Source organism: Oncorhynchus mykiss, chromosome 10, assembly GCF_057628025.1.
Source record: "Oncorhynchus mykiss isolate SJ-2025 chromosome 10, ASM5762802v1, whole genome shotgun sequence".
Taxonomy (NCBI): Eukaryota; Metazoa; Chordata; class Actinopteri; order Salmoniformes; family Salmonidae; genus Oncorhynchus; species Oncorhynchus mykiss.
Window position 1 is genome coordinate 37,013,888 of NC_143031.1, and position 71,785 is coordinate 37,085,672.

The following is a 71,785-nucleotide window of genomic DNA, read 5'->3' on the forward strand; positions in this document are numbered from 1 at the left end:
TTACTCAGCACTGTCACTGTTTTTATTCAGCACTGTCACTGTTTTTACTCAGCACTGTCACTGTTTTTATTCAGCACTGTCACTGTTTTTACTCAGCACTGTCACTGTTTTTATTCAGCACTGTCACTGTTGTTACTCAGCACTGTCACTGTTTTTACTCAGCACTGTCACTGTTTTTACTCAGCACTGTCACTGTTTTTACTCAGCACTGTCACTGTTTTTACTCAGCACTGTCACTGTTTTTATTCAGCACTGTCACTGTTTTTATTCAGCACTGTCACTGTTTTTATTCAGCACTGTCACTGTTTTTACTCAGCACTGTCACTGTTTTTACTCAGCACTGTCACTGTTTTTACTCAGCACTGTCACTGTTTTTACTCAGCACTGTCACTGTTTTTACTCAGCACTGTCACTGTTTTTATTCAGCACTGTCACTGTTTTTATTCAGCACTGTCACTGTTTTTATTCAGCACTGTCACTGTTTTTACTCAGCACTGTCACTGTTTTTGTCAACACATTTACAAAACATGAATGCGCTTCTTCCTACTTCCACTTGCTTTTACTTCTACCCCGCTTACATAAACCAATCAGTTAGAAGTAGAGGTATGGGGTAGCCGTGTATCGATAGGCCTGAGTTTTTATTATTAGCAGCTCCTCGTGTCTATTTTAATATCAAGGAATATTTCACTTTATCTGGTCATAGGAATAACATGAATTTGTGCAATGTGGTGTGACTCGAGTTTCGCCATCAGGTGGAAGACTGTGTCCCCCCTCTCCGGTCAGTCTCACCAGCCTGGTCTCATAGACTAGACATAACATAGTAAATGTATATCCGGGACACTCAAATTAGTATGATATGTTACGTTTGGTATGCTTACATAAGACAGAAGGTTACTTAAGGCAAACATGAAAGGAGGGTGGTTTGTCAGGGTGAATGGGTGGGCATATAATGCGAATGTCTAGCATCCCAAAGGTTGCGTGCTTAAACCTCATCTTTACTTTAGCAACTTTTCAACTTCTTACTACTTTTTAGCTACTTTCCAACTGCTTAGCATGTACGCTAACCCCTACCCTAACCTTAATCCTAACCCTAACCCCTAGCCTAGCTAACGTTAGCATTAGCCACCTAGCTAACATTAGCCACAACACATTGGAATTCGTAACATATCATACGTTTTTCAAATTCATAACATATTATACATTTTGCAAACTCATAACATGTTGTATGTTTTGGAAATCCATGACATATCATACGAATTGTAGTTCGTAACATATCGTACGAAATGGATCATGGACATCCACAAATGAATACATACCATACGAAACATGGCATATCATACTAGATGGAGTGTTACTTACAGAATAATATGAAACGTCTCACCAGAGGAAAGGAGAGAGTAGGGACGATGAGAGGCGAACCATTTGCTGCAGGTAGGCCTACCATCAGTACAGCAAAATAAAAAGCAAATTATTCAAATTTATGCTCAGCTGTGCCTCGCAAGTAATACAACAACTGATCTACTTTGTTATCAAAGGCTCAAAGCTCGAGTTTTGAAATATAATATGGTCTGAAAATAATATTGGCAGGCCAAGCATATGCAGTGATCAGTGGTGGATTTAGGCATAGGCGACATGGGCATCCGCCCAGGGCGGCATCTTGCCGGGGCAACATCTTGCCAGGGGCGGCATGGGGCGCCCGCACAACAAAATATATACATATCCCGAATTGAGACATTTGCGCGATCGGTTTTCTATCGCTCATTTGCACTTAACATCAATGATATCATGTCACTGTGTGGGACTGTGGGTCAATTAACCTTGTGGGAGTGGGCACTCTGATTCTATTTTGTGAGCTAGGTAGGCTACTGTCTGGGAAGGTCTCCCACTCAGAAGTACGAGATGGGGATGGGGACGTTGGTAGGTTGACCTCAGGTCTCTCCACTGGAAGCCCGGGGAAGGGGGAGCGGGGGAATCTGTCAAATAGCGCACCTCTAACTTTGTACACTACTAATGCAATTAGTTGTGCAATTTAGTTTGTGTGTTTCTGTGTAATAGTGGAATAATCAGGTTCTCTTCTTTATAAGTGTGTTATTCTATTTGTGTATTTTTGTGATATAGGATTTGTGCAATTTAGATTTATTTGTGTGTTTTTTGTTAGCAATAGGGTAATAGTGTAATAATTCAATTATCTTTTTTATTTCTATTTATATACTACAATTTGTCAGAGACCTGGCCGGGTGGTGCCAGAATAACAGCCTATCCCTCAGCGTAACCAAGACTAAGGAGGTGATTGTGGACTACAGGAAAAGGAGGACCGAGCACGCCCCCATTCTCATCGATGGGGCTGTAGTGGAGCAGGTTGAGAGCTTCAAGTTCCTAGGTGTCCACATCAACAGCAAACTAGAATGGTCCAAACACACCAAGTCAGTCGTGAAGAGGGCACAACAAAGCATATTCCCCCTCAGGAAAATAAAAAGATTTGGCATGGGTCCTGAGATCCTCAAAAGGTCCTACAACTGCAACATAGAAAGCATGGTTGCATCACTGCCTGGTACGGCAATTGCTCGGCCTCTGACCGCAAGGCACTACAGAGGGTAGTGCATACGGCCCAGTACATCACTGGGGCTAAGCTGCCTGCCATCCAGGACCTCTACACCAGGCGGCGTCAGAGAAAGTCCCTAAAAATGGTCAAAGACCCCAGCCACCCCAGTCATAGACGGTTCTCTCTACTACCGCATGGCAAGAGGTACCGGAGTGCCAAGTCTAGGACAAAAAGGCTTCTCAACAGTTTTTACCCCCAAGCCATAAGACTCCTGAACAGGTAATCAAATGGCTTTAGAGATCATCTGCACCGTAAAGACTATCAACACCCTAGAGACTATCTGCACCTTAGAGATTATCAACACTTTAGAGACTATCTGCACTTTAGAGACTATCTGCATTTTAGAGACTATCTGTACCTTAGAGAATGTCAGCACTTTAGAGAATATCAACACTTTAGAGATTATCAACTTTAGAGACTATCAACACCTTCGATTATCAACACTTTAGAGATTATCAACACTTTAGAGATTATCAACATTAGAGACTATCAACTTTAGAGACTTTCAACACCTTAGATTATCAACACTTTAGAGACTATCAATTTTAGAGACTATCAACACTTTAGAGACTATCAACACTTTAGAGATTATCAACATTTTAGAGAATATCAACACTTTAGAGATTATCAACACCTTGGAGACTATCAACACTTTAGAGATTATCAACACTTTAGAGACTTTCTGCACTGACTATCCACACATCCAACTCTTACACAAAAATGTACACACAAACACCACACAAGTACAAACACACACCCATACAGACACAGACACACACAGTCAACGCTGCTCTGTTATATATTATTAATTCTACTGCGTGACCAAGACACTGCACACTTTATATTTGTAAATACTGACTATGCAAACTACCTCTCCTATTACAGATATAGGATCTTAAATTGACTTTATTGTCACAGCAAAATAATCCTGCAGCAACAGGATTTGAACATTTGGCCATAACGTTGCTTGATTGGTAGTTAAGCTACTAGCTGGCCAAAAGTAGGCTACATGAAAAGTGCAATATTGTTCATATAAACGTGTTAGTGTGGGTTTTCAATTAATTTATGTAAATCACAAAGCTCTCCTGCATTTCCTGCGGTGCAAGAACATTCTCAGCAACAAAAGAGTGATCAAATTGAGATCCGACATCTGTACTTACTATTTTTGACTCAACTCTGATTGTTATTATTGATATTGAATAACGTACTGCATTGTTGAGGGAGCTAGCACACAAGCATTTTGCTGCACTTTTTATAGCTGCTGTAAACTGTGACGAATAAAATTTGATTTGACCATGACCTCATTGAATCTCCTAACCATAAACAACAGGAAGATTGACCAGAGATAGCCAGCCACTCCCAAAATGTGTAAAGTTATTCATCTCTTACTCAGAGGACTGAGTGAGATCAGTTGGATGAGCTCACCTGGGAATGTGCTGCTGTCTGTCAGTCTTCCTGGACTGCAGCAATCATAGTCTCCCTCCCTCCCTCCCTCTCTCTCTCTCTCTCTCTCTCTCTCACACACACACTCACACACACACACACACACACACACACACACACACACACACACACACACACACACACACACACACACACACACACACACACACACACACACACACCTCAGTTCTCGGAATCCTCCAGTGGGGACAAGGGCCATAAGCCTCCATCAAAGAGCCCTAGATGAAAGCCCAAATCAAAGCACCTGGGTTGTGATTTGTGATTAGCACTTGGGTCAATTTTTGGATTTGATCAAAGCTAGATTCTGTTAGTGTGGAGGTCTCTGCTGGAGTAACTCTGTTTGGATTTGATCAAAGCTAGATTCTGTTAGTGTGGGGGTCTCTGCTGGAGTAACTCTGTTTATTTTCTGTCTTACTGAATGGATTTTGGGTCCGTGGCAACTAACTCTGCCTAGCTGACTTTGTTTATCTAACTTATTAATGTTGTTTCCTTTTCATGACAAAGTCAAATGAATTTGCCTGGTGGTTTGTTCATGTCTGGCCTAGGTACACAACTTGAATCATACATCCTCTGTTATTAGAACAATATTCACATTGTCATAAAGTATTTGCACGGGAATTCAAAGTATCCATCGTACTGTATATCTTGTCATCAGTGTCCATAAATGTGCCGTTTTATGTTCATTTTCACTCTGTAAACATTTTCTGTTTTTGCTACTCAATGTCTGAAACTGTTCTCGATGCGATTTTAACCTTGTGCCGTAGTCTTATTCTCATAGCCTGGACACACACTTCAGCAGAAAATATGAGGCTTTTTGATATTTATATATATTTATTCATTTATTTTTTTCTGCAATATAATATTAATATTATTGCTGCAATTCTGGAGCCTTTCCAATATTCGCTCCCCATATCCCCGTTACAGGGTGCTATGTTCACATCTCATATATCATTTTTAATCTTAACACATGCTGATTATTACATGTCACAGGAGCAGGATGCAAATAAATGAAACAGTCTCTTTTTTATTACATGTCATAACACAATCTATCCATTCTATGAATGCTTCAGTACATGCCTTTTTCAAAGTCCATAGGAGGGGAAAAAATACTTTTTTGGAACTTACAGTTTCCATTATAGAACAAAAGCTTAACAAAGAGCACATGAATATGATATATTCTTAAAGCTGGCAATCTATGATTAATCTCCAGCACCACCCAAATCCCAGCACCCAACCCAACACCGCCATTCCCCCACCCACCCATACCTCATAGGGGAATAAGCTGGCTTTATGCAATTATTATTACATTCAATTATTTACAGTAACTTGGAAATATGGCACCAAATTCGATAGTAAAGCAAAAACTTGTGGGTTTAAAAACGTCCAAATGTTCTGTGAGTAAATACTTCTGTTTCCTGTGTAATGGAGGAATAACGGCTGGTTGGAATCCCATTCATTCCTTTAGTGCTTCATACTGTAGTCAGTCTTATAAAATAATGCATTATACAGCGATGGGGGGATGGGGGGACAGGGGGGGGGGACGGGGACGGGGGGGGGGGGGGCTATGGGAGGAATGCTAGTGCAGGGAGCAGGGACGGGGACGGGGACAGGGCGGGGACGGGACTGGGACAGGGGCTATGGGAGGAATGCTAGTGCAGGGAGAGGGGACGGGGACGGGGACAGGGCGGGGACGGGGACAGGACGGGGACGGGGACAGGGACAGGGCGGGGACGGGGACGGGGACAGGGCGGGAATGGGGACGTGGACAGGGCGGGGACGGGGACGGAGACGGGGACGGGGACAGGGCGGGGACGGGGACAGGGCGGGGACGGGGACAGGGCGGGGATGGGGACGGGGACAGGGGTTCCAGTTTGTGCTGAGGTATAGTTTTGGTGTTGATTTTTGAAAACATTTTAAAGCCTTCTTTTCTGGGTTTCTAAGGGGATAATAAAAGGTGCATCTCCTCTGCTTGGCTCCTCCTTATAGTGGATCTGCCGCAGGGAAGGAAAATAACGGAAAGAAGGAATGTTTTCATTCCCTCAGCAACTCAACTTCACCCATCGTCTCTGCTCTGACTCTGCAGAACAAAGGACATACACACTGCCTTATCTCTTGCGCACACACACACACACACACACATGCGCATGCATGCTCACACATACGTTCTTGCATATGCAAACATACTTAAATAAATGAAGGGACAATGTTTGACCTCTCACAAAGGCAAAGATAATATATTTATGTGAGACTTATTTCTTAATTTGAACTACCCTTAATTCATATTCTTACAGTAATTAGTTCCATCTCCTCTTTATCCAGTGTGTTCTCTTGGACGGCACAACACTCCCAACAGTTTAAATCTAACTTTAGTTAGTACCTCAACTGCCATTTAGGTACTTTCTCTCTCTCCTGTAGAGTCCAAAAAGCTCTTCTCTCCAATAATCCTCCGGTATGGCTATGTGAAGTCCCTCTGCACCCCTGAATAATGTTGCAGTGTAAAGTTAGTGCCCCTCAGGGTGGGGGGAGCTGGATTAAGTGTTCGTCCTCCCCAGAGAAATCTGTGCTCGGTCCAGAGGTCCAGGTCCCCCATGTGGAGGAGCCTCTGTCAGACATAGGCTGACTCACTGGACTGGGTCCTGCCCAGGTTGGGAGCCTGGGACACATGCGACACGTCCTTCTTACGCACCTCACAGATGGACTTCCTGCGGGCCTGAACACCCCTGACGGCCGTCTTGATCTTCCTCCAGCCCAGGTGGTTGAGCTCGGCCAGGTTGAGCAGCACACAGATGCCGCTCACCGCAAACATGAAGATCAGGAACACCGTCTTCTCTGTGGGGCGTGACACGTAACACTCCACCTCCTTCACGCAGGGGTAACGGTCACACTCAAACATCCCTGGCACGTTGAAGCCATACAGGAAGTACTGGCCTGCCAGGAAGCCGATCTCCAGCACGTTACGAAACACCACCTGGATGACGTAGAAGCGGGAGATGCCCTCCTGCCGCCGCACCTTGGAGCTCTTGGCCTGCGTGAGCCCCCGGGGTACATTTGGGATCTCCTTGACCTCCAGGTCCTGCTCCTCCTTGCCGCTGTCGGGGTTTTGCACCAGGATACCGTTGATGTTGCGCAGCTTGCGGGCGTGGTGGTCGCCTCCGCGACTGTGGTGACTTGCATGACCGTGGTCTATGTAGGGGTGCAGCATGGAGTAACTGCGGTCACGCTGCTTGGCGGACTGGTGCACAGAGTAGGTGATGAAGCATAGACTGGGCGTACACACCAAGATGATCTGGAAGACCCAGAAGCGGATGTGGGATATGGGGAAGGCCTTGTCGTAGCAGGCCTGGTTGCAGCCCGGCTGCATAGTGTTGCAGATGAACATTATCTGCTCGTCCTCGTAGACTTTTTCACCCACTATACCTACTATCAAAATACGGAAGATCACTACTACAGTCAGCAGGATCCTGGAGAGAGGGAAAGAGAGATGGGTGGGGAAGACACAATATCAGTTATGTGTTAAGAGGAGTGTTAAATGTAGCTACGGTTGCACAATTCTGGGATCTTTCAATAAATGTCCTGGTTTCACAGTCATCCTGGTTGGAGGATTTTGGATTTCGTACTTATTTCCTCCTGATTCTGGGAGTCCTCCAACCAGGAAATGTATTGAAAGTTTTGCAACCCTAGTCAGATGTGACACAGAGTAGAACAAATAATTATTGTAAGTACTGTGATATTGACATGATTAATTAGACATGTTACTCGTCTATTATCATGAATTGAAAGCCAAAGCTAATGTGTTTCCAGGTTGGCTTTGGCTTTTGTCATGTGACTTGTCTCTACTGTATTATTGACTGTATGTTTGTTTTACTCCATGTGTAACTAACTCTGTGTCGTTGTATGTGTCAAACTGCTTTGCTTTATCTTGGCCAGGTCGCAATTGTAAATGAGAACTTGTTCTCAACTTGCCTACCTGGTTAAATAAAGGTGTGAATTATAGTGACATCATTTGTCTTAAGCCAATAAAAGCTGTGTTTTATATGTACCTCTGCTCAACCGCAGCATATCAATGGAGACAAAAGCAGCTCTCACACCAAGGACAAGTTTGATCAGATGTGTGTAGTGGTCGCTCTCTGTGTGTGCTTGTGTGTGTGTGTGCTTGCGCGTGTGTGTGAATCCGTGTGTGTGTGAATGCGTGTGTGTGTGAATGCGTGTGTGTGTGAATGCATGTGTGTGTGTGAATGCGTGTGTGTGTGTGAATGCGTGTGTGTGCACAAATCCCTCAGCTGCTGCAGTGTGAAGCGAAGAAAGGTAGGAGAGGAGAGATAGTCTCAGTCATTTCTGTGGATAATGAACATGTGGAACCCTGCATGAATATCCATCATGTTGCTGGCTGAGCGTAACCCTCCTGTCTCCTATCCAGCCAGCATCTCCATTCATTTTTCAACAGCAGACAGACAAGAGATGAGCTCTCTCCCTCTCAGCTCTGCCTGTGGAGACGTGCTGAGAGCTTAATCCCACTCCTCCTCAATCTACCCAGTACTACTACATCCACACACACACAGACGATCTAAACCCCATTGAATAGGCTACTATACTTTATCAATGCTTCCTCACCTAAACATGGTTTATGTACTGCAATATGCTCCACTGGCATCAGTGAAAATGTCAACCAAATGACATCAGCGATGTTTAAAATTCACTGCTAGTGCTGTCCTAAAGCAATGCCCCGCCCCTCATGCTCTCTCCCTCCCTTCCTGTGTATTGATTATTTAGCCCATATTATTGGTTTGACTGATGGTGAAGTGTTCAATGGGACATTGATTGAGTGTGTGCACTTCATTTGGAGCAGCAGGTTGTAGAGTTCCTCAGAAGATGCAGACACTCATTTTACTGTTGCTAAGCAGCTTAGATAGCCTCCATTTACGTGAAAAAGGCAGCTACCAGTGGCTGTTCAATTAACATCTTTAGCACTGCTGAATACATATGCTGCCATTTTTAATCTCTCTCTCACTCCCTCTCTCTTTACATCCCTCTCCTCCTATCTCTCTCTGTTCCTTTCTCTCTCTATGTCCCTCACACTCCACCTCTTTTGTTCTCTCCCCCTCTCTCTCTCCTAGTTTTTTCATAGTGCAGTGTCAAAGGAGACCCTGGTGTGTCTTTAAAATTAGCCCCACCTCCCCCCACACCCACTCTCCATGGCCAGTTACCACAGCAACCCCCTACTGATCCAGTCAGAGCGGAGGCTCAGGGAGAGAGAGGAGAAGAGAGCAAGGGATGGAGGGATGAAGGAGTGAGAGAAACAAGAACTGTGTGTGAGGCGTGAGAAGATACAGAAACCGTATGAATGTAGACAGATAGACAGGCAGATGTAAAGTGAGATAAACATGCTAAATCAGGGGGAAAGACAGGCAGATGTAAAGTGAGACAAACATGCTAAATCAGGGGGAAAGACAGGCAGATGTAAAGTGAGACAAACATGCTAAATCAGGGGGATAGACAGGCAGATGTAAAGTGAGACAAACATGCTAAATCAGGGGGAAAGACAGGCAGATGTAAAGTGAGACAAACATGCTAAATCAGGGGGAAAGACAGGCAGATGTAAAGTGAGACAAACATGCTAAATCAGGGGGAAAGACAGGCAGATGTAAAGTGAGACAAACATGCTAAATCAGGGGGAAAGACAGGCAGATGTAAAGTGAGACAAACATGCTAAATCAGGGGGAAAGACAGGCAGATGTGATGGTACAGATTCCTAGCCGGGCAGCAGAGCAGGCAGAACATGTGGTACTATGCTACAGACTTTAAATAGAGTTGCATGCTGCTGCAGGACTGTTCTCACACCACCTGGGCCTCGGATGGGCATGTGTTTGCATATGAGCATGCGTGTTTATTTTGATGTGTGTATGTGAGTGTGCATGTACTGTGTGTGTGTGTGTGTGTGTGGGTGCTTGTGTATTCCCTGTGTATCCCTTGCTTGTGCGAGGTGGCATGTGTGTCTTGTCGTCTGTGTTTGGAGCAGCTGTGTGTACGCTACACTGCCTCTCACTGTGTTTGAAAATAAAACAGAAGAGATTTCTACACCTTTGGTGTTTCAGAGGTTCAATGCCATGTACATGAACATTTGCACACACTTCCACTCTTACAGAACACACATGCATGCAGGGAATCACACAAGCAAGTACATAATTACAAGCGCAGACACATAGCCATACAGACACACAGCCACACACACAGCCACACAGACGCACAGCCATACATGCACTACACACACACAGCTACACAGACACACAGCCACACACACAGCCACACAGCCATACATTGCACTACACACACACAGCTACACAGACACACAGCCATACATGCACCACACACACACACACACACACTGCATTCAGAAAGTATTCAGACCCCTTCACTTTTCCACATTTTGTTACGTTACAGCCTTATTCTTAAATTGACTAAATCGTTTCTTCCCTCGTCAATCTACACACAGTAGCCCATAATGACAAAGCAAAAACAGGTTTTTAGAAATATTTGCAAATGTATAAAAAAATCCCAACTGAAATATCACATTTATGTAAGTATTCAGACCCTTAACTCAGTACTTTTACTCAGCACCTTAAGCAGCGATTACAGCCGTGAGTCTTTTTGGGTATGACGCTATAAGCTTGGCACACCTGTATTTGGGGAGTTTCTCCCATTCTTCTCTGCAGATCCTCTCACGCTGTCAGGTTGGATGGGGAGCATCGCTGCACAGCTATTTTCAGGTCTCTCTAGACATGTTCAATTGGGTTCATGTCTGGGCTCTGGCTGGGCCACTCAAGGACATTCAGAGACTTGTCCCGAAGGCACTCCTGCATTGTCTTGGCTGTGTACTTTGGGTGGTACGCACGCCTGCCTTTCCCCGTCATGCGCATCAGCGCTCATTGGACTCACGTGGACTCAATTACTTGTGTAATTTCCTTCCCTATATCTGTCTGTTTCCTAGCTCTGTTCCCTGCGTCAGGATTGTTTGTCATAAGTTCTTGTTTACCTGTGTGCTGACGCTGTTCCTGTCGTGTTCCATGTCTGTCCCTGAATAAATGTTTGACTCCCCGTACCTGCTTCTCATCTCCGGCGTCAGGTCCTTGCAGTCTGAGGTCCTGAGCACTCTGGAGCAGGTTTTCATCAAGGATCTCTCTGTTCCATTCATATTTCCCTCAATCCTGACTAGTCGCCCAGTCCCTGCCACTGAAAAACATCCCCACAGCATGATGCTGCCACCAAAATAATTCATCGTAGGGATGGTGCCAGGTTTCCTCCAGACGTGACGCTTGGCATTCAGGCCAAAGAGTTCAATCTTGGTTTCATCAGACAAGAGAATCTTGTTTCTCATGGTCTGAGAGTCCTTTAGGTGCCTTTTGGCAAACTCCAAGGGGGCTGTCATGTACTGAGGAATGGCTTCCGTCTGGCCACTCTACCATAAAGGCCTGATTGGTGGAGTGCTGCTGAGATGGTTGTCCTTCTGGAAGGTTCTCCCATCTCTACAGAGGAGCTCTGGAGTTTTGTCAGAGTGACCATTGGGTTCTTGGTCACCTCCCTGACCAAGGCCCTTCTCCCCCGATTGCTCAGTTTGGCCCGAGCAGCCAGCTCTAGGAAGAGTCTTTGTGCTTCCAAACGTCTTTCATTTAAGAATGATGGAGGCCACTGTGTTCTTGGTGACCTTCAATGCTGCAGAGAAAAATGGTACCCTTCCCCAAATCTGTGCCTCAACACAATCCTGTCTCGAAGCTCTACGGACAATTCCTTCAACTTCATGGCTTGGTTTTTGCTCTGACATGCACTGTCAACTGTGAGACCTTATATAGACAGGTGTGTGACTTTCCAAATCATGTCCAATCAATTGAATTTACCACAGGTGGACTCCAATCAAGTTGTAGAAACATGTCAAGGATGATCAATGGAAACAGGATGCACCTGAGCTCAATTTCGAGTCTCATAGCAAAGGGTCTGAATACTTATGAAAAAATAAGGTATTATAAGGTATGGTATTTCTGTTTTAAAAATTCATAAAATTGCAAACATTTCTATGAACCTGTTTTCTATTTGTCATTATGGGGTATTGTGTGTAGATTGAGGAGGGAAAATAATAATTTAATAAATTTTAGAATAAGGTTGTAATGTAACAAAATATGGAAAAAGTGAAGGGGTCTGAATACTTTCCGAATGCACTGTAAGTGTTTGTCTCCTTGATGGTTTGACTGAAAGTGAGGGTATTGATGTTTCTCAGCAAGGCATTTGACAGACACTCCTAGATAAAAGCATATTGTTTCCTGTTTCATAAAGCTAATGGCAAAGAACCTTATTATCCCTACTGTATCTCTGGGTTTTGAAATGTGAGACTCTACACAGCTGCAGCTGCTGATTGCCCTGTCAATGTATTGAATAGATAATAGAACAAGACAAGCTTCTGTATGTATCTCAACAATGAAGGAGTCTGAGTGTGACAGAGCCTCTGTCAAGTCGTCACAGAGATGCTCTGAGTGAGTTTGTGTTGCAGCAGTTCCCTTGGTGCAGCCTGGTCCAGGTCCTGCTGTCACAACGAGTGACTGTCATCATCATTCAAACACCTGCTGTGTGCTGCATCAGAGGGGCGGGCCCTGCGCTGCACCTATGCTACACTACACAAGCTGTCTGTTCACACGTCCACGGCATAGGACCGTATGGTTTCTAACTAACCCATAATCAACATTACAGATGTGTTCATTATGCCTCATGTTTGATGTATTCTTGTACTGAATAGTTGCAAATATTTTCATATTCTGTATATCCCTGGAAAGGCACAGGTCATTACATTTCCCTTTCATGTATTAGGCTCTGCAGAATTCACAGGGTTGCTTTGCCTGCAATGTTTGACAGGGGGTACGTGATGGTGTTGCACAGTGTGAGTTTTACTGCGGTCCTGAGCTGTTGGTTTATTCAGGTGTTGGACTGTTTGGGTGTAAGTGTTACATGGTTTGGGATTGCCGTGTGTGTGTGTGTGTGTGTGTGTGTGTGTGTGTGTGTGTGTGTGTGTGTGTGTGTGGTATTCTGCTGTAGAACAGGATAATCAGCATGAAGTAGATTGCTGCATTAGCAGAAAGCAGTGGAAAAAGGTCATCTAGAAACATCAGTTAAACCCTGCAGAGAGAGGACCCATACTTTAGAGCAAACGAAGGCAGGAAGGCCCTTAGGCCCTCGCCATCTGAATATCCCACTCCAGATGAGCAAAAAGATGTTTGACTATCATTAGAAGTTCGCCTGCTTGTTTTGGAAGCTCTTCAATCAAGCCAACGGCGTAATTTACTCGAGGCCATTGCTTGAACTGGTTGAACTGGTTGAACTGGTTGAACTGGTCCAGAAGATCCAGGATGGGGATCCAGGCACCACATCTACACAGCTCTGTACAACACCATCAACGCTCCAGCCTCAGATCACTTACAGCAAGACTGGCTGGAACATGTCTTACATCAGTCAATCTCACACCTAGAAAACCGGACGATTCGCCCCACTGTGACCAAACCATACTTTCAAGGTACATAAAATGCTATAGATTTTCTCATACCGTATGTGTTAAAATTCACCAATAATCATGGCGATGAATCATTCCTTAATGAGGATGTTGCATCAAATGTGCACATATACACAGTTGTGAGTTACTATAGAAACAGCCTGTCCAGATGAATGTACCAGTGAGGAAGGTATTCTTGGCTGGTATGGAATGTGATGTAAACCACCACAGCCAGGTCTCTGATTGGAGACCCAATCATCCAGCTAAAGAGCATGTCTGATTGCAGCCCAAGTGGATAATTGAATCTCTAGCTATCTTTGGTCTAGGATGATGTCACAGTCATGAATCAGAGCAGGCTCTTAGAACTCCTACAGTAATGGTGAAAGGTATAGAAACAGCAAGTACACTGAGTGTAGAGCCAGTGTCTATTGAATGGTGGTTTATACAAGCAATGGTGTGATGGTAATGCTGAATGGCCAGGAAGTCTTTACAGTATAGGCAATTCATTTTGTGTGTAGCCTCTAAACACTCTGCAGCTCTGCTGCATTGTTTCTACGGTATACTTTAGATTAGCTGATGTGTAGGCTGTGTAATCTGTTTTAGCAGCTCCAGTGTTAGGTCTATGGCAGCCTCGTCGCGAACCAGGCCATGACAACGACCTGGTTTTGGAGGTCTGGCATGGTAGACTATGGTAGCTCCTGTAGTAGTTGGTGTGTTGGCTGGACATCCAGGCCCTGGCTCTTCTAAAGGCTCTCACACGTTCATCCACACAGCAGCTGCTGCTGCCAGCCTTCAGAGGCTGCACCGGCCCTGAGCACTGACCCCAGATGCACAGGGAAAACACCCACACACCAGCTCATACACACAAACGTACACACACACACACACTGACACATATGCATGCACATATATACACACGCTGATGATGCTCACAGACTCATGAATACACTAGGTCATGATCTCACATGCTATGCATACATACACTGTACCTCTCAAACACATACTATCTCACACCACGAGTACTCACACATAGGCTTGCATACAGCCAGAACTAGCAGAAACGCAAATACATTGTGGACAGTGGACAAACACCAAGGGCACAAAAACAGAGAGCAGTCACATAATATTCAGCCACACATACTGGACACCCAGAGTGAAACTGTTATTTCATCTCATACGGAGCATGTCTCCATAACAAGACACAGCTAATTGCTTATGGCAGCACATAATGAAGACCTGACCAAGCACAGAGATTAGAGAGCTGCATTACATTACAACACACTGGCTATCACACTGAAGGAGCATCTCTTCATCTCCCCCTCTCTCCATCTCTCCCTCTCTACCTCCCTCTTTCAATTAGCGTTTGAGCTAGTTGGTGAATATTGTATGGCATCACTATTCTCCTCTGTGAATATGGGACTATGTAGAAGAAGCAAATACTAACTATATGCAACAGCCGTCTTATTTTGTATCAAATATGTCTGAAAAACACATGTGGCTCAGTTGGTAGAGCATGGTGTTTGCAACGACAGGGTTGTGGGTTTGATTTCACCAGGGACCAGTATGAAAATGTATACACCCACTACTGTAAGATGCTCTGGATAAGAGTGTCTGCTAAAATATAAAAATCTAGCCCGATGCCGTGGGTGTATCCAATCCAGTATGGCTGTCTCCTCTGCAGTAGGGTCAGTTAGCATCTCCAGTGTATTGAGTAATGACACAGATTCTCCATGCCACTGATTGTGATAACAACCTGTGCTGCCAACTCAGATACTCTGCAGATGGAAACTTACCCTCTTTTTCCTCATCCTCTGCAGCGCCATCCCTTCCTTCCCATCCCTCCATCCCCTCATTTCCATTGTTTAATCTCTCCCTGATCCCCTAGTCCTCCATTCTCTCTCTCTCTTCCTGCTCCATTCGTCTCTGGCACTGACCCCACTACAGCATTGCAGTGGAGAAAATGATGCATCAACACACTTCCTTTCCCTTTTACCTGCAAGGTGTTTAACCTGATTTAATACAGGAACTACCCCCGGCTTATTTCTCTCCTGGAAGAGCACATTAACGCTTTGTAAAGAGGGATCACATACGTGTGTGTGTGTGTGTGTGTGTGTGTGTGTGTGTGTGTGTGTGTCAGAATGAAGCAGAGCAAAGAGGGGGGGGGGAGTGTGTGAGAGAGCCTATAGAGGACAGTTAGGACAAAGAGACAGTATAAGTGGCACAGTGACTGCAGGAGGGGGACAGAGACTTGATTTGGAGTCAGAAGAGAATCTAGTGAGCAGGATTATAACAGAACTGTCACATATACATGAACATGCATTCTAATCAGACCGCTGCTACATTTACATACACTACTGAATGTTCAAAATGGCTGACCTGACCCTGATATATAATGACTAGCAGAGCCACATCTCTGAAACAGCAGTCTGACCACATGAAACAATTTCACAGCCAGGCCTTCACCAACACGTTGCAAGTAGCTTAAAGAATCACCCTGTATACATGCACCATGTACGTATCTAAACACTCAGTCCCATATCTGCAGTTGCTATTAAGAATCTAAATTCACACAGACAGAATGGACTGATAGAGGGCCACCACAGAGATATCGGGTTACTGCTAACATCTAGAGGCCACACAGACAGGACTAACAGATTGAACATGGCCCAAACACTAAGGTATCAGTTACAACACACCCTCATGTCCTCACCAGCAGCAGGAGAAACCAGAGGAATGTAGGCTACTGAGCGTCTAAATGTAGAAATAAAAAGAGACTTTTCTGTGGTGCACTATAGGGTCACTATTCACATGATCACTTTAGTCATCTGACCATGTCTGGTATAGAGTGTGGAAACACCTCAATGCCTTTAACACCACATATATAAATACTACAGAAGGAGACAATGATGAAAAGGATGGACCCACGTTTAGCTTGAGGAGAATTAGTCATCAAATATGTTTGATATGAGGGGAAAAGCCTTTCTTGTCGGGCCTGTAAAGCGCAAGATCAACAGCAGCGCTCAGATTAAGAATAAAAGACATGAACAGAAGTCCATGTCAGCATTAATAATGCTCTCTGTCAGACACCGCAAACTCATTGAGAGAGTTGTCTCTGCTTCTGAATGATTGTAGGCGTTTTTTCATTCGTTGATTCATTCTCTGATTAATGTATTCCTCTTTTGCACCCAACAGACTATAATTGATTCTAGTTGCCAGACAGGGGCTTGATCTAAACTCAAAGGAGATGGAAAATGCAGATCCCTTATCCTGTTCATAATCGTATGGCCTTTAGAGAAACGGGGAGATACAGTGTGTATCCACACTCACATATTTGGTTTGGTTGTTTGTGTAGTCTACTTTATCTGTATTTTTCAGAACTTTGATCTACTTTAGCATGACCCCAAATCATATCCACCATTGGGACACCCTGATGAACGCGTTAGCCGATACGCCTTGGTGGATTTTAATCATGACTTCGCCCACACATTAAAGGCTTTTCAACTTGCAGACCCACACGAGTGCCTGAACTTGGATTTGTTATCCCACTTAGCTCCTATTTGTGGTTCTAATTATTCCTTTTGCTTTTCAAATCCACCATGTTGAATAATATGAAATAATAATACTATAGTGATACTACACTACAACCTACATTTAAAACCATGAACATTGTTGTGACATTTCATAGTTCAAAAGCACTGTGCAACGTGCAAACATTACCATAAACCTCATTATAATCTAGCAACACTATTTCATTTGAAACCTTCTTAAACAACGTGCTATGAAGAGGTGACTTTATGTATTGCTCAGTTTACTAAACTCAAGTTAAATAATCCCCTCCGATTTGATTATTTAGTCAATTATTTAACTTGAGTTTAGTAAACTAAGCAAAACATAAATAGTTGCTTCTTCATAACGCACATTGTTGAAGAAAAGTTTCAAATTAAATAGCGCTGCTAGATTATAATGAGATGTATGGTAATGTTTGTACTTTGCACAGCGCTTTTGCACTAGGAAAATGTCGCCCTCAGTCTCTATTTAGACTGCTGTATATAGCCTTCTAGCCACATACTCTGATAAACATGTACGTGCACACACATACACAGACAAACACATACACAGACAAACACATACACAGACAAACACATACACAGACAGACATAGACAAACACATACACAGATAAACACAGACATACACAGACATACACAGACAACCACATACACAGACAAACACAGACATACACAGACATACACATACACAGGCAAACACAGACATACACAGACAAACACATACAATCACAGACACACACACAAAAAAAAGACAAAAGCACAAAAACAGACACAAACACAGACACGCAGTGATTGTACTGTGCTTGTATGAGAGAGAAGGTCAGGCTTTGCCCTTGCTGGGGACTACCTGGGGTTGAGGTTAATGAGCACAGCAGTGCAGCTGGCCTCCATGTTAACATAGGTAGCCAAGCTCTGTAGACTTCCTCTCTACTGCACTGTACTGCAATCCTGAAATCCTATAGCTGTATGCTTCACTGGGTAAGCAAGCATATGGAAATATTGTGTGTGATTTTTCCATACAGGGGACAAGTGCAGTTTACCAATGTGAGTAACTCACATTGTGGTTAATGGGTGGAAAATCACACTTTGAATTTGACTAATCACGCAGGCGAGAGACGATGAAGCAGATTTTTCACATGCCAGAGAAAAAAATCTGCCATTACAGTATGTTCGTCCTCAGTACATGTCTCCACTGCTAATAAGACTCCAATCTGCTCATGCATAACCTTCTGTCACTACACTCCAGTAACTACAGAACACACAAAACCACAAGAAGCAATCTCTCCTCTGCCAAGTTCAGAATAATTTCCTCCATCTCATCCTGCTCACCCACACCTTCATTTCTGTCCTCTGACTCTCTTTTCTCGGTATGTCTCGCTCTCCTCCCTCCTCCTCTCCCTTGCTACTAGAGACTCCCATTGCCCCTCCATCAATACCAGGACCAATAGGTGAAATCAACACAGGAGCTTGGCTGAATTAGACCTAATGCCCAGTAATACCAGCTATTGATTATGTGCAATTAGCTTTGCCTTAAATAATGATGGGCACAGAAGGGGGGAATGGCCGGGGAGGGGAGGGGCGGGGAGGACTGCTGGGACGGTCCTCAGGGATACCACCAACCCAGTTAACATTCAAAACACACATACATTTATGTTTTTGTCATTTAGCAGATGCTCTTATCCAGAGCAACTTACAGGAGTAATTAAGGTTAAGAGCCTTGCTCGAGGGCACATCGACAGATTTGTCATCTAGTCGGATCGGGGATTCGAACCAGTGACCTTTCGGTTACTGGTCCAATGCTCTAAACTTCTAGGCTACCTGCCAAAACACCAACACACACAAGCATTTCCCATCACAAAACACACACACAAAACTATTTTTACACACACAGACACTGGTGATGAGTGGCAGGGGGACAGTCTTACCTCCCAATCATGGTAGAATGTTGCTGGACAGCAGCCTCGAGCAGCCGCTCCAGAATGGTCCACTCCCCCATGGTCATTGAAAGACAGGTTCAGCCTAAGGAGGAACCGGGTCTCCGGGGCTCTCCCCCTCTTCCTCCCGCTCCTCCTCCCCCTCCTCCTGGGCTCAGCGCTCCTGACGGTCCCCAGCCAGAGGGGGCGCATCCGCCCCCGTCCCACACCAGCTTCTTCTGACCTCTACTCGTTGACCTGGCCGATGGTTCTCTATGGGAGTGACTGTGTGGGGGTGAACGTGTGTGCCCTCCCTCGGTCTGGTCCCGTTGTGCTCTTCTCTTCCTGGCAGAGGAGTGGTGCCGTCTGCCTCTCCTCCTCTCTCCTCCTCTCTCCCTCCCTCCCCCTCCCTGTGTAGTGAAGCTTGTCTTCCCCCTGCTGCACCACTCAGATCTATGCTATAGCTCACTGTATGTGACAGCCATGATCTTGCTCTCTCTCTCCTTCTCTCCCTCCTCCCCCTCTTTCTCCCCGTCACTCCCGCTCTTCCCTGCCCTCTCTCGCTCTGTGCTCCACCCTACCCCCAGGGCTGTCCTGGTACCTCAGATGCACTCCCTCCCATGAGTGTGAAGCTCTTGTCCTTGCATTGTGTTCAGTACTTTCCCTGTACCCTGCCTCTTCTAACCCAGAACACTACACACTGCACCCAGCTGACCTCTCCTCTGCACACCTCCACGCACAGCCACACACACACACACACACGCTAAAACTCGAGGACCGACTTTCACTGCCTGAATCCTCCCTATATTTACTACACTATGATGTAAAGACACATTTGCACATAAAGCTCCTGCCATGCACTGTATTGCTTACTGAAATTCATAGTCATGGGAATGTTGGCTCCTCCACCCCCAATCACTACAAGAAACAGTTAAAAAAAAAAAAGACAAAATAAACGCCGGCACACACACTCAATCAGCTGCCTTGCTGCATACACTTAGGCAGCGGTGCTGCAGACCTGCTGTCCTCTATCGTCCCTCTGGCTAATTCCAGCAGAGTCCTCCGCCTGGAGTCATGTCTGCCGCAGAGAGCAAGGATGAGTGGCTATCCTCCTGGAAAACCATCATCTCTCTCTTCTCTCCCTCTCTTTGCTCTTTCTCTCTCCTTGCTCCCTCCTTTCCCCTCTCCTTATGTTTGTGTTCTGAGCTCAGTCTCTCTGATTACCTATCTCTCTCTAGGTCTCGCTCCTTGTTCCTCCCTCTCCTTTCAGCACTCTCTCACTCTCTCTGGTTCACTCTCTCACTCGATCTCTGTCAAACTACGTAAGCATGCCACATTCCCCCCTTCAGACCCCTCTCTTTCTCTCTCTCCTCCCTCCCTATTTCCTTATCTGGTAAATGTGCTAGGATTGCTAGTCTGATCGCTGGTTCACTTGTGCTTGCAAGAATGCCTCCCTTGTGCCGTCTCGATTCTCTCCTCCTGTTCTATTGGAATGAGGGATTCTACCGCCACCCTTCCTTCCTTCCTTCCTTCCTTCCTTCCTTCCTTCCTTCCTTCCTTCCTTCCTTCCTTCCTTCAATCCTTTGTCTCAATGTGGAGTCTCTTTCTCTCTCACTGTCACTCTGTCTCTCATCATCCTCTCGTACACATGGTCTCATCTCTCTCTTCTCTCACTCTCTCATTCTCTCTGTTACACATCACCCTCCTCATGCCTCTGTCGAGAGGATTACAGGAGAGAATCATGGTTCTGCTCCTCCTCCCCATTCCCCCTCTGCCCCTTCCTGTTACTGTATTCAGCATGACCGCACACTTATTTGTCTCTGCCCCCACCTTCTCACTCCCTCCTCTCCCCCTTACTGTATTTTCCTCCCCACTCCTCCTCATTCCCCTTCACACATTCTGCCCATTTCCCCTTCTCCATTCCACCCCCAACTTTCTCTGGAAAGATGAGCCCAGTACAGTATTCTGCTGTGACATAGAAAGCTGAATTCATTAGATGAATATAATGGCGGTGTGATACAGTACATAGACTACCCCCACCTGCCCCCACACACACACTTGCTCTGCCACATTGGTACAGTAGCCACTGTGAGTCACACACCAACAGTAACAGCATCAAGGGGAAGAATATCCAATGTTTCTTGTCTGAACAAGGACACGGATAATATACATCTAGCTGGTTTTCTGTGCATCGGCAGGACAGAACGACAGCGTCAGGTAAGATCAGGGGGTGGTGTGTGTCTCTTTGTTAACAACAGCTGGTGAGCAATCTATAATATTAAGGAAGATTCTCGAGATTCTGCTCGCCTGAGTTAGAATACCTCATGATAAGCTGCAGACCATTCTACTCACCAAGAGTGTTATCATCTTTATTTTTTTTGTATCTGTCTATTTACTGCACTCAATGAGCTGTATAGGACCATAAGTAAACAAGAAAATGCTCATCCAGAGGCTGCTCTCCTACTGGCCTGTGATTTTAATGCAGGACAACTCAACTCTCCCTCTTACCTAATTTCTACCAGCATTTCACCTGTACAACTGGATGTCCTTTACTCACACAAAGATGCAGAGATCAAAATAAACACCTACGTCAGAATGCTGTTCAATGTCTACAGCTCAGCTCACCTCCACGCTCATCACTAAGCTAAGGACCCAGGGACTGAACACCTCCCTCTGCAACTGGATCACACCCCCAGTATGGTTAGTGTAGGCAACAACACATCCGCCACTCTGACTCTCAACACGGGAGCCCCTCAGGGGTGCGTTCTCAGCCCCCTCCTGTACTCCTGGTTCACCCACAACTGCATGGCAGCGCATAACTCCAACACCATCATGAAGTTTGCCGACGACACGATGGGAATAGTCACGATCACCAAAACGATGAGACAGTCTATGGGGAGGAGGTCCGAGACCTGGCAGTGTGGTGCTAGGACAACAACCTGTCCCTCAATGTCAGCAAGACAAAGGAGCTGATAGTGTACTACAGGAAACGGAAGACCGTACATGCCTCCATTAACATTGACAGGGCTGTAGAGGAGCGGGTTGAGAGCTTCAAGTTTCTCAGTGTCCACATCACTAAGGATCTACCATGGTCCAAACACACCAACACAGTCGAGAAGAGGGCATGACAACGTCTCTTCCCCCTCAGGAGGTTGATATGATTTAGTATGGGCCCCAGATCCTCAAAAAGTTATATAGCTGCACCATTGAAAGCATCTTGACTGGCTGCATCACCACTTAGTATGGTAACTGCTTGGCATCGGATCTCAAGGCACTACAGAAGTTAGTGCGTATGGCCCAGTACATCACTGGGGCCGAGCTCCCTGCCATCCAGGACCTTTAAACCAGGCGGTGTCAGAGGAATGCGCAAAAAAACTCTCAAAGACTCCATCCAATCAAGTCATAGACTGTTTTCTCTAGTACCGCATGGCAAACGGTACCAATGCATCAAGTCTGACAGGACCCCGAACAGCTTCTACCCCCAAGCCATAAGACTGCTAAATAGTTAGTTAAATAGTTTACGAAGCATGTGATCAATAAAATGTTATTTGAAGAAAGGACAGACCAAGAGATTTAGAACATAAGAAGAAATAGAGGGAGGTAAGAGGCAGGGAGAGTGGTTGTGGTGGTGGGGGGTGGGGGGGCTTCAGGTTGCATGCTGGCTTGTGAGAGGTAAGTAGGAAACGTGCCTCTGTGATGCCATGGTAACAGTGCATGCAATGATATTGCATACCCTCATACAAAACCAGCCACGGATCAAGCTAGAGGGAGCAAGTTCACAACCACAGACCTTACACAGCAACCACTGCAGTGAATCAATGTATCTAGCTCTGTGTGTGTGTGAGAGAGATAGAGAGAGCAGATAGGGATGGAGAGGGAACATTGTGTGTGTTTAGCATCTTGGGCGTGGGGGTAATTTAGGGTATCATCCTCATCAAGGACACATGGTGTATCAGTCCTAAAACAGTGGAATGTGTTTGGTCCTGGGTTAGTGACATAGAGATAGTGTGGAGAGCTGTCCTCAGCTGGCTGGGGCTGAATGAATTCAGACCTCTATGGAACAAGAGAGTGAGACACAGGTGTGTCATCAGTTACCTAGAACAGCCAGCTGACACACACACACACACACACACACACAAGCAAACACACATGCTTTTTTTGAACACTACAATTAAATAAAAACGTGCACGCACGCACACACAAATAAATGTTCTTGCATCAATGACCTTGGATGGAGGGAAACACCAAATTGCATTAATGAATTAACAGGAAATATTTATCTTAGATTAATGGATATCCCAAAAATATCAATTTGATGATTTTCTTGTCACAAAGATGCTGATCATTATTAACAGATGTTGCTATTCACTTGTCATAATCCTGTATTGATACTCCATATTTAGGGCTTCATGCTTGAAGCTTCAGTATGAATCAAATGGGGTGAAAAGACATGACATATTGTAATCCAAACAAATAGTGTAAAGTCAGGGGAAATGATCCAGCTAGTGCTGTAGTAGACTAGAGAACACTGTTCACTACCTCATAGAAAGCTGTTAAGAATCTGTCATGAATAGAATAGGGGTCACTTAACCAAAAGAGGAATGATAGTGTATGGTATGATAGATGACACAATAACTATGTAGATAAGGTAGTGGGTGATAGTACGTTAGATGATGCATAGCTTTGTAGGTCAACGTGTCTATGAAGGGGGAAAGCAGGGATTGGTGTATGTGTGTGTAGAGCTCAGGTGTGTATGTGTTGAATGTTACCATCAGGGAGCCGACATAGATCCTCTGAACAGTAACTCATGTGGAATGTTCTCTGCTCATGGCCCCTTGGCCAGTCGTTGGAGAGGCTGCCACCCAGTGGCTGTACCAGCTCTCAGCAGGCTAGTAAAGGGATGGGCTCCAGTCAGAGGCATAGTTGATTTATGCATCAGATCAGTACCAACTGTTACCGGTTCCACTTTAGGCGACCAAACCCACTGAAAAAAATGTCCAGTAATGCACTGTGGCAGCTGGGAGGAGGCTGTAATCACTAACTGATATGTTGACTGACAAATGGTCTTGTAACTTACTGGGAAGCTGTTTCAGAGAAGTGGTCAGAAAGTGGATGCAGTGTTGCTGGTGAGTGCAGACAGGCATGATTAGAGTACAGTCTTTGACCTTTCCCAAGACCTTCCCCTTGAAACAGGATGGAGCCTGCTCTGACATCAGGCCAATATGTTGTCCTTCACCTTGTCTTCACTTTCAGTACAATACCAGAAAACACTCATGTGTCATAGACAGCCAAAACGTTGCCCACTATGACCCAATTTTGTTGTGGGGAAATAAGAATTTGTTCTTATCTGACTTGCCTAGTTAAAAAGGTTAAATAAAATAAAAATGATTTAGACTTGAAATATTGAATTCAAATAGAACTAAGGAATCACCAAGTTGACAGGAAATAAGACGAGTCACACTTTGCAGCTCTCCTTGTCTAGCATTTATCTATTTATTCAACCATGAAAAAAAGGACATTTCAGTTAAACGCAGACCTTTCTTGGGGATGACGATAAGACACTGATGACTTCTAGCAGTGCAAATGATGAGCTTGTGGCAGCACAGACAGCCTCCAACCTCCAGTTAAAACCATTCCAAAGATAAAAGGTTACGGACCAAGACGCTACTGGACTTTCCTCCAGAAAGTCTTCAGTTTGATCAAATCAGCATTTTGGGGTGGAGTAGAGGGGTAGTGACATCACCCGAAGAGCTGGAGGACATGTTTGGAGAAAAAAAAATCAGGTGGTTGACAAAATACTCTAGTCATTTAGGGATCATCCCAACAATGATCATATTAACAGTAATAAAAAAAGAAACATGATCCAGTCGAAATAAATATTACAAGTCATTGTGGATTGAATGAACATGTAAGATAATTCTCATTAACAAAAGATCAAAAAAAATAACTAAAGTGTCGATATAACATTAAACCAAACAAAGCTAGGAAATCCCAAAACCATGGAAGCCCTCTTACAATGAGCACTTAAAAAGGCATGTCAGCATATCTAACGAAGTTGGGTTTGCGTTGAATATGATACTTCTCAATATACAAAAATCATTTTGCAAACAGTACCGTTCTCCAAAGCAATATCGTTTCATCTATGGTAATAATTGTACTTTTAGAAAAAAGTAAAGATCTAACCAAGAGATATAATAGAAAATGGCAGCCAAGGTGAAGATACCTTTTATTAATTTGTGAGGACAAGGTGAATAATGAAGGACGGTCGTGTTGTGGTAGTGAAACTGCCCTTTGCGTCACGTTGTGGTGGGAATTGTGTCATCATGCTGTGTGTGAGTTCTTGTGGTTTCCCTACATTGTGTTGTCATACCATGCTTCGGTGGAGTGGCATTGTAGCTGCTATGTGGTGGGACCGGCGTAAACAGGTAAGGTTGGTGTGCTCAACGTTTACCGAGTGGGTGATATTCTTGGGGGCTGCTAAGCCCACTTATGGCAGAACAATTCCACTCAGTTATCCATTACTCTGAAGTCTGTTTCTCACATGCTGCAATCATTTTTGACTACTGTGCAAACAACCATTTCCAGAGTATACCCATGCAAGCGACGCAGCAAGTAGGCTTGTCGTTTTTTAACTGTTCTAGGCTTTTTTTAAATAGTCTTCAATTGTCAAAAATGTCATAAAAGGCATCTGCAGAAGTAGTTCCATCCACAAAGCGTAATATTTAACTGCGTTTCAATTAATTTGATATCTGTAGGCCCATGTAAAAGACCAGGGGCATGAACACGGAAGTAGGACGTAAGAACGAGTCACTTGCATGGCGTATTACAGAAAAACAAGACGCAGTGCTTGAAAAATGTAACAATAAATCATTTCCTTTTTCATTGCCAAAGTAGAGTTAAAGTTCAACGGAAATAAAATAGCATTCACATCCACATTTTGCTTGTTAAGCTTAAGGTAATCTCAGCGATTCCACGACAGGATTCCATGACGACAAGGATGACGGACAGGTAGTGTTCTTCTCTTTCAGGCTGTGGTGAAGGAGTCAGGAAAAAAAGGGGTTCAGAGGGAGAGCAGAGAGGATAGGTACAGTATAGAGGCCGATAAGCCAGGGTGAGAAAGATCAAGAACAAAGCGCAGGAGAGAGAAACAGTGATGGAGAGAGTGATAAACGGAGGCTGGAGTTAGCAGGAGCAGCCTCCTTCGCTGACGGGCTGTTCTGGGGTCTTCTCCAGCTTTATGTCAATCACTGGGGAAGGAGGGGTTAAGGACCAACTCGGAGGTCAGACAAGAAAACATGAAGTCCTTTAAAACACATCCCATCTTCTCAATAGGTTTACAAGCTAGCCAATAGGTGTCTACATGTTTGAGTACAATCTGTAAGCATTTATATCTATTGCCACTGAAAAACATGCGTAGTCATACACACAAGTGTGTCTGTGTAGAATAAGGATACTGTCTTCTCTGCTCTTGTCCTGTGTGCTCTCCATGCCAGGGAGGGCAGCAGCCACACGTCGGAACAGCTGCAGGAAAGAGAGAGAACAGACCTCATCGGTCAGAGTCAGACCACTCCAGTCATCCTGCCCTGACATCCACAGAGGCGCCAGGGCAGCTCTTTGGGCTTCCGATCTTCTTAATGCTTCCAATGACGATGTTTTAAAAACAGGCAAACTGTAAGGTTCACCTGTCCAGAGGCTGACACCATAAGAAATGAGACCCCATAGAATCTTTGTGCCTTGAATTTGAGTGCGTTTGATAGGTCAATCATCTAGGATTCTAATCAGCAAATCAGAGCTCATTCTTGTATCTTACAGTTGATTTGAACAGGGGAAACTGCTTGCTTTATTCATGTTTACTTGCCTGGGGGGTTTGAATAAAGGCCTCTCATAAATTATCTGTACAGCGTGCCTTCCACACAAACCTACTGTAGAGCTCACGATACAATCCAGACTGATTCAAGCTTTGTTCATTCATTGGTTTAAGGTAGACAGCGGTAATCATATACAGTTCCTCCTAAAAGGAGGTAAAATACCATCCAATAAATTAACCTGCTGGATAGATCATGCATTAAATAGAATCATTTGATAGTGGTTAGAGAAATCACCTCAAATAAAACCTGGGGTGTGGATCACAAGTCTAAACTCTGTCCCACCCACCAGACCAACTCTGAGCCCACACCTCTACAGGGTGCAAAGAACCCTCTGGTCTTTGGTTATTATGACTGACATGAGATTGGTGGGCAAGGGTTCTGAGACAAATCCAAGGACCCCATTTAGTTTAAATACAAGCCAGTGTTCAACACAGTGATATGCACACGTGTGAGAGAAGCTATCAGTGTAAATACAAGCCAGTGTTCAACACACAGTGATATGCACACGTGTGAGAGAAGCTATCAGTGTAAATACAAGCCAGTGTTCAACACACAGTGATATGCACACGTGTGAGAGAAGGTATCAGAAGAAAGCGTGAGCACTGCACACGTCACACACACGCTGTGCTCTACCTGTTTGACATTGTAGCCTGTCTTTGCACTTGTTTCAATAAAAAGAACATTCAGCTCTTTGGCTCTCTGTTCCCCTTCCTCTGTGGTTATCTGTCTGTGATGACACACGACAATGGACAAACACACACACACACAAACGAGAAAACGAAAAAGAGAATGAACATCATGAAGTGAAGGATGAACATGCCGTGTCTCCTCCTGCTCCTCCTCCTGCAACCTCTGCTCTGTCGAGTGCCCACACAGCTCTTACTTCATCAACACCTCAGAGTACCACCTCAGCTCCTGGTTCAATACACCATATAGGATTCAAATGAAAAGCACTTAAATCTAAAATGGTCAATCAATGGGTATTATAGAACTGTGTGCCTGTGCAAGTCACTTCAGAAATTCTAAATGACCTTACATATAAGGATTGGGCTAAACTAAACCTACCCATGCAGCATTACTGCAGCATTTGACCCTTAACCCCTGAACATGGGTGACCTTTCGAGGATGAGCCGAGGGAGCAGCAGTAGAAGCATGGACGGAGAGCACGACTCAGTCACAAACTCACCTGCTTGACGTTGTAACCTGCTTTAGCACTAGTCTCAATAAACATTACATTTAGCTCTTTGGCCTTCCTCTCACCCTCTTCAATAGCAACTTGCCTGTGGTAGGTAGATAAGAGGGTTAAACATGAACAGCATACAGTCAGCTCATATAGAATCTAAAACCAATAATACAACACAGCAGTCAATACAGTAAACATGGGAATAGAAATTCAAAGCAGTTGTTTTAAGGCGAAAAGCATTGGGGGTTATAGTGGCAAACCATGTGGTAAAATAAAAAGGATTGGTTTGGCTATCACAATTGTTTGAACACACAAATGGATAAGACTTGCTATGATCAGTTGTGCCTCTGAATAATTATAATATATCTAGGTCGTGCTAAACTGGAAAGAGTGTGTGGTCTATTCAACTCCAGACAGTTCCGTCTCTAGATGGCCTGTATCAAGGGAAGAGGTTTGACCCCTTGTTGTGGTCAACAAGTCCCTGGTCAGCTGTACCTAGAGGACAGCATTTCCCACTCAACACAGCAGGGCCTAAAGGTCTGACTTAAAAATGTAAAATAAAACGCTCTACAGTTACAGTCAGTGGATTCAGTAGTATGCTCTAATGTAGAGAGCCCTCCAGGACTTGGGGCCTCATCTAGAAAATGTTGCATATGTACAAAATATGCCCCAAAACACACATGCGCCAGATCTCGCGCAAAAGATGGCATTTATAAAACTGAACGTGAGAATGTGCTTATCCTCCTGCAAACTTTACACCATGAGTACACAGTTTCTACTGGTTGAAGTAATGCATTGCAAGAAGGAGCAGGACTATATGATATATAATATACAATGACACATTAATAACAAAACAAGTAGCTGAATATACTGTAATAAAAAGAGCCAATCATCAGTTAGTGCGAAGAGCCTAAATCCATTTATTTTAGCTTTGCATTCTAAAGTAATTACAGGTCCACAACTTGCAATTGCTTTGGTCTTTCAGAAACGGTCAGACTATAGCAAATGTCACGACAAAATAAAACATTCCATCAACACCTCCAAAGACACTTGAACAAGTTCGCCATTGCTATTTCCTTTAGAGGCCATCTTGGCCTAATTCTAATACTTCCACAGTGTACAGCAAATAAGGGTGTTATCGACACCATAGAAGGTGAATGAAGGGCGTTTTTCAGGCGTGCAGTTTTACGACAGGTCTGATTTATAATGGAAAACATGCGTATGCATGTACAGCACGCATCTAGTTTAGAAATTATATTTTTGTGCACACGCAGTGTTCTCAGAAATGGCACATAAAGATATTTAGTGTAAAATTGACTCAACTGTTATGAGGCCCCTGGTCTGAAGAGCTCTACAGGCTTACTGACACTAGACTGACTTTAGCCTTCAGTTATTATGTCACTCACACCTTTTGTCTGCAAGGTCCGTCTTGTTTCCCACCAGCATGATGATGACATCACTTCCTCTCTCCGTTCTGACATCATCAATCCATTTTGTGGTTTGCTGGAAAGAGTTGACATCTGATACAGGAGGGAGAGAGGGAGGAGAGAATAAATGTTAATCTCCATTCAGGTTGTGACAAGTACAGACTTGTGGTGATGAGCAGAACGACAGAGACAGTAACAAATATACAGAGAATGTGACAAGTAAGCTCATTAAACAAAGTAAATCCAGCTCCCAGTTCCTATCCAGATGTAAGAGCCAAATAGGTTAAATAGTACATCTTTGTTTCAAATGAATAAGGAATCTGTTGTGTGTTTGCTATTTATCCCCTGTCAAGTGTGTGTAGCCCCCTCTACAGGCTGATGCAGAATACAGTTCAAAGCTACAGACTCCAAGGCTTACTGGTAGAGACTGGAATTGCAGCTCAGTGTTTTCACAATACCAGACCATCCTTACCGTGCCATTTGTTTTTTTTTGGTTTGAATTATTAGAATTTGTTTTGTTAGTTCTCTTTATATTTTGTAACCAGAAGAATGACAAATAAATGTATTATTATTCAACTTGATTCAAACTCTGGACATTGGATTTGCATGAGTCAAGACTAACATTTCACCACTCAATTGTGGCGAAAGGATTAGGATGATAATTGTTTTGGGACAATTAAATTGGATAATTTAGCCACTACACCCTCCATCCATCTAGGCTACTATGTTATCTATCCATATCCTTGTATTCTGCCTGTCTGTTTATCCCATAGACCAGGGGTACTCATCTCATTCCCTATGGAGGTCTGGAGCCTGCTGGTTTTCTGTTCTACCTGATAATTAATTGCACCCACCTGGTGTCCCAGGTCTAAATCAGTCCCTAATTAGAGGGGAACAACTAAAACAAGCAGTGAAACTGGCTTCAGGGTCCAGAGTTGAGTTTGAGGGCGATATACTATATATATGTATTTAACAGTCTATCCTCTATCCAGCTGGAAGTGGTGTCTGTTTTTCTGTAGTGACAGTCAGACTTCCTCCCCGGAGAGCCAGTTAAAAAGATGTCTATTGATTTTCCTCTAGCCCTGCTGCAGCTCCATGTCTGCTTTTATCTCCCCCTAATGGCCAATCATCTAACGGACACATTGTAGGAGAGAGATGTTAAAATTGAGTGAAAACTGAACATTGTTATTTCATGTCGGGCAAAATAGGCCCCTGAAGCAACATCAAAGCTGCCGATACCAATTATTTCTAACGAAACGAATAAGACACTTCATTGTTTTGTATATGGGTGACAAACCTAAGTCATGGTTGCCATGGACAAAAAAGAACAGTCCAGAAAAATAAAGATAGGGAAGGATTGAAAAGAAATGGGATTGCTCTGTTGGAAAAAAACAGGAAATCATCAAGGAAACTACTAAACTATTGACAAATTTAACTGCTTTTTACTATAAACAGATTTCACCAACTGATTTTTGCTATTGAAAGCTATTTGGTCTGTAGCCTAATTAGGTTGTATGTATGCTACCGAATGCTTTGTCATTCTGGTATCAATTAACAAACTAATATCTGTCTATTTAATACGGAAACATTCACAGACTACAATCACGCAAAAAGAAGACCAAATAAAGAAGAAGTGGACACATAAAAAAAGAGGGGGAGAAAACCATCAAACATGAAAAGGGGACAGAAGGCATCAGGTACAGGGAAAAAACAGAAAAGGGGACAGAAGGCATCAGGTACAGGGAAAAAACAGAAAAGGGGACAGAAGGCATCAGGTACAGGGAAAAAACAGAAAAGGGGACAGAAGGCATCAGGTACAGGGAAAAAACAGAAAAGGGGACAGAAGGCATCAGGTACAGGGAAAAAACAGAAAAGGGGACAGAAGGCATCAGGTACAGGGAAAAAAGGAGAAGGGAAAAAACAGAAAAGGGACTTGAGCCAGTAGCAAAAAACGAGGTGATGTTTTTTTGTTCTGATTGGTATCCTTCCATCACTTTTCCATCAGTAGGGACCGCACTCACTTGTGATGTCATAGACTACCACGGCCACGGTGGAGTCTCGTATGTAGCTAGGGATCAGACTCCGGAAGCGCTCCTGGCCGGCTGTGTCCCAAAGCTGCAGCCTCACCTGAGCAGCACGTTAGCACCAGCACACAGGGAGAGAAGGAGAAGGAGAGAGGGGCAAGAGGAAGAGGTGGTGGTAAGAGAGGGGAGAACTGGATGAGGGTTGAGGGGGGGGCGGGGAGGGGCACGCACGCACGTCGAGTGGGCGGGGCGCGGAGGGGAGTACCTACTTGTGATGTCGTATACTACGACAGCAGCAGCGGAGTCTCGGATATAACTGGGGATGAGGCTACGGAAACGCTCCTGCCCAGCCGTATCCCACAGCTGCAACCTGATCTGTGGCGGATGGGAGGAGAAATAAAATAAAATGGAAAAGGAAAGGATGAAAAGTAGATGAGAAAAGGAAAACATGAGGTAAGAAACCAAAAAGAAATAAAACAAATCAACTTCTGAAGGAGAGAAAAGGAGAGAGTAAGAAAGAAAGAGAGAGAGAGAGAGAGAGAGAAAGAAGGCTACATGCATGGAGTGTGTGACCATTGGAGGAATGGTGAGGGCCAGGGGAATCATGGGTACTAGGCCTCATGTCTAAAAGGTTCTTCTCAAATCACGCTAGATATTGAATTTCAGCACGAGAATGAACCGAATATGAGCAGATAGGAAAAGGGGAAGAAAAGAATGACAGAGTTTGTATGGAGGAGAGAAAGCTAGCAGGAAGGAAGAAGGAGGATCCAATCCCAGCCCAGGACAGGGCAGCTCTCCGGCTTCTTTTAAGGCGCTAGTGTGTGTGTGCGCGCGCGTGTGTGTGTGTGAGAACCTGGGCCAGGACAAAACACAGTTAGAGCAGACAGTCAGGTCACAGGATACCCAGCATCCCCAAAGTCCCAGAAACCACTATTGGCAAAAATGCAGTAAAGACTCAGAGACCTGTGTGATTGAGTGGGGGTGCGTACATACCAATGAATGGGTAAATCTTTACATTTCAAAAAAGAGACATTTTCGAAATCACTATAATGCAATTTAACATTACTCAGCAAAAGTAACACCAGAGTCATGACTAACAACACCCACTAAAATATTCTCTCAATCAGCATAACATCCCAATCAGCACATTACCACTTTATATGACAATTTCAAGAGAGTGATTTAAAAAGGAGAAAGTAACACTTACTGTTCGGTCTTCGAGGTACATGGTTTTTGACAGGAAATCTATTCCTATTGTGGCCTGGAAACGAGAAAGAATGAAAAGAATGAGAACATTTCTGACAATGATGGTAGATTGATAAGGCTTCAGTACTGTAGTTAGACTAAAATGAAGGAACAAACAGATTGCCTAGTCGAGCCCAGCACTAACAGACCTAATTCAATTGGCTAATCATAAAGACAGACTAGCTAAATATAGTCTGTTAGTGTTGGTCTGGAGCAAAAGTCTGCCCACCCTGTTGTAGGACCAGGACTAAGGTTAGGCATTGAGATCAATGGTGTAGTAAACCTAGCCCTGACTACCATATCCAGACTCAATGGTGTCTGTGTGGTCTAGCCTCACCTGGTAGGTGTTGTCGAAGCTGTCGTACATGAACCTGGTAATCAATGAAGTCTTCCCCACTGAAAAACACAAGACACGAGTTAGGACCAACATGGCTACATAAGGACACTGAAGTCCGGATCGCTGTCATTGTCCCCAATTGGATGTATTTTTAGGAACCCAGTCGGGGTCTCAACTTACTGTTGCGTTAGAATACACAAGGTACAATTTTGAAATTTGGTTGTGCATCTGCAGTTTTCCTCTTGATATAAGTCACTTAATGACTAAAATAACATGTGCACAGTATTTGGGATAGTAGCTCATCTCTCACTTCAGGTCTTATTCGGGATACGTCGTTTACATGCACCCTTGATATCCCGCCTCACGAGTATCCCTGACCATGAATTAACACAATATTCCTCCTTTAAGAATATTGGTTAAAGGAATAGTAACTGAAATATAAACACTGATGGTAGGCCTATAACCACTCACATGTAGAGTAATACAATATAAACTCACAGAATTATGCATTTCTTGCAGTTAAATTATACAACAATTGTTAGCGGAGAACAAACAGGAGTGGAGAAATATAATTTCTTTCTTTCAGCATCTCTTGAGAAAACACATTACACACGCATCATCTTTGACACTTATGCAAGCAGACTGTATTTTAACCACAAAATATGCACCCAAGACTAACCGAAGTCTTAACAGAAATAGGTTTCGTCATTTTCTCAGCTTTTCATTTCCTTAAAACCGGTCAAACTGATGGCATTTGGACATTTTGCATAGGACCGATCTTTCCACTGTTTTAGAGTTAGTGTTTTCTCCCCGGCCCCTAAATGAAACGGACAACTTTACCGGTGTTACCAAGATGAATAATGCATTCATTCTATTTATGCAAAACATTCTGCTAATCATTACTCTATTTAGTCTTCTGGGCAACAAGTTATGACAGAAGAGAAACTACATGCATCAAACTATAGTTGACAAACAAATGGCCTACCAAATATCAGAAATTATAAGCAGAAACTTGTGTAAATTAGGGTGAAAGTAGCCAGTAGTAAATTACAGTAGTCTAAATTATGGAATTATTATGGTGGAGCAATATGGGCAGGTAGCCTACTTTATGAAGTGATTTGTTTGACAATCAGATGAAAACATCACAACACCCATGAAATGCTTCACTGAGCCTGTGCAGACCGCAACAGTAAAGGGGATAAGATGTTAACATGCCACAGTATCCCGTCTTAGATCAGCCTATCCCAGGCATCTTATCCAGGTTTCTCATAACCGGGATACAAACTTCTTCAGGTTATTGTAAACAGGATATGATGTTTATGTGCATCAACTCAAAAACAGAGTACTTAAGTATCCAAAATAATAACAGGATATTGGTGTGCATGTAAATGTGGTCACTGACAGTCACTCAATTAGTCTAGCCAGCCATAGTAACTTTTAGTATTCATGGCCGAATTACCGACCAGGCACATGAACAGGGGCCCCGGTTTCCAGTGGGCCTCTTGTTTTGTTAATCACTTTTCTCAGATATCATATTAACATGGCATATGTAATGGCAAAATGTGGAGAATTGCAGGAAATTAGCAAAAAAAAAAAAGCTCTGTAAAGCAAACTTTTTTGTTTACCTTTTGTCTATAAAATACTTTTTCTGCTAACAGATCCCTCTAAGTATGAAATGATAGTGCTGAGTTAATGCGAGTTAACGTGTAGCAGCTAATTGTTTTGCTAACATGCTATGGGTCTGTAGATGGACTGTGGTGAATTAAGCGACAAGAGCCATGATAAGTGCTGGGGCCATTTCCACTTGTTTCTGCTGTTCTCAATTTCAGAGTTTTTAAAATTGTATAGAAATGTAGTACATGACCCACTCAGGACATAACTAAAACTCAATCCCTGGCTATGGCCCTGATTAGTCTTGAAGAGTAAATAACACCAGTAGTGCTGGCAGAACAGACACAGTACTACACACCTCACCAGACCAGTGTGGAGTGAGTCATTTCACATAGCGAACATAAGACATGTTCTAGCCTGATTTGGTCCTGCAATCCTCCAAACTCAGCAACTCCTCAGACAATTTGCTGAGGTGCACCATCTGTTTTCTGGCCAAAGCCCACAGCTCACCACTACCTTATGACTTGACTCCACCAACCAGTAAGAGTCCATGAGGAGCCGTCTGCCAAGTCTGCACTTTAAGGGAGAGATCAGTAAAAAAATGCCATACAAAATCCTGAAGGGTTTTTGAATTGACTTAAGAAAAAAAAAACTCCAAGGAATGCTGGGAGATTCTCAGTGCCGACCCAGACATAACGTCCTGGCATTTAAACCATACATGATTTTCAAAATGTTGCATACTATTAAACATCCTATTTTTGCATACTGAGAATGCATTGTGTGTGAATGCATTGTTTCCCGCCATTCGTTGATTTTGGTAGCACATCCCCATATCTAACTGATCAGCTGTTGTCAAAGCCGAAATGAGTATGACATCCGGGCATTTAAAAGTATAAAAAATATTTTTGCATACTCAAAAACGGCCAAGTACAGTGAGTGTACAAAATAAATTATGAACACCTGCTCTTTCCATGATAGTTTTCACCTGGTCAGTCTATTGATGTCAATTAACCTGGATCTCTGCCACCAACACTCCCCCTCACTGTTTCTCCCTCGCCCTGCACTGGCATGTGACAACACCTCAAGGGAAATTAGGGCGGGATTCAAACAGGGAGAAAAAAATAATAATAATAATTTTGTTTCATTGCTCCAGTCTACCACATGGTGGAATGCACAAGTATTCATTTCCAATACAACCTCCCCCTCCCTGTATATCTCTCCCAACCCCTCTATCATACTACCACTGTTGCTCATGGATGGTCAGGCCTCAACTCATGGATCCTGAGAAGAGCTCTCCATAACACAGCAGTGTTCAGATTCACAGTGCACACAGGTCTCTAAGCAATCTGTACCATCGATCGAGATATCTACACACACACGAATGTGTGCCAGATTTAGGGTCAGAGGGAGCGATCTAGAGGCCTTATGCCTTCTCTCACTCCATTCTCTTCATCACAATGTAGTTGGCATGACATCGTCTTACATTACTTCTCTTTGTGACCAGACAAATACCAAACTCTTTTCAATAACCCATTCCTCAGACAATATGCCTAATCTCGTTCTGCCTGGTTCTCTCCTGATAGCAAACAGCCAATCAAAATGGGCATCAATGGAAGTTAAATACAGACAGACTTGAAGAGGTGACCTCTAAAATATGACAATGAGTGGTCCCATGGCTGCTTTTTTTCTGTGGGCAGAGCAATGAAACTGAAAACTTCTCCTTGAATGCAAGAGAATGGAGCGGCTCTCACGCCATTGAGTGTACATAGATGAAAAGCAGGACATGTGACACCAATCCCCAGCATGGGCTAAGTATGGAAGGGAAGATAAGAGTGACATTCTTGTGACAGGAATGCCAGATGGCAAAGGTTCCCAATTACAGTTAAATCATTCTGTGGAGCCACTAACGCTGACCAGTGTATGAAAATGCCATGATTTGACAGAATACCTTGTAACTGCCAAAGGGAGAAATGGAGGGAGAGAGGCAGAGAAAACAAAATGGCTGGATTCCCAATCAAGCGGTACAGCTTTCCCCATAGCCCAAATTAAAACTAAATCGGTCGCATACACATATTTAGATGTTTTCACAGGTGTAGCGAAATGTTTGTTCCTAGCTGCACTAACAGTGCAGTAATATATGTCAATAAAAACACGCAAATCTCCCCCTCAAAAGGAAGGAATTAATAAATATTAGAACGAGCAATGTCAGAGTCCGGGATATAAATATATATGATGGTGTGTATAAACATTATGGGCAGTATATGAATAGTAAAGTGTGTACAGCAGTAGTTCTATAGAATAGGCCTTGACTAGAATACAGTAGATACACAGAGTACAAAACATTAAAAACACCTGCTCTTTCCATGACCGACTGAGGTGAAAGCTATGATCCCTTATTGGTGTCACTTGTTAAATTCACTTCAATCAGGGTAGAATGATTTTTAAGCCTTGAGACATGGATTGTGTATGTGTGCCATTCAGAGGGTGGATGGGCAAGACAAAATATTTAAGTGCCTTTGATCGGGTATGGTAGTATGTGCCAGAAGCACCAGTTTCTGCCAAGAACTGCAACACTGCCGAGTTTCACACTCGACAGTTTCCTGTTTGTATCAGGAATGGTCCACCACCCAAAGGACATCCAGCCAACTTGACAACTGCGGGAAGCATTAGAGTCCACGTTGGCCAGCATCCCTGTGGAACGCTATCGACACCTTGTAGAGTCCATGCCGCGACGAATGGAGGCTGTTCTGAGGGCAAAAGCAACTCAATAATGAGAAGGTGTTTTTAATGTTTGGTACATAGTGTACGATGCACGTATGGGCATTCGGCTAAGGCGGTTGACTAAAGTTCAGGGCAGGGAACTGGCCAGAGACCGGCTAGCAGTGAATAACAGTCTGATGGCCTGGAGTTGCTGTACCAGGCAATGATACAGCTCAACGGGATGCTCTCAATGGTGCATTTGAAGAACTCCATGAGGGGCTTAGGGACCAAGCCGAATTTCTTCAGCCTCCTTGTGCCTTCCTCACCATACCATCTGTGGTACTCCCTAAAATTAGAAGGTAGGACTTGACTCATTCCATGCCCCACCTCTACCATTCCTGAGAGGAAAACCATAACCTAGTTTGAGTTCAGGACTGCCCCCTTCCCCATTTTTCTGGGCGGAGGGGTCAGTGCTGCTTGAGAGGAAGGTATGCACTACACAGGGCAGACCAGCTGGGATTGAGAGAGACCCCACCCAAAGACTGAGGGGACTAGACTAGAGGTCGACCGATTAATCGGAATGGACGATTAATTAGGGCCGATTTCAAGTTTTCATAACAATCAGAAATCAGTATTTTTGGGCGCCAATTTGGCCAATTTGTTTTTTTTTACACCTTTATTTAACTAGGCAAGTCAGTTAAGAACACATTCTTATTTTCAACAACGGCCTAGGAACGGTGGGTTAACTGCCTCGGTTCAGGGGCAGAATGACAGATTTTCACCTTGTCAGCTCGGGGGACTCAATCTTGCAACCTTACAGTTAACAAGTCCAACGCTATAACGACCTGCCTCTCTCGTTGCACTCCACAAAGAGACTGCCTGTTACGCGAATGCAATAAGCAAGTAGCTAGCTAGCTAGCTAGCATTAAACTTATCTTATAAAAACAATCATAATCACTAGTTGATGGTATTACTAGATATTATCTAGCATGTCCTGTGTTGCATATAATCTGACTGAGCATACAAGCATGCATACAAGTATCTAACTGAGCAGTGGTAGGCAAAAGCAGGCGCTTAAACATTCATTCAAACAGCACTTTCTTTGCGTTTTGCCAGCAGCTCTTCGTTGTGCGTCAAGCATTGCACTGTTTATGGCTTCAAGCCTATCAACTCCCGAGATGAGGCTGGTGTAACCAAAGTGAAATGGCTAGCTAGTTAGCGCGTGCTAATTGCGTTTCAAACGTCACTTGTTCTGAGTCTTGGAGTGGTTGTTTCCCTTGCTCTGCATTGGTAACGCTGCTTAGAGGGTGGCTGTTGTCGTTATGTTCCTGGTTCGAGCCCAGGGAGGAGCGAGGAGAGGGACGGAAGCTATACTGTTACACTGGCAATACTAAAGTGCCTATAAGAACAAAGGTTAATGAAATACAAATGGTATAGAGGGAAATAGTCCTATAATTCCTATAATAACTACAACCTAAAACTTCTTACCTGGGAATATTCAAGACTCATGTTAAAAGGAACCACCAGCTTTCATATGTTCTCATGTTCTGAGCAAGGAACTTGAACTTAAACGATTTCTTACATAGCACATATTGCACTTTTACTTTCTTCTCCAACACTTTGTTTTTGCATTATTTAAACCAAATTGAACGTTTCATTATTTATTTGAGGCTAAATTGATTTTATTGATGTATTATATTAAGTTTAAATAAGTGTTCATTCAGTATTGTTGTAATTGTCATTATTACAAATAAAAACATTGTAAAAAAAATTATAAAAATGGCCGACTAATCAGTATCAACTTTTTTTTGGTCCTCCAATAATCGGTATCGGAGTTGAAAAATCATCATCGGTCGACCTCTGGACTAGACAGCTGACAGAAGGAAAACATGTCTACTTTAGGAGTCAATATGAAGACGACCCACATGTTAGAAGATACTGCTGCAGACAATGACACAGTGAAGACATCCACTGTATGCATGCGTGTGCCCTGACTGCACTGGGGACTTGTTCTACTCAAGCTCAAAGTGTGGTCAGAAAGGGTGATTTGGCCAATGTGTATTGTAGTCGCGTGAGTCAGTAATGTACATATTTATGTCAATTGAAATTTTGGCCTGATATCTCCACTTCAGGTCTCTTCAATGAGAATAGACTAAGATGGTCTGCAGTTAGGAAAGTTAAAAAATAATGTTCAATTTAGAGGCCCACCACTTCCTAAAAAAAAAAACTTGTATTTGGTCTTTCCTTTAATAAATAGAAACATGCTTACATGTCTGCTAGCAAGAGAGCTGTTTTTAGCATTATTTTTACTTACCAGGTAAGTTGTCTAAGAGGTGAGAACACTATCAACAACCTAGGAAAGAGTTTCTGGGGAGATGAGTAGTTCAACAAGCCAATTGGATGCTGGGGATGATTAGGTGGCCAGAGTAATACGATGGCCAGTTTGGAAATTGGGAACCAGTCAATAATCTCATAATTATAGGGAAGGTTAGGACTAACTTGGGAGGGTCTGGGTTTAGGACCAGGCCATCCTTTCAAATATGCAAGAAGTAATTACACTGATAAGATCTAATGGTGAAAACACCTGAGAAGTAGTCACTTAAATCTAGACCCATTGCCATACGTGTCTGTGGACACAGTAGTACATGTCAGTCAAAAACATGAGTGTGAAGTTTGTCGTTTGTGTGTTTCCCAGCGGTGAGGGACTTAAACTGACTAGACCTAATGTGTGCACACTCTGATCCAGTGTTCACCTCTCACACCAGTGCAGAAATCCCTGCTTACATAAATAGCTGCGAGGGGTCAGAGGTCAGGCTTCATTCCTCTGGGGCAGAACACAAAATAAATCACAGCAGTATATTATCCACATTACTCCTCCCTTCCCCCAGTCTCAACAGAAACACATCACACACACACGTTTGTCAGCAGCACAAACAAAACACATCAACCTCATTGAAATGTAGCATGAGTTCTGGTTAGAGGGGGATGTTTGTTGCTGACAGTGGTATATAGGATAAACTATTTTATAGCCTTGCCTACAATGAAAGGAACCTATTGACTTCTAGCCCACCTCCATACTAGAGGTCGACCGATTATGATTTTTCAACGCCGATACCGATTATTGGAGGACCAATAAAAGCCGATATCGATTAAATCGGACAAAAACATTTTTTGGTAATAATGACAATTACAACAATACTGAATGAACACTTATTTTAAACTTGATGTTCTGAAAGAGCTGCAAAACCTGGACCCATACAAATCAGCTGGGCTTGACAATCTGGACCCTCTATTTCTGAAACTGTCTGCCGCAACCCGTATTACCAGCCTGTTCAACCTCTCCTTCGTATCATCTGAGATCCCCAAGGATTGGAAAGATGCCGCAGTAATCCCCCTCTTCAAAAGGGGGAGACACCCTGGACCCAAATTGTTACAGACCATCCATCCTGCCCTGCCTATCTAAGGTCTACGAAAGCCAAGTCAACAAACAGATCACTGACCATCTCGAATCCCACCGTACCTTCTCCGCTGTGCAATCCGGTTTCGGAGCCGGTCACGGGTGCACCTCAGCCACGCTCAAGGTACTAAACAATATCATAACCGCCATCAATAAAAAAGACAGTACTGTGCAGCCGTCTTCATCGACCTGGCCAAGGCTTTCGACTCTGTCAATCACCATATTCTTATCGGCAGGTTTTTCTAATGACTGCCTTGCCTGGTTCACCAACTACTTTGCAGACAGAGTTCAGTGTGTCAAATCGGAGGGCATGTTGTCCGGTCCTCTGGCAGTCTCTATGGGGGTACCACAGAGTTCAATTCTCGGGCCGACTCTTTTCTCTGTATACATCAATGATGTTGCTCTTGCTGCGGGCGATTCCCTGATCCACCTCTATGCAGACGACACCATTCTGTACACTTCTGGCCCTTCCTTGGACATTGTGCTATCTAACCTCCAAACGAGCTTCAATGCCATACAACACTCCTTCCGTGGCCTCCACCTGCTCTTAAACGCTAGTAAAACTAAATGCATGCTTTTCAACCGTTTGCTGCCTGCACCCGCACGCCTGACTAGTATCACCACCCTGGATGGTTCCGACCTAGAATATGTGGACATCTATAAGTACCTAGGTGTCTGGCTAGACTGCAAACTCTCCTTCCAGACTCATATCAAACATCTCCAATCCAAAATCAAATCTAGAGTCGGCTTTCTACTTCGCAACAAAGCCTCCTTGACTCACGCCTCCAAACTTACCCTAGTAAAACTGACTATCCTACCGATCCTCGACTTCGGCGATGTCATCTACAAAATAGCTTCCAATACTCTACTCAGCAAACTGGATGCAGTTTATCACAGTGCCATCCGTTTTGTTACTAAAGCACCTTATACCACCCACCACTGCGACCTGTATGCTCTAGTCGGCTGGCCCTCACTACATGTTTGTCGCTAGACCCACTGGCTCCAGGTCATCTACAAGTCTATGCTAGGTAAAGCTCCGCTTTATCTCAGTTCACTGGTCACGACGTCAACACCCACCCGTAGCACGCGCTCCAGCAGGTGTATCTCACTGATCATCCCTAAAGCCAAAATCTCATGTGGCCGCCTTTCCTTCCAGTTCTCTGCTGCCTGCGACTGGAACGAATTGCAAAAATCTCTGAAGTTGGAAACTTTTATTTCCCTCACCAACTTAAAACATCTGCTATCAGAGCAGCTAACCGATCGCTGCAGCTGTACATAGTCCATCGGTATATAGCCCACCCAATTTACCTACCTCAGCCCCATACTGTTTTTATATTATTTACTTTTCAGCTCTTTTGCACACCAGTATCTCTACCTGCACATGTTCATCTGATCATTTATCACTCCAGTGTTAATCTGCTAAATTGTAATTATTCACTCCTATGGCCTATTTATTGCCTACCTCCTCATGCCTTTTGCACACAATGTACACTGCTCAAAAAAATAAAAAGGGAACACTTAAACACAATGTAACTCCAAGTCAATCACACTTCTGTGAAATCAAACTGTCCACTTAGGAAGCAACACTGATTGACAATAAATTGCACATGCTGTTATGCAAATGGAATAGAAAACAGGTGGAAATTATAGGCAATTAGCAAGACACCCCCAATAAAGAAGTGGTTCTGCAGGTGGGGACCACAGACCACTTCTCAGTTCCTATGCTTCCTGGCTGATGTTTTGGTCACTTTTGAATGCTGGCGGTGCTTTCACTCTAGTGGTAGCATGAGACGGAGTCTACAACCCACACAAGTGGCTCAGGTAGTGCAGCTCATCCAGGATGGCACATCAATGCGAGCTGTGGCAAGAAGGTTTGCTGTGTGTCAGCGTAGTGTCCAGAGCATGGAGGCGCTACCAGGAGACAGGCCAGTACATCAGGAGACGTGGAGGAGGCCGTAGGAGGGCAACAACCCAGCAGCAGGACCGCTAACTCCGCCTTTGTGCAAGGAGGAGCAGGAGGAGCACTGCCAGAGCCCTGCAAAATGACCTCCAGCAGACCACAAATGTGCATGTGTCTGCTCAAACGGTAAGAAACAGAATCAATGAGGGTGGTATGAGGGCCCGACGTCCACAGGTGGGGGTTATGCTTACAGCCCAACACCGTGCAGGACGTTTGGCATTTGAACACCAAGGTTGGCAAATTCGCCACTGGCGCCCTGTGCTCTTCACAGATGAAAGCAGGTTCACACTGAGCACATGTGACAGACGTGACAGTCTGGAGACGCCGTGGAGAACGTTCTGCTGCCTGCAACATCCTCCAGCACGACCGGTTTGGTGGTGGGTCAGTCATGGTGTGGGGTGGTATTTCTTTGGGGGGCCGCACAGCCCTCCATGTGCTCGCCAGAGGTAGCCTGAATGCCATTAGGTACCGAGATGAGATCCTCAGACCCCTTGTGAGACCATATGCTGGTGTGGTTGGCCCTGGGTTCCTCCTAATGCAAGACAATGCTAGACCTCATGTGGCTGGAGTGTGTCAGCAGTTCCTGCAAGAGGAAGGCATTGATGCTATGGACTGGCCCGCCCGTTCCCCTGACCTGAATCCAATTGACCACATCTGGGACATCATGTCTCGCTCCATCCACTAACGCCACGTTGCACCACAGACTGTCCAGGAGTTGGCGGATGCTTTAGTCCAGGTCTGGGAGGTGATCCCTCAGGAGACCATCCGCCACCTCATCAGGAGCATGCCCAGGCGTTGTAGGGAGGTCATGCTATTTTAGTGTTCCCTTTATTTTTTTGAGCAGTGTAGATTATTTTTTTCCCCCTACTATGTTATTGACTTGTTTATTCCATGTGTAACTCTGTGTTGTTGTCTGTTCACACTGCTATGCTTTATCTTGGCCAGGTCGCAGTTGCAAATGAGAACTTGTTCTCAACTAGCCTACCTGGTTAAATAAAGGTAAAATAAAAATAAATATTTGTCGCCAAACCCATTGGCTCCAGGTCATCTACAAGTCCTTGCTAGGTAAAGCCCCGCCTTATCTCAGCTCACTGGTCACCATAGCAGCACGCACTCCAGCAGGTATATCGCACTGGTCACCCCCAAAGCCAATTCCTCCTTTGGTCGTCTTTCCTTCCAGTTCTCTGCTGCCAATGACTGGAATGAACTGCAAAAATCACTGAAGCTGGAGACTCATATCTCCCTGACTAGCTTTAGGCACCAGCTGTCAGAGCAGCTCACAGATCACTGCACCTGTACATAACCCATCTGTAAACAGCCCATCCAACTACCTCATCCCCATACTGTATTTATTTATCTGACTCATTTGCACCCCAGTATCTCTACTTGCACATTCATCTTCTGCACATCTATCACTCGTGTTTAATTGGTATATTGTAATGATGTTTGTTTATTCCATGTGTACCTGTGTTGTGTGGACCTGCTTTGCTTTATCTTGGTCAGGTCGCAGGTTAAAATGAGAACTTGTTCTCAACTAGCCTATCTGGTTAAATAAAGGTGAAATAAAAACATATACAGTAGTATGTAGCAGCTGGCTAACTAGTTAACGTTAATGATTTTAGTTAACGTCGTTACAACCCGACTACTGACCTGACTGATTGGGTGAACTAGAAACAACGCGTCTCCCAACAGCTTGTTAACTAGCTCGGCTAGTAAGTGTATGTCTAAAAAAAAGTATATGATAGTTAACCTTAATGGTTAGCAGCTTTACCTGGCTAACGTTTGCCAGCTAACGGTAGCTAGCAACAAAGTAGCTAACGTAAAACACTTGATATCACGGATAGGTTCAATATCACTGATCGTAGCTATTTAGATCGTTTAAATCGCCATGGTCTCTATATCATGGCAGTTGGTGGATATCGATTAAATTAAGGGACTCGCCCATGATGATTGATGGCATTTGCTAGCCAGTTAATAGCTAAATTGGCACGCTGATGACCACATAAAACGCGTTAGTCGTTACCCCACACAGGTCAGTGTTCACTTACCGCTCTGTTCGCCAAGAAAGACCAATTTAAATTTCCTTAGAGGGTTTCCGAAGTCTCCTGCTGCGGACATGACTGCAATGTTGTTAGGCAGGCAAAGGCAAGTTGTAGACTGTGGCCCACAGTGTGGGGAGAAAAAAACACACTACCCCTTACTTTAGTGAGCTAGCTAAATCCCTACTAGCTAGCCAGCCCAGTTGACAAGTTCAGGGGGTTGTGCCGTAAGAACTAACTAGCTAACAGCAATGCTTCTAAACTGCAATTTCTTGGCTTGACTGGCAATCGGTGAGTTTCTAGCTAAATAACTAGCTAGTAGATACTGGCTTCTTGAACACTCAGCTGACTTGTTTGTGACTCGCTGACTAACTAACTACCTCAGCACTCCCACTCCATCGCTGTTAGCTAGTTGTTTCAGAGGATGTTAGTCACGACCTAATGTGTTCGACGACTGGCACAAGGCTCCACCAATCCAAAGCGACTGTGGCATTCCGATGCAGTGGCGTAAATTACGGGTATGTTCGCAAATTCACTCTGGAGTGGCATGTTAGACTGTGCCGTTCATAAATTCAGAGCGTTTCGCACTCGGGGCCATCAAGCTCTGGCCTAGCAGTAGGGTTAATCCGAGTGTTATGACCTAAGACAGTCAAGCACCCAAACTATTGGCTAAAGTTGGCTAGCTTGCTAGCTACGTCCAGACACAAATGAGAGAACACCTCACACTGACCATTTTACTCGTCCTACTAGCAGAGCTGGTTAGGCTGTTGTCATGTGTTTTAGAGCGTTGTTGACTGTAACTATGCTGCTGCCAACAATTCGTAAATTCGTAAATTCCTCAGTTATTCTGCGCTCTGGCACACTCAGAAGAGAGTGCTCTGAAATTGGAGTAGATAGCCAGAGGGAATTTACGAACGCACCCATTTGGTGATCCTGCCACAAACTTTCCAATATATATCCGCCAATAATATAGTAGCTATTTCATAATGGGGATCAGTGTCTAAATGTTTTGCTTTAGTTCTCACGTCCTGAGGTGAACGATTGGTGGAATTTGCATATTTCATGAAATTCCATGTAAATTGTTATGGGAACGAAGTTTTTGCATGGTAATGCAATGTAACTACACATCCGAGCATAATGTCAGATGAAAGGGGAGTTGATGCAGGTTGCTTGACGAGGACGCCACGTTTCCAGGGCCAGCATCGGACTTTGAACGCAATGCCGTCTTTATTTTCTTTCACAATGACATTGTGCTGTGAGCAATAATGACATATTATACACTTATTTGGCTGCATCCAATACCCTCATACTCGTCTATGTTTCTCTTTGATGCATATATTAAATACAATTTAAAGCAAACACATTTGAAAGCGGAAATAAGATATTGTCCTTGTTCCATAGCACATTTTAGTCAGATGGACCAACCGGAAGCATTCTTCTCAGAACCTCTTGTGTACATGTGCAAAAACTAGCTTCTGCAAAATTGTGAATCTAATATAATTTCGAGATTTTTGTGAAGTGATTACTTCATCTTAAATTTGAAGCAATGAATCCTGTCATTCGCAAGGTAGTGTGTCTTCTACTCATAAATGGCGTTTGTCACATTTGTATTGTTGATGTAACGTTAGCTAGCTGGCTAGCAAGAAGGAAGGTCAAACATGTCAGCATATCAGAACACTTGTATATGATAGATTGTTTATCTTCTATCCCGTTACAGGCTTCCTTCGCACTTCATTCACGTGTGTTGGACCAAGTAGGATTGTTATTCCGGTAAATTAGTTAAAAGCATATAGGCAGCCAATTGCTGGTTGCTACAGGACACAATAATTACCACATCAAGTTTCATTCGATGAGGTGTTAGCTAGCGACATTTCAACGTGTCTAATGTTTCTGATGTTTATTTTAAGGGCATCAGTATCAGTGCAACATCCGATTCAGGGTAAGTCCTCCCACCAATAACAGTTAGTTACTGTTGTATCAATTTAGACTTTCTAGTTAAGTCTTAGGAAGTGACTTTATCCTGAAAGTTATATTGCCACTTATATAATTACCTAAGTGTATGTAAGCCATCTGTTTGGCTGGATAACTGTTTTCTACAGGGAGTCTGGCTTTTTCCAATGAGCGACAATACAGGACCATGCCTACTCATGGGATTGGCAAATATAAGCACCTGTTACCCAAAGAAGCGGTAAGTCTGTCCTTAGTAGATCACTTAATTATACTCTCTAATACTGGAGCCACCAGCTTACACCGTTAGCATATCTACTTGCTTATATAACATTTATTGTGCCTTCAGCCAAAGAAAAAGAAAGAGAGACAGCAGATGAAGCAGATCAAAACTGCAACAGATGCAGAGTACGGGACTCTGAACGTGAAAGTGTCTGGCTATGACATGATCCTAGTGGAGCACTACTCCCAGTACATCCACAATCTCTGCAACCGCCTAGGTGTCAAAGTGGCTGAGAGGTGAGAGGTAGACTTTAAGACCTTGTGTTACTGGCCTCACTCAAAGATTTGATGGCCCAAATATACATGTCTCTGTCGCAGAGTTCATAATGATTCAATAGGAGGCACACATTTGGCCCTCTTTTGTAGCATGGGATTACATCATCCAATGTCTTTGAATCATTGGTTAACTAACTAACCTTAAAGGGATGAACTAACACTCTTCTCCTCTCAGCTATGCATTGCCCACTAAGAGCACGGAAGTCATGGTCATGCCAGAGCAAGGGACCAAGATGTATGTAGATGCCATCCTCAAGACCCATGAGCGAATTGTTCAGGTAATGGAGTGTTTTTAGTGATGATAATTTGTTCTCTGAACTTTTGGCAGTTGCACTGACAAACAGCTTTTCACTCTAGAGAGAGCATTGATAAGTGTTTTGTTTACAGCTCAGCCAACTAAACGCCACATTATGCCCCACCTTTATGGAGGTCCTGTTAAAGAATCAGCCAGAGGGGATTCAACTCTCTGTAAAGCTGGTGAGCAAATGACATCTATGTTCTTGACCTCTGCATGACTTTTCTTTTGCACAAGGATCATATCTACAGTATGTACACTTTTTTTGTTGTCATTTGTTAGTTATTGTTCAGTGACATAACACTTGCTTGTCTGTTTCCCAGCACACAGAGGCAGATTACCAAGCCCGTTTCAAGGCGCGTCCAGAGCTAGAGGGACTGATGGCACAGATGACCTAGTGAGAGGAAAAACACAGTCCACCCCACCCTTTTACCTCAACTGTCATCATACTTTTGACCTCTACTTTGTCACATTTGAAGCAGTGGATGCCAATGCGTCTTTTTTTCCTCACAATAGTGCTGTGTTTTGTAATCATGACGTGTACATATTGTAAATGAATTGTGGGTGAATGTAGGACATTGTCCAAAAGCTGAAGAGCATACGCACATCCAGGTTCTTTTTGCAGGTGCTGGAGTTGTAGGTTAATTCATGAGAAATAAAAACACTGCACACTGCTGCTCATGCTCCCAGGTGATTTTATTATAACAGCGTTAGGCATCCATATCCCAGGTGATTTTATTATAACAGCGTTAGGCATCCATATCCCAGGTGATTTTATTATAACAGCGTTAGGCATCCATATCCCAGGTGATTTTATAATAACAGCGTTAGGCATCCATATCCCAGGTGATTTTATTATAACAGCGTTAGGCATCCATATCCCAGGTGATTTTATTATAACAGCGTTAGGCACCCATATCCCAGGTGATTTTATTATAACAGCGTTAGGCATCCATATCCCAGGTGATTTTATTATAACAGCGTTAGGCATCCATATCCCAGGTGATTTTATTATAACAGCGTTAGGCATCCATATCCCAGGTGATTTTATTATAACAGCGTTAGGCATCCATATCCCAGGTGATTTTATCATAACAGCGTTAGGCATCCATATCCCAGGTGATTTTATCATAACAGCGTTAGGCATCCATATCCCAGGTGATTTTATCATAACAGCGTTAGGCATCCATATCCCAGGTGATTTTATCATAACAGCGTTAGGCATCCATATCCCAGGTGATTTTATCATAACAGCGTTAGGCATCCATATCCCAGGTGATTTTATCATAACAGCGTTAGGCATCCATATCCCAGGTGATTTTATCATAACAGCGTTAGGCATCCATATCCCAGGTGATTTTATCATAACAGCGTTAGGCATCCATATCCCAGGTGATTTTATCATAACAGCGTTAGGCATCCATATCCCAGGTGATTTTATCATAACAGCGTTAGGCATCCATATCCCAGGTGATTTTATCATAACAGCGTTAGGCATCCATATCCCAGGTGATTTTATCATAACAGCGTTAGGCATCCATATCCCAGGTGATTTTATCATAACAGCGTTAGGCATCCATATCCCAGGTGATTTTATCATAACAGCGTTAGGCATCCATATCCCAGGTGATTTTATCATAACAGCGTTAGGCATCCATATCCCAGGTGATTTTATCATAACAGCGTTAGGCATCCATATCCCAGGTGATTTTATCATAACAGCGTTAGGCATCCATATCCCAGGTGATTTTATTATAACAGTGTTAGGCATCCATATCCCAGGTGATTTTATTATAACAGCGTTAGGCATCCATATCCCAGGTGGGGCTGGAAGGTTCTATACACTACCAGTCAAAGTTGACACGCCTACTCATCAGGGTTTTTCTTTCTTTTTACTGTTTTACTACTTTGGATAATAATAGTTAACCTATATACATTTTACACAGTCCTCCCATCTCTCTCTTAACACCATCCATAATGGATTTCCATTTGCCATATATTTTTCAACTGTGCTGAGATGTTTCACAAAAGTTCTGAACCTTTCTATTCTCATTGTTTGTACAGATTGTAAATTGAAAATATATTTTTGCTAAAAGTATTATTATATTATTGATTGTTTGACTATGACTTTTCATATCACCCAGTAGTGCTATCTGCAGGGTTAGCTCCAGGTAAATATTGCAATTCTTCAGCCATTCCTGGACCTGTGAACAAAAACATGGACAGTACCGAAACAAATTATCTAATGATTCTGTCTCTTTGTCACGTTCTGACCTTAGTTTTTTTTGTTATGTCTTTGTTTTAGGTTGGTCAGGGTGTGAGTTGGGGTGGGTTGTCTATGTTCGTTTTTCTATGTTGTGTTTTGTGTTTGGCCTGGTATGGTTCGCAATCAGAGGCAGGTGTCGTTAGTTGTCTCTGATTGAGAATCATACTTGTTTCCTGTTTTGTTACCATTCAGGACTGTTTCGGTTTTCGGTTCCATTCACTTTGTTATTGTTGTATTGAGTCGTGTTCAGTTATTATTAAAGTATCATGGACACTTACCACGCTGCGTATTGGTCCGATCCTTGCTACTCCTCCTCGGAAGAGGAAAGCCGTTACGCTCTTTGCAGCTAAATCTGCAGAGCTGGGAAGGTTGTATCCCCACATAAATAACATTCTATTGGTTGCAAGAATGTTGTATTATAATTAAAAAATTCAAAGTTTTGAATCCAGCGTCGTTTTGCGTATCAGTTCATAAACCATGTGCCATGGAATTGGTACGTCTTCCCAACTATTTTACAATATATATGGCACAGCTGTCCATTTCTCGGTCCTTAAATAGAACTGGTATACATTTTTATTAATCACAATTTTCTTTACCCAATTGTGATCTTTAATGCAGGGCCGACAGACACGTTCCTTGCGGCAATGCTACACTTAGTTGGTTGTAATTTTGGGTAGAGCATGTGTTTTTGTTAGCTGCATGTGAGACAACTCCACCAATCCTATTTATGATATAATTTACCAAGATTATACCTTTTTATATATATATAAAAATGTGTTGTATTTATTCTCTCTTTTCTGGTCGATTTAAATTGCAGCCAACTTTATGTCTTGTTTTAAAAAATAGCGATATTTGGGAGATTTCCTTTTCAAATAACTGAAAGTGAGATTGTAATCTGAATAAAGGGGAAAAGGGCCATTCTTGAACACACGGTGAGACTTTTACTAATTTGCTGGAGAACCAGTTCGGATTTAACCCTTTAATATTTAATCATTTCTGCCCGCTGAATTCATATTCATTATATAAATAAACCTGTTTTAATTTTGTCTGGCTTGCCGTTCCAAATAAAATTATTCTCATGTAATTAAAAAAAACTGTTCGCTAGGTGTAGGTAAGACCATAAGCAAATAGGTAAACTGGGATATGACTAAAGAGTTAATCAGGGTGATTTTACCACAAATATACAGTTATTTACCTTTCCATGGTAGCAAGATCTTATCTACTTTTGCTAACTTTATATAAAAATGTATTGGAGTGAGAATTTAGTTCTTTCAGGATATGTATACTGAGTATATCCACATTCCATTCAGACCATGTTATTGGTAAACTACACAGTAATGGAAAAGTTGTATATTTTTTTGTGATCCAATACATAATATAGTAAGTACACTTATAATTTGGTTGTAATCCATAGAGATGAGATAAATTATCTAGATCCTTTATGAGGCTGTGGAGGGATCCAAGTTGTGGATCTCAAAGAAAACAGGAACACCTTTGTTTTTAAGCCCTGGATTTCTAACCCTTTAATATTATTGTTGGATCAGATTTTAATAGCTAACATTTTGATGGCCATAAGAAATAGATATGCCAATAGTGGACAAGCTTGTTTTACTCTTGACAGTTTAAAACTTTTTGAGAAGTAGACATTATTTACATCAAAGTTTACAGTACTATACATGATTTTAACCCATTTCATGAGATTCTCCAAAATTGAAATGTTCCTGGCATTTATACAGTTGAAGTCTGACGTTTACATACACCTTATCCAAATGCATTTGAACTCAGTTTTTCACAATTCCTGACATTTAATCCTAGTAAACATTCCCTGTCTTAGGTCAGTTAGGATCACCACTTTATTTTCAGAATGTGAAATGTCAGAACAATAGTAGAGAGAATGATTTATTTCAGCTTTTATTTCTTTCATCACATTCCCAGTGGGTCAGAAGTTTACATACACTCAATTAGTATTTGGTAGCATTGCCCTTAAATTGTTTAACTTGGGTCAAACGTTTTGGGTAGCCTTCCTCCAAGCATAATGATGGTCATTATGGGCAAACAGTTCTATTTTTGTTTCATCAGACCAGAGGATATTTCTCCAAAATGTACGATCTTTGTCCCCATGTGCAGTTGCAAACCGTAGTCTGGCTTTTTTATGGTGGTTTTGGAGCAGTGGCTTCTTCCTTGCTGAGTGGCCTTTCAGGTTATGTTGATATAGGACTAGTTTTACTGTGGATATAGATACCTTTGTACCCGTTTCCTCCAACCTCTTCACAAGGTCCTTTGCTGTTCTGTGATTGATTTGCACTTTTAGCACCAAATTACATTCATCTCTAGGAGACAGAATGCCTCTCCTTCCTGAGCGGTATGACGGCTGCGTGGTCCCATGGTGTTTATACTTGCATACTATTGTTTGTACAGATGAACGTGGTACCTCCAAGCATTTGGAAATTGCTCCCAAGGATGAACCAGACTTGTGGTCTACAATTATTTTTCTGATGTCTTGGCTGATTTCTTTTGATTTTCCCATTTCAAGCAAAGAGGCACTGAGTTTGAAGGTAGGCCTTGAAATACATCCACAGGTACACCTCCAATTGACTCAAATTATGTCAATTAGCCTAATAGAAGCTTCTTAAGCCATGACATCATTTTCTGGAATTTTCCAAGCTGATTAAAGGCACAGTCAACTTAGTGTATGTAAACTTCTGACTCACTGGAATTGTGAATTATAAGTGAAATAATATGTCTGTAAACAATTGTTGGAAAAATGACCTGTCATGTACAAAGTAGATGTCCTAACCGACTTGCCAAAACTATAGTTGGTCACAAGAAATGTGTGAAGTGGTTGATAAACACATTTTAATGACTCCAACCTAAGTGTATGTAAACTTATGATTTCAACTGTATATAAACTCCAGTCGTACTTTATCAAAAGCCTTTTCAAAGACAGCTAGGAATAGCAGGCTTGTTTTCCCAGATTTTTCATTGTGTTCTATTGTTTCCAGTACTTACCTTATATTATCTCCAATGTATCGTCCATGTAAAAAACCTGTCTGATTAGAATGAATAATGTCCGACAATACCTTTTTTTAATTCTATGCGCTATACATTTTGCTAGAATTTTTGAATCACAACACTGAAGTGTAAGAGGCCTCCAATTTTTTATGGACTGGATCTTTATATTTACCACTTATATCCAGTTTCATTAATAATGAAATCAGACCTTCTTGTTGAGTGTCTGATAATCTACTTCTTACATAGGAGTGGTTAAAACATGCTAACAATGGTCCTATTAGTATATCAAAAAAGGTTTGGTTTACCTCAACTAGTCATCCAGCCTTGGAGTTTTCCCAGACTTAAAGGCTTTATTGTCTAGGGCTGTAAACTTTAGTGATGTCAGCCAATTGGAATTTTTGTATTTTTATTTGTTGTATTTTATTAGGATCGCCATTAGCTGTGGCGATTGCAGCAGCTACTCATCCTGGGGTCCACACAAAACATAAAACATTACATAATACAGAACATTAATAGACAAGAACAGATCAAGGACAGAACTGCATACATATAAAACTTCACACATAGCTGGTGGGGTAAGTGTGTGTGTGTGTCAATGCTGTATGTTAATTCCATCAATCAAATGTATTTATAAAGCCCTTTTACATCAGTGGATGTCAAAAGTGCTCATACAGAAACCCAGCCTAAAACCCCAAACAGCAAGCAATGCAGATATAGAAGCGCTGTGGCCTGGAAAAACTCCCTAGAAAGGCAGGAACCTAGTAAGAAACCTAGAGAGGAACCAGGCTCTGAGGGGTTGCCAGTCCTCTTCTGGCTGTGCCGGGTGGAGATTATCAGAGTACATGGCTATTGAGTCCAGATCGTTATTCAAGATGTTCAAACGTTCATAGATAACCAGAAGGGTCAAATAATGATCACAGTGGTTGTAGTGGGTGCAACAGGTCAGCACCTCAGAAGTAAATGTCAGTTGGCTTTACATAGCCAAGCATTCAGAGGTCGAGACAACAGGTGATGGGAGAGAGAGAGAGACCAGATTCAGCAGGTCCGAGACAAGATAGGACATCCGGTGAACAGGTCAGGGTTCCATAGCTTTAGACAGAACAGTTTAAACTGGAGTAGCAGCACAACCAGGTGGACTGGGGACAGCCAGTAGTCATCAGGCCAGGTAGTCCTGGAGCATGGTCCTAGGGCTTTGGTCCTCCAGGAGAGAGGGAGAGAGGATACTTAGGTTCACATAGGACACCAGAAAAGACAGGAGAATTTCACCAGATAGGACAGACTGACCCTAGCCCCCCCGACACACAGGCTGTTGCAGCATACTGGAGGCTGAGACGGGGGGGGCACTGTGACCCAGTCCGACGATACCCCCGGACAGGGCCAACCAGGCAGAATATAACTCCACCCACTTTGCAAAATCACAGCCCCCACACCACTAGAGGGATATCAACAGACCACCAACTTACTACCCTGAGACAAGGCTGAGTATAGCCCACAAAGATCTCCTCCACTGTACGAGCCCGAGGGGGCGCAAAACCGGACAGGAAGATCACGTCAGTGACTCAACCCACTAAAGTCGAGTATAGCACAAAAAACCTGGCACAACCCGACACAACCCTCATAGGGACGGCATGGAAGAGCACTAGTAAGCCAGCCCCCGTAATTGGGTCAGAGGCAGAGAATCCCATTGGAGTGAGGGGAGCCGGCCAGGCAGAGACAGCAAGGGCGGTTTGTCATTCCAGTGCCTTGCCATTCACCTTCGCACCCCTAGGCCAGACTACACTCAATCGTAGGACCTACTGAAGAGATGAGTCTTCAGTAAAGTACTGAGTAAAGTATAGTACCAAGTCTGCATCTCTCACGTGGATAGGTAGACCATTCCACAAAAATGTTGCTCTATAGGAGAAAGCCCTGCTTCCAGCTGTTTGCTTAGAAATTCTAGGTACAATAAGGAGGCCTATGTCTTGTGACCGTAGCGTACGTGTAGGTATGTACCACAGGACCAAATCAGAGAGATAGGTAGGAGCAAGTCCATGTCATGCTTTGTACGTTAGCAGTAAAACCTTGAAATCAGCCCTAGCCTTAACAGGAAGCCAGTGTAGAGAGGCCAGCACTGGAGTAATATGATCAAATGTTTGGGTTCTAGTCAAGATTCTAGCAGCCGTATTTAGCACTAACTGAAGTTTATTTAGTGCTTTATCTGGGTACCCTGAGAGTAGAGCATTACAGTAGTCTAATCTTATCATGCCGGCTCCCGCTCCGTACATCTGTCACTTCCTCAGTTTCTTACCCGTGTCTGCATTAATGTTGTTTTGTTTCCCCTGTCCAGATGCTGTCCTTGTTTTATTTCATGTCCGTTATTTATTCAATATTTACTCCCTGTACTTGCTTCTCGTCTCCCAGTGTCTGTCCTCACAAATCTAGAAGTGACGAAAGCATGGATTAGCTTTTCTGATTATTTTTTTGTTAAAAACGTTTTTCTCCATTTCTGCAACGTTACAAAGATGAAAAAAAAGCTGCCCTTGAAATATTCTTGATATATTTGTCAAAAGAGAGATCAGGGTCCAGAGTAACGCTGAGGTCCTTCACAGTTATATTTGAGACGACTGTACAACCATCAAGATTAATTGTCAGATCAAACAGCAGATCTCTTTGTTTATTGGGACGTAGAACTAGCATATCTGTTTTGTCTGAGTTTAAATATACATGTTTTGTCTCCAGGAAGGCAGTGAGATGCTGCACAACAGCTTTTTCTGAAAATGTTGAGAGGAATGGGAGATTCGATATAGGCCAATAGTTTTTACATTTCTCGGGTCAAGATTTGGCCATTTATTATGTTCAACATAGGAGGGCCAAACACAGGAAGTAGCTCTTTCAGTAGTTTAGTTGGAATAGGGTCCATTAGGCAGCTGTAAGGTTTGAAGTACCCACTGAAGTATTTTAAGAGTAAATCTAGACTAGCCTACTAAGGGGTCTATTCAATCCACATTGCGCAAATATAGCTTTACAGCGTGATTGAAATTTAAAGGCACTGATCCTGCTCTGTGAAGACTGCATTCGCAGTAACTGCTGCATGATGTCAGTTCAATCGGAAATGACCTTTAACAGCATAAATCAAGCACTGTTATTTTTTTATTTAACCTGGTCAAAGCCGGACCAATTGTGCACCCCCTGTGGGCCTCCCAATCATGGCTGGTTGGGATACAGCCTGGAATCAAACTAGACTCTGTAGTGACCCCTCTAACACTGAGGTGCAGTGCCTTAGACCGCTGTGCCACTCGGGAGCCCAAAATAAAATCGATTTTGAGTTCATCACAGATTTCACCATTAGATTTCGCCTGGTGTGTGGGGGAGTTTGCCTTTCTGACGTAGTTGCTCAACAATAAGTATGTCTCACACACACACAGAAAACAGTAGGAACAACCTGATATTATTCTACCTCAATGTCTTATGGAGCTGTTTATTGCCCAGACAATTGACAATAGTGACATACCACTACCACGATGCATATCAATACTGAACCTTTGCATGCAGTCATTGTTTAAAATCTTATTTTATCCTGCAGAATTCTCACTCTTACTAGTAATAGGTTTTCATACAGAGAATGTATAACACGTAACTACCACTAAATGACCACAGGGTGGCACTCTCTGAACACAGAAATAATGGTTAGAAGCAACGCCCATCAGGAGCAGGGGGACTCTGTTCAAGAAGTGCACACTGAATTAGGAGCATGGTTAGGGAGTAACAGATGACATGTAATCCGTTACATGTAAGCGATTACAAAAACGGTAACTGTAATCTGTTACATTACCAGCTAAAATATTATAATCAGATTAGAGATACTTTTGAAAAACTAGATGATTTCTTCGAGGATAACTTTTAAATTCAGAAAGTATGTGTGCGAAAAAAATCTTTGACACTTCTCTGTTTTCTCAATGACATTCAAATTAGCATTGAAAAACGCGAGTCTGACCACAAATCAGAGACCACTATGATGACACATCAAAAGTGTTTGATGGATCGCGGGAAAAGAGCAGGAATGGGTTTTGTAGGCTACAGTCCAAGCTATATTTTCCAATGGTGCGACTGCTGTCGGCATCAATAGATTATCCAACTTGAATAAAGGCTTGGAGGTAAGGATGACAGCAGTGTAGTCTACGGCGATATGGATATCACGTATAATTGATATCTACATAGCGCATTGATGTGAATCACACTGCTGGTCTCTCATTTAGCTATTTGCGCCTTACGGATTGTGGTTGTTGTGGATGGCTTTTCACAAATCTAAATGTGTATTTACAATCTACTGTAAAGATAGCCTGCAGAGTTCTGTCCTACTATCCAGGTTCGTACCCAAACAATTTGAACTTCTACTTTTAAAAATCCACCTCTCTAAAAACAAGTCTCTCACTGTTGCCACCTACTATAGACCACCCTCTGCCCCCAGCTGTGCTCTGGACACCATATGTGAACTGATTGCCCCCCATCTATCTTCAGAGCTCGTGCTGCTAGGCGACCTAAACTGGAACATGCTTAACACCCCAGCCATCCTACAATCTAAGCTTGATGCCCTCAATCTCACACAAATTATCAATGAACCCACCAGGTACCACCCCAAAGGCATAAACACGGGCACCCTCATAGATATCATCCTAACCAACTTGCCCTCTAAATACACCTCTGCTGTTTTCAACCAAGATCTCAGCGATCACTGCCTCATCGCCTGCATCCGTAGTGGGTCAGCGGTCAAATGACCTCCACTCATCACTGTCAAACGCTCCCTGAAACACTTCAGCGAGCAGGCCTTTCTAATCAACCTGGCCGGGGTATCCTGGAAGGAAATTGACCTCATCCCGTCAGTAGAGGATGCCTGATTATTTACAAAACATGCCTTCCTCACCATCTTAAATAAGCATGCCCCATTCAAGAAATTTAGAACCAGGAACAGATACTCCCGTGATTGAGAGAAACATGGTCTACTGACAATTTCTCAAAATTTGGGTTTTATTCAGAATTGCAGAAAAGGGGCTGTCCCAGGATTCCTGACCCTAACTGGGCTCATGGGCGGTCCTCTGATTTAGTTCAACTCAAAAGGGAATTGGAGTTTCCTTCATTAAACAGTCCAAAATCACATTACACAATTTTACAAACAGTATCATACTCACTCATTCATTTTATACAACAATTAGAGGTAAACCTCATATCTGAGGCTATTATATAAACAGCATTACGGTAATGTGATCACATCGTCTCCCATGAGCTTCCCCAAGTTGTAACAAACGGACCAGTTCGTAGCTGGATTCTTCACCGATCTTTTATACCTTCTACAGAACGTGAACGTTCTTCGGACCTCAAGTTCTGTGAGGTGGAAGAAATTAATTTGTTCTCTATGAAACTTCACTCTCTCCCTATAATTCCTCGTGAATTTACGACCTCTCTCTGACCACAGCAGTTTAGTTGAAGGAGGTGAGGGGGAGGCAGGGAGAGGGGGATGGGGCTTGCTGTACCCAAAGAGGGCAACATCATGACAATGTGATATCAACAAAGAAGTATATTTTCTGGGTGATTTAAATATTGACTGGCTATCATCAAGCTGCCCACACAGGAAACAACTTCAAACTGTAACCAGTGCCTGCAACCTGGATCAGGTTGTCAGTCAACCTACCAGGGTAGTAACAAACAGCACAGGAATTAAATAATCAACATGTATAGATCACATCTTTACTAATGCGGCAGATATCTCAACAAAGCATCCTTCACTCATGCTGCCAAACGTACCTCGTAAAACTGACCATCCTATCGATCCTCGACTTCGGTGATGTCATCTATAAAATAGCCCCCAACACTCTACTCAACATACTGGATGCAGTCAATCACAGTGCCATCCGTTTTGTCTCCAAAGCCCCATACATACCGTCAGATGACCTGGCCTCCACAATCACCCGGCCCCAACCCAATTGAGATGGTTTGGGATGAGTTGGACCACAGAGTGATGGAAAAGCAGCCAACACGTGCTCAGCATGTGGGAACTCCTTCAAGACTGTTGGAAAAGCATTCCAGGTGAAGCTGGTTGAGAGAATGCCAAGAGTGTGCAAAGCTCTCATCAAGGCAAACTGTGGTTACTTTGAAGAATCAACATTATAAAAAATATTTGGATTTGTTTAACACTTTTTTGTTTTTGGTTACTACAGGATTCCATATGAGTTCTCATAGTTTTGATGGCTTCACTATTATTCTACAATGTAGAAAATTGTAAAAATAAAGAAAAGCCCTTGAATGATTAGGTGTGTCCAAACTTTTGACTGGTACTGTACATGAAAAGATGTCATAAATGTTGAAACAAAGTGTAAGAATGTGATGAATCTTATGCTCTCGGTCTCTGGTTATGAATGGGGTGCTGACAGATAATCATTGATGGATACTTATAGAGCTCTGATCAGGACAACAATTGATTACGGGTGTATAGTTTATGGAACGGCGGGCAAGACTTGGCTTCAGAAGCTGGACAGAATCCTGTATATAACTTTAAGGATACGTATTGGGGCATTTAAATCAATATGAGATGTCTTCGGAATCACGGCATTAAAAAATTGTCATTAGCTTATTGAGTTAGGTTGAAAGGCTGTGAGGTTGAGCATCCCACTGCTACTGTTCTGGATGACTTTTGGGAATATACTAGTAGACAAGGCAGTGGTTTTGGTTGAATAGTTGGAAAGCTTGGTGATGAGTGGTTTGAGGGAGTTGGAGGTTGGCCCTTCTGTGGTGATAGGGGATGTTCCTCCATGGTTACTCCCAGATCCTGTTGTTGATCTGTCAAAGAGAAAAATAAAGATTGGCCAGATGTCAGTGATATAGGGAAACTGGTTGACAATTACACTGGTAGAAGTTATGCTTTTTTTTTACCGCTTTTCAGAGATGGATCAAAGGGCCCAGAGCGGGCACAGAGGTGTTTACGTTCCCGATTTTGATGTGCCGTTGAAGTCAAGTTTACAAACACCTTAGCCAAATACTGTACATTTAAACTGTTTTTAAAAATTACTGACATTTAATCCTAGTAAAAATTCAGTCTTAGGTCAGTTAGGATCATCCTTTTATTTTAAGAATGTGAAATGTCAGAATAATTGTAGAGAGAATTCTTTATTTCAGCTTCTATTTCTTTCATCACATTCCCAGTGGGTCAGAAGTTTACATACACTCAATTAGTATTTTGTAGCATTGCCTTTAAATTGTTTAACTTGGATCAAACGTTTGGGGTGCCTTCCACAAGCTTCCCACAATAAGTTGGGTGAATTTTGGCCCATTCCTCCTGACAGCTAGTGTAACTGAGTCAGGTTTGTAGGCTTCCTTGCACACACTTTCAGTTCTGCCCACAAATGTTCTATGGGATGGAGGTTAGGGCTTTGATGGCCACTCCAATACCTTGACTTTGTCCTTAAGCCATTTTGCAACAAATTTGGAAGTATGCTTGGGGTCCACATCACCAACAAAACAACATGGTCCAAGCACACCAAGACAGTCATGAAGAGGGCACGACAAAACCTCAGGAGACTGAAAAGATTTGGCATGAGTCCTTTTTCTTTGATCTGGCTGTTTCCCCCATGCACCCAACAGTATTCATTAGAGGGGTTGGGTTAAATGTGGAAGACACATTTACCTACTGCGGTTGAAAATTAGCCGGCTGGCTAAAACTGGTACTTTCACTGAAATGTTGATTAATGTGCACTGTCCCTGTAAAAAATAAAATAAACTCTACATTTCAGTTGACTTGGTATCCTCCTTTCCATTGTGCGTCAGAAGCGTCATCCCCGGTTTGCAAGGCAACACGATGATCTGGTCTATATGGCCCAGATCTCTGGTGAAGGTGAGACTGCACTTGCCCCTCCTGGGTCAGACTTGTACCGAGTGCATGTTCCACTAAAACGGATTTCGCCCATATACTTCAGGGGGGGGGGGGGGGGGGGGGTGTCCACTAGTCATTTGTTAAACAAATCTTAGATGATTTGACATTGAAGGTATTCCTCACTAATGGTAGTAAGATGTCGCATGAAATTCCTCATTCACAAAAGAAAGTGCCAGTAAAAGGTTAAGAACACTGACAGTGCATGCCGTTCTGAGAAATGGAACATCCCGGTACATCAGATTTTCAATCACTTGTCATGAGACCAAGCTAAAAGTTTCATTTCCCCACCCAACCCAGCTCAAAATACAGCAAAGTGGTGTCTAGAGAAGCTATGCCTATCACAGGATCCTTCCCAGAGAGGAGACATCCAGTTTGATACTTTCCTCTGACAAGAAACACCTGATCAACCAAGCACTAGCTTTCTGAATTTACAGCCATAATATGAAGTCAGATTTTAAACCCGATTGGAAATCTCCTTCCTTTGACCCCACATTTAGAATTGTGTTCCTTGCCAGCAAGTATAGGTAAGATTCCTATGAATAAGTTATTTGCAAAAAAGACAAGTCATAATTAGGTATACATTTTATTGTCGAAAGTTATCTTCAGTTTCAGGAATACACTTCAGTGAAAGGTGAGTGAAAAGTGGTTTAAAATGGAAACGACAAGGGCCACAAAAGATAGTTAATGGAATAAAAGCAACACCGCATCACCATCCACTGCAGCCAATAAGCCAGGTCTACAGAGGAGTGCCACAGTTTTAGCGGGCTGCCATCATGGCACGTTTCAGCTGCTCATATGTAACGAACATCACCACGTTCCACGAGCCCAGTCGGAGGAAAGAGGGCATGAACCTGTAGGGAGCAAATTGAGACAGCTTAGATCAAGGCAAATGCTTCAATAAACCAGAGGGGGAAAGAAACTATACCGAACAAAAATAAAACACAACATGCAACAATTAAGGAATTTACTGAGTTACAGTTCATATAAGGATATGGGTCAATTAAAACACATGAATTAGGCCATAATCTATAGATTTCACATGACTGGGCAGGTATGTAGCCATGTGTGGCCCTTGGAGGGCATAGGTCAACCCACTGGTGAGCCCCCCCCACCCCTCACAGCTGTGGCCATTCCTTCAGTCAGCATGCCAATTGCGCACTCCCACAACTTGACATCTGTGGCATTGTGACGAACTGCACATTTTAAAGTGGCCTTTTATTGTCCCCAGCACAAGGTGTAACGATCACGCCGTTTAATCCGCTTCTTGATATGCCACAGGTGGATGGATTAAGCAAGCAAGCATTTCACTGTAATACTTGTTGTACTCGGTGCATGTGACAAATATAATTTGACTTGATTATCTTTCCAAAGGAGAAATGCTCACTAACAGGGATGTCAGCAAATGTGTGCACAATTTGAGAGAAACTAGCTTTGTGCATATGGAACATTTCTGGGATTTTTCCCCAGCTCATAAAACCAACACTTAACATGTTGCGTTTATATTTTTGTTCAGTGTAATTACCAGGTTTAGACAACACTTTGACTAAAACAAAGCAAGCAGCAACAGCTATATTTAAAGTACTGATCAATAAGGTGTATGAGCCTTGTAAAACCATCCATCTGGTATAACCCAGTCCAGGAGACTCCAGGCAACTAAAACACTTATGATTAAGACATATGGCTTACCCTTTGTAGAAGGCAAGAGGTCCCTCCTTGGTCACCATGGCATGAGCACAGTTGAGGGTGCTGCTGTACTGGCCGAGGGCAGAGTTCATATATCTCGTCTTCACCACATCCACGGGAGAGGCAATCACAGTGGTGCAGAATCCTGCACCGAATGCAGAAGTGAAGTGGCAGGGGAGGTCATCTGTAGGCCAAATGAAAAGGGTTAAGGAGAGACATCACAATAACAGACAGAAGTTTAAGAGTTTAAGTATGTCATTTTACACAATTTATGGCAAGGCAATGGCTCACCAGTCAGGGATGTGTTTTTAAGAAGAGCGTCCTTGATGAGGTCATATGTAACCAGCTCAGTGCAGTTCACAATAGCATTGCGGGCAATGTTTGGGCCAGTACCTGCAAGGTGGGGATGGAAATGTTAGCAATACTGCTGACCAAAACATTGGACAAAAGGCACAAATTATCCATGTGATCAAGCAAACACCCACCTCTCCACAGACCACGCATGCCCTCTTCCTTGGCGATGGTCTTGTAGGCCTGCATGGTACCATGGTAACGTCGGTTTGGCCCAGAGGAACTAGCCTGTGCCTGGAAGCGGACTTTCACCACATCTGTGGGTTGGGCTAATGCGACTGCCATGGCTCCAGTTGTACAGCCCGCCAGCAGGCGACTGCCAATCCCTACATCTGGAGAGAGAAAAGGGCAGTTAGAACAGTGGGAGTTCCACTTTCAAGAGAATGAGTATCACTTGAAAAGGGTCCATGTTCACAGTGTGCGATGTGTAGCCTACTCACGGTCTGAGCCTTTGGTGTAGAATGACTTGACAGAGTCATAGAGGCCGATACGGATGGAGGCAAAGCTCATCTGCCTCTGGAGCCCTGCCACCAGCCCGCTGTAGAGGCTCCTGGCCCCCTCTGTACGCACCATGGTGGTGATGGTACCAAACACGCCCCGATACCTCACTGCTGTGCCATGACTAGCTGCTGCACCTTTCTCCTCTCCCTGGATCTGTGTGGAACATAAGGGACATGGAGAGACTAAACAGACACTGGGAGGGAGCATAGGAATGACACTGGAAAACGGGGCAGGAGAGTCCAGGCAGTGTCCATGACGCTACATCCAGGGCCTGCAGATTCCAAGGGCTTTACCATCACCTCCTGGGCCGCTTAGTTGTGGAAGGAAGTTGGGAGGGACAAAATTGAAGGAAATAGAAGGTGCAAGTCAGTTTTAAATGTTGAGAAGAAGAAAGTCAATACAATTAACCAAAAATGAAAGGGGCCATTTTTGGGTCAGTGACAAATTAGGTGTTATCTTGAAGACCAAACCAGTTTCAGAATTTAGACCCATGGACAGTAAAAAGATTGATGCAGCAGTAATGTCAAGTATCCCTTTTAGTATGACAGCTCACCACATTTGACCAGTCAAATGAGCCCTTTCACATGAGATTTCATAGGAGAAACAATGACCATTTCCAACCATCCTGGGTCCCCATCTGCTGAACAAAACCAGGTGGGGAATACAGGACACCACCAGTTCATTTCAACAAAGAACACATGATCCATAGGTTTACCTGTAGCCGGACTTTGGCTGTGTCCAGGGGAAAGGTGAATAGGTCAGCAATGCAGGCCGCTGTTCCAGCACCGATAAACTTCACAGCAGCGGTTGGGGGCACATCAGCAGGTCTGAATCCAACCATTTTATCCAGATAAATGGAATGTGAAAATTTAAGAAGACTGATGAGGTGAAGACAAAGGGAACTCTACCCAATTCTGAAAAGGGAGAAGGCCAACACATGTGTATTAACAATTGTACAAATATATGGCAATATTCATAATTTCACTGACATATTTCCATGTCACAATTGATTGTTGGCACAACAACTCAGATTAGACTATGGTAGCCAGGGCCAGCTCTAGCCTTTTGGTGACAATAAGTGAATTTTAAAATTAATGTCCAGCAGTTCTATACATCTTCCCATGGGGCAGAGATATGTTTGTAGTTTTAAAACTATATTTCCTGCAATTGAACACATTTGTCATTTAGCAGATGCCCCAAGTGACCACTTACACCTGGAACCAGTCAAATTCGTGCAGGCATGGACGTAGCCTACTGTCCCCAAGGGGTCCAAGCAAGTGGAAAATGGAGGGGCTTAGTTCACTGTAGGCAAGCAGTTGTTTCAGACATCACTTACTGGCCTACTCAATTTGCAAAACTGCCATGAGACATCCCCATTGGCGGAGCTGCCTGTTGCCATGTCAGTAGCGCTCTACTAAGCAAATGACTCGAGACAACAAAGGAAGCGCTGTACCTCGTTTACACGATACTGAATCAGATAGTGAGTATTCAGGAAACACTGCCTGTAGCGATGCGATGTAGTGATCGTGAAACCAAACGCATGAACGCCACAAATTCTAAATAACAGACAAGCCTATATTAATGTTTAGTTATACGTATATTCATGTTGAAGACATTGGAACTTAATATTTACTTTATAAAATTAAGCTATGCATTATTATACCTAGATCAGGCGAAAGCTTTATCCAACTTTTACATTTTATTTTATAAACCATGTGGCCTACTTTACCTTTACGCAAGTGACCCAGGACGGTGACGGCAGAGATCAGGATTCTCTAAAGGAGTCCCTCTGGTCAAAATTACTTTCAATTATGATTTGGTTGCCTTGTTCTTCCATAGAAAAACGTTCAAAAACGATGTATCCAAAAAACATACTACAAATTCTGAAAAACAAGACAAAACCGGTTTAGTTCAAATCTGTAGCCTACACCAACAAGGATACAAGAAAATAAACACGCTATCAAAGCATAACCAGTAACATCAACTATAGACAGGGCTATAACAATATTAAAAGTTTACCGTGTATAAAATAACGAAAAGTTAAATCAGGAAAAAACGATGTCAAATCCTTTGGGTTGATGCCTCTGTGATAACACGTACGATGAAACCTCGAGACGAGTTAGCAGAAAGCGGTGAGAAAAAAAAAATGCAGCTTTTTTTTATACCACCATTAAACCTGTTACGTCACGAGAAGGCAACCGCGTCTGTTCTCAGCTGGTTGGCGGATTCGAGCTGAACTGGCACTGCCCTGGGGTGTATTCACTAGGACCAAACGGAAGCACGAAACGGGGAGGGATCTACCTGAATTTGTCCAATAAAAAAATATTGTTTTTGTTGCTAAACGTTTTCCGTTTGAAGTAAACACTTTCCATGCACAATTTGGACTAATGGACGAGTTCGTCTTGCATTACCTGGTGCCCCGGTAGGGTGGAGTTTTCACTTTCGGACCAATGGAATGGTCTAAAATGACCACACTACACCTCGTCCGGGCACTGGGTGATGTAGAACCAACTCGCCCATTGATAACACCAGCTGTTCTCAAATTCACATAGCTGCTTGTGATTGGCTCATTCAATTTTTTTAAAGTAATGTAGAATAGTCTGTACACAAATAGACAATGATAACATATACTAGGGGGTACAACAAATTACAGATTATACAAAGACCTTAAAAGAAACACACATATTGATTGTTTTAACAGCTTTCTTATTAGAAGAATGTTGAATGGCCTTAATGTACTGCTCGAATTCCTTATAGAAAACACGGAAGAGTGTTTTTTTATTAGTGAATTTACATTTATGAATATGAAATATTGCCATTGGCACAATTAGATTTATGAGGTAAACTCATTCAATTGCCTTCCACACATCTACCAACAATACATGCCATGGTGGGTTAATTGCATAATATTGAATTAAATATTAAATTGATTAATATAAACCAGCAACAAACAGTGTGATGTGCAGGTTCATATAGGTTGTGCAGGTTAATTTAGGCTGTGCAGGTTTATATAGGCTGTGCAGGTTCATATAGGCTGTGCAGGTTCATTTAGGCTGTGCAGGTTTATATAGGCTGTGCAGGTTCATATAGGCTGTGCAGGTTCATTTAGGCTGTGCAGGTTTATATAGGCTGTGCAGGTTCATATAGGCTGTGCAGGTTCATATAGGCTGTGCAGGTTCATATAGGCTGTGCAGGTTCATATAGGCTGTGCAGGTTCATATAGGCTGTGCAGGTTCATATAGGCTGTGCAGGTTCATATAGGCTGTGCAGGTTCTGCCTGTTTGGGCGGTGCTCGGCGGTCGTCGTCACCGTCCTACTAGCCGCTACCGATCCCTTTTTCGTTTGTCTGTTGGTTTTGTCTTATTAGTTTCACCTGTGTGTATTTTGGTTTAATTAGCTTCCCTATATGTAGTAGTTTGACCCGCCCTTGTTTTGTGAGGGATTGTCTTTTGTTACATGTGTACATATTAGGGCATAGTGTATTTTATTTTCTATACTGGACACCCTGTGGTTTTGGGTTGTCTGGTATAGTGTCCTGCGCCCTGTATTGTATTGGGCTTATCAGTTTGGTGTGCAATAGTAAAGCACTTTACTCCGTTACTCTCTCTATGCATCTGATTACTGCACACACACCTAGTCCCGCGTGACAGATACCAGATGACTCACCGCTATAATCCTATTCCGACCTCCTGAAGTAATCATATTCTTTGCTTCTTAGCTCAAGTCAGTCGTGTATCTACTTTTCAAGACATTTGACTCACATTGATATTAGATTTTGCCAAATGCTCTTACTTATGCTAAAGATATTGAGTACAGCACAAAGACTGCAACATAACCTTGTCCCCAGGCTCAATTGTCAGCACAGAGAGGGAGCCAGCTGGTGGACAAGATTAGGATCCAGTTATTTTAGCGCCTTGCGACAGACAAGCATCCTGTCTAGGGGGTGTACTTGTACATCTGAGGCGGTCTCTTTTTTAACAACTAGCTGACCAGGTGAAATAAGTTAAGGTGTGGAAGTAGGCCTATACTGTTTACATCTGGTGATGCTGAGTCATGATGAGGATATACCAGCAGATCCTACACCACTTTAGAATAATTAAATCCACATGTGAAACATCCAAGTAGAGGTCTATGCCACGAGCTCCAAGGCTGTTGTGTAAGACCCGGGACGGCAGACTCCCCTGCAGATGGAAACCCCTTTCTCTCCCCTCCGTATGTGCCCCTTCTTAAAATCATGTGTATGTTGTGTCAAAGGATTAGAACCAAAAGAGAGGTGGAATTATTTTGTTATTGTGATAAAAGGTACAGGGGAAACTGGCAAAAAAAAACTCATAAGAGCTCCCAAATGATTCCAGTAAGTGTGTTTTTTTCTTCCAGTAAGTGTGTTTAACGAGACACTTCAATGTTCCAAGACAGAGGAGGGTGAAAGGTCTTCTGTCTGGAGCAGTGTTGTAGTACTGGAGTCTGGTCTCTAGACCACATATTGAGTGTCTAGGTCTTGTCTCGGTGTCAGATATTGGAGCCAAGACCAGCTGAGTAAAAAAAATCATAGTTATCAGCTTCCATTCAGTCAGGGTTCCATTCGCCAGGGAAATACACTGCTCAAAAAAATAAAGGGAACATTAAAATAACACATCCTAGATCTGAATGAATGAAATATTCTTATTAAATACTTTTTTCTTTACATAGTTGAATGTGCTGACAACAAAATCACACAAATTATTAATGGAAATCAAATTTATCAACCCATGGAGGTATGGATTTGGAGTCACACTCAAAATGAAAGTGGAAAACCACACTACAGGCTGATCCAACTTTGATGTAATGTCCTTAAAACAAGTCAAAATGAGGCTCAGTAGTGTGTGTGGCATCCACGTGCCTGTATGACCTCCCTACAATGCCTGGGCATGCTCCTGATGAGGTGGCGGATGGTCTCCTGAGGGATCTCCTCCCAGACCTGGACTAAAGCATCCGCCAACTCCTGGACAGTCTGTGGTGCAACGTGGCGTTGGTGGATGGAGCGAGACATGATGTCCCAGATGTGCTCAATTGGATTCAGGTCTGGGGAACGGGCGGGCCAGTCCATAGCATCAATGCCTTCCTCTTGCAGGAACTGCTGACACACTCCAGCCACATGAGGTCTAGCATTGTCTTGCATTAGGAGAAACCCAGGGCCAACCACACCAGCATATGGTCTCACAAGGGGTCTGAGGATCTCATCTCGGTACCTAATGGCAGTCAGGCTACCCCTGGCGAGCACATGGAGGGCTGTGCGGCCCCCCAAAGAAATACCACCCCACACCATGACTGACCCCCCGCCAAACCAGTCATGCTGGATTGGATGTTGCAGGCCGCAGAACATTCTCGACGGCGTCTCCAGACTCTGTCACGTCTGTCACATGTACTCAGTGTGAACCTGTTTTCATCTGTGAAGAGCACGGGACCTCATACCACCCTCATCGAGTCTGTTTCTGACCGTTTGAGCAGACACATGCACATTTGTGGCCTGCTGGAGGTCATTTTGCAGGGCTCTGGCAGTGCTCCTCCTGCTCCTCCTTGCACAAAGGCGGAGGTAGCGGTCCTGCTGCTGGGTTGTTGCCCTCCTACGGCCTCCTCCACGTCTCCTGATGTACTGGCCTGTCTCCTGGTAGCGTCTCCATGCTCTGGACACTACGCTGACAGACACAGCAAACCTTCTTGCCACAGCTCGCATTGATGTGCCATCCTGGATGAGCTGCACTACCTGAGCCACTTGTGTGGGTTGTAGACTCCGTCTCATGCTACCACTAGAGTGAAAGCACCGCCAGCATTCAAAAGTGACCAAAACATCAGCCAGGAAGCATAGGAACTGAGAAGTGGTCTGTGGTCACCACCTGCAGAACCACTTCTTTATTGGGGGTGTCTTGCTAATTGGCTATAATTTCCACCAGTTGTCTATTCCATTTGCACAACAGCATATTACATGTATTGTCAATCAGTGTTGCTTCCTAAGTGGACAGTTTGATTTCACAGAAGTGTGATTGACTTGGAGTTACATTGTGTTGTTTAAGTGTTCCCTTTATTTTTTTGAGCAGTGTATATACACTCCTTTCTTGAAACAGTAAGACTATATCTTAACAGCTTAACAGTCTGGCAGCGAAACAGTTCATTCAGCCTCATTTACTGCCTTTTAAAAAAAACATACAGTTGAAGTCCATACACTTAGGTTGGAGTCATTAAAACTTGTTTTTCAACCACTCCACACATTTCTTGTTAACAAACTATAGTTTTGGCAAGCCGGTTAGGACATCTACTTTGTGCATGACACAAGCCATTTTTCCAACAATTGTTTACAGGCAGATTATTTCACTTATAATTCACTGTATCACAATTCCAGTGGGTCAGAAGTTTACATACACTAAATTGACTGTGCCTTTAAACAGCTTGGAATAATCCAGAAAATGATGTCATGGCTTTAGAAGCTTCTGATAGGCTAATTGACATCATTTGAGTCAATTGCAGGTGTACCTGTGGGTGCAGTTCAAGGCCAACCTTCAAACCCAGTACCTCTTTGCTTGACATCATGGGAAAATCAAAAGAAATCAGACCAGACCTCAAATTTTTTTTTGTAGACCTCCACAAGTCTGGTTCATCCTTGGGAGCAATTTCCAAACGCCTGAAGGTATCACGTTCATCTGTACAAACAATAGTGCGCAAGTATAAACATGGACCACGCAGCCGTCATGCCGCTCAGGAAGGAGACGAGTTTTGTCTCCTAGAGATGAACGTTCCTTGGTGTGAAAAGTGCAAATAAAATACAATTTTATTGGTCACCTACACACCAGATGTTAATGCGAGTGTAGCGAAATGTTTGTGCTTCTAGTTCCGACAGTGCAGTAATATCTAACAAGTAATCTAACAATTTCACAACAATTACCTTTTACACACAAGTGTAAAGGGATGAAAAAGAATATGTACATGTAAATATATGGATGAGTGATGGTGTGCGGCATAGGCAAGATGCAGTAGATGGTATAGAGTACAGTATATACATATGAGATGGGTAATGTAGGGTATGTAAACATAATATTAAGGGGCAATGTTTAAAGTGACTTGATATATTTATTACATCCAATTATTCATTATTAAAGTGGCTAGAGATTTGAGTCTGTATGTTGGCAGCAGCCACTCAATGTTAGTGATGGCTGTTTAACAGTCTGATGGCCTTGAGATAGAAGCTGTTTTACAGTCTCTCGGTCCCAGCTTTGATGCACCTGTACTGACCTCGCCTTCTGGATGATAGCGGGGTGAACATGCAGTGGCTCGGGTGGTTGTTGTCCTTGATGATCTTTTTGGCCTTCCTGTGACATCGGGTGCTGTAGCTGTCCTGGAGGGCAGGTAGTTTGCCCCCGGTGATGCGTTGTGCAGACCGCACTACCCTCTGGAGAGCCTTACGGTTGTGGGCGGAGCAGGTGCCGTACCAGGCGGTGATACAGCCCTACAGGATGCTCTCGATTGTGCATCTGTAAAATTTTGTGAGTGTTTTCGGTGACAAGCCACATTTCTTCAGCCTCCTGTGGTTGAAGAGGCGCTGTTGTGCCTTGTTCACCACGCTGTCCGTGTGGGTGGACCATTTCAGTTTGTCCATGATGTGTACACAGAGGAACTTAACACTTTCCACCTTCTCCACTACTGTCCTGTCGATGTGGATAGGGGGGTTCTCCCTCTGCTGTTTCCTGAAGTCCATGATCATCTCCTTTGTTTTATTGACAGTGAGTGTGAGGTTATTTTCCTGACACCACACTCTGAGGGCCCTCACCTCCTCCCTGTAGGCCGTCTCGTTGTTGTTGGTAATCAAGCCTACCACTGTAGTGTCGTCTGCAAACTTGATGATTGAGTTGGAGGCGTGCATGGCCACGCAGTCTTGGGTGAACAGGAAGTACAGGAGAGGACTCCCAGAACAACAGAAAAGGACCTTGTAAAGATGCTTGAGGAAACAGGTACACAAGTATCTATATCCACAGGAAAACGAGTCCTATATCAACATAAACTGAAAAGCGGCTCAGCAAGGAAGAAGCCACTGCTCCAAAACCGGCATAAAAAAGCTAGACTATTGTTTGCAACTGCACATGGGGACAAAGATCATACTTTTTGGAGAAATATCCTCTGGTCTGATGAAACAAAAATCGAACTGTTTGGCCATAATGGCCATCGTTATGTTTGGAGGAAAAAGGGGGAGGCTTGCAAGCCGAGGAACACCATCCCAACCGTGAAGTACGGGGGTGGCAGCATCATGTTGTGGGGGTGCTTTGCTGCAGGAGGGACTGGTGCACTTCACAAAATAGATGGCGTCATGACAAAGGAAAATTA

The 71,785-nt window shown here is 43.3% G+C and overlaps 4 protein-coding genes across 10 annotated transcripts; 1 reads left to right on the plus strand and 3 right to left on the minus strand.

The window, feature by feature from the left end:
• Positions 1-4,877: 4,877 nt before the first annotated feature.
• Positions 4,878-20,275, minus strand: gjd1a (gap junction protein delta 1a). The gene is made up of 2 exons (XM_021618305.3): positions 19,085-20,275; positions 4,878-7,527 (listed from the first exon to the last, which is right to left on the minus strand). The coding sequence occupies exons 1-2, from the start codon at positions 19,159-19,161 to the stop codon at positions 6,672-6,674; spliced, it is 933 nt and encodes a 310-aa protein (XP_021473980.1). The 5' UTR covers positions 19,162-20,275; the 3' UTR covers positions 4,878-6,671.
• A 4,266-nt stretch (positions 20,276-24,541) lies between these two features.
• On the minus strand, positions 24,542-45,814 carry LOC110533791 (ras-related protein Rab-6A). 6 transcript variants are annotated; one of them, XR_016484050.1, is made up of 8 exons: positions 44,933-45,697; positions 33,157-33,215; positions 32,782-32,835; positions 31,572-31,677; positions 29,532-29,643; positions 27,574-28,220; positions 26,527-26,593; positions 24,542-26,319 (listed from the first exon to the last, which is right to left on the minus strand). XR_016484050.1 is itself a non-coding variant. In XM_021618307.3 (8 exons), exons 1-8 carry the CDS (start codon positions 45,000-45,002, stop codon positions 26,255-26,257), a joined length of 627 nt encoding a protein of 208 aa, XP_021473982.1. In that variant the 5' UTR covers positions 45,003-45,814; the 3' UTR covers positions 24,542-26,254. The 6 variants fall into 6 exon arrangements, 4 of the variants coding, with proteins under 4 accessions (XP_021473982.1, XP_021473984.1, XP_021473986.1 ...); XR_016484051.1 differs by lacking the exon at positions 31,572-31,677 and adding an exon at positions 31,844-31,949; XM_021618307.3 differs by having other exon boundaries at positions 28,127-28,220; positions 44,933-45,814.
• A 92-nt stretch (positions 45,815-45,906) lies between these two features.
• Positions 45,907-48,399, plus strand: mrpl48 (mitochondrial ribosomal protein L48). The gene is made up of 8 exons (XM_021618306.3): positions 45,907-46,490; positions 46,641-46,693; positions 46,831-46,862; positions 47,023-47,111; positions 47,220-47,389; positions 47,604-47,706; positions 47,816-47,905; positions 48,047-48,399. Exons 1-8 carry the CDS (start codon positions 46,470-46,472, stop codon positions 48,119-48,121), a joined length of 633 nt encoding a protein of 210 aa, XP_021473981.1. The 5' UTR covers positions 45,907-46,469; the 3' UTR covers positions 48,122-48,399.
• Positions 48,400-61,471: 13,072 nt separating this feature from the next.
• ucp2a (uncoupling protein 2A) lies at positions 61,472-65,553 on the minus strand. Of its 2 annotated transcripts, NM_001124654.1 has the most exon segments (8): positions 61,472-61,752; positions 62,588-62,768; positions 62,876-62,977; positions 63,070-63,267; positions 63,376-63,589; positions 64,152-64,350; positions 65,166-65,319; positions 65,456-65,553. In NM_001124654.1, coding segments are annotated over 6 exon segments (915 nt in total). In that variant the 5' UTR covers positions 64,278-64,350; positions 65,166-65,319; positions 65,456-65,553; the 3' UTR covers positions 61,472-61,658.
• Positions 65,554-71,785: the final 6,232 nt, after the last annotated feature.

Excerpts from the sequence above, each read along its gene's own strand:
- gjd1a (XM_021618305.3), bottom strand. The coding sequence starts at position 19,161 with ATGACCATGGGGGAGTGGACCATTCTGGAGCGGCTGCTCGAGGCTGCT. Across the intron at positions 7,528-19,084 it reads CATTCTACCATGATTGGGAG|GATCCTGCTGACTGTAGTAG; the intron begins GTAAGACTGTCC and ends CCCTCTCTCCAG.
- LOC110533791 (XM_021618307.3), bottom strand. The coding sequence starts at position 45,002 with ATGTCCGCAGCAGGAGACTTCGGAAACCCTCTAAGGAAATTTAAATTG. Across the intron at positions 32,836-33,156 it reads GCTTCGACAACACCTACCAG|GCCACAATAGGAATAGATTT; the intron begins GTGAGGCTAGAC and ends TCTCGTTTCCAG. Across the intron at positions 29,644-31,571 it reads GGTAGTCTATGACATCACAA|ATGTCAACTCTTTCCAGCAA; the intron begins GTGAGTGCGGTC and ends CTCCTGTATCAG.
- mrpl48 (XM_021618306.3), top strand. The coding sequence starts at position 46,470 with ATGAATCCTGTCATTCGCAAG. Across the intron at positions 46,863-47,022 it reads AGTGCAACATCCGATTCAGG|GGAGTCTGGCTTTTTCCAAT; the intron begins GTAAGTCCTCCC and ends TGTTTTCTACAG. Across the intron at positions 47,112-47,219 it reads ACCTGTTACCCAAAGAAGCG|CCAAAGAAAAAGAAAGAGAG; the intron begins GTAAGTCTGTCC and ends TTGTGCCTTCAG.
- ucp2a (XM_036989321.2), bottom strand. The coding sequence starts at position 63,643 with ATGCTCCCTCCCAGTGTCTGTTTAGTCTCTCCATGTCCCTTATGTTCC. Across the intron at positions 62,769-62,875 it reads TAAAAACACATCCCTGACTG|ATGACCTCCCCTGCCACTTC; the intron begins GTGAGCCATTGC and ends TTTGGCCTACAG. Across the intron at positions 61,753-62,587 it reads CCTCTTGCCTTCTACAAAGG|GTTCATGCCCTCTTTCCTCC; the intron begins GTAAGCCATATG and ends TGCTCCCTACAG.